The sequence below is a fragment of the Artibeus jamaicensis genome, unplaced genomic scaffold (genome assembly GCF_021234435.1).
Source record: "Artibeus jamaicensis isolate MK-2021 breed Jamaican fruit bat unplaced genomic scaffold, CSHL_Jam_final contig_387, whole genome shotgun sequence".
NCBI lineage: Eukaryota > Metazoa > Chordata > Mammalia > Chiroptera > Phyllostomidae > Artibeus > Artibeus jamaicensis.
This window is the reverse complement of record NW_026521812.1, coordinates 1,378,283-1,450,371: the sequence shown is the minus strand read 5'-3', so window position 1 is coordinate 1,450,371 and position 72,089 is coordinate 1,378,283. Positions and strand designations below refer to the sequence as shown.

The following is a 72,089-nucleotide window of genomic DNA, read 5'->3' as shown; positions in this document are numbered from 1 at the left end:
AGAAAAGTCTTAAGGATAAATACCTCAAATATTAAAAGGGGTTTTCTCTTGGTGCTGGAATTACTGTTGGTTTTAATTTTTTCCCTTATATTTTCTGTATTGACTCAATATACATGTATTATTTTTATAAATGAGAAAAAATTAACAGCCCAATCATTTAAATTTATTTTTGTTCAAAATAGATGGCTAAAGCTGAATTTGCTTAATTTAGGTTTATACCCCTAGTATCCTAAGTTAGTTTTCAAAATGAATGTAATGGAAGTCCAAAATGCACAAAGTTAGCTCAAGAGATGCTTTACCTGTGGGAGAGGTGTGTAATATCATTTTTGGCTTTATTGCATAACTCAGTGTTCTGAATGTCCTTTTCAGAACAAATAGAACATGCCAGCGTTTGTATGGATGCCTTGAATGGGCCCCTTATGTGGCTCAGCTCCCCAAGAGCAGTTCACTTTGAGATTCTAAGACCATGGGAATGGTCTCATGGGTCAGGAGGATGCAGACAGGCTCGCTGTGGACTAGGCCTTTCCTACCTCCGCTTCTGCAGGTGACCCGCACCCCCAAACTTGGGGAAGTTTTTCTATATTCCAAGGTGCTCCTCTCTCTCTCTTCAAACAACTTCCAGCACTGGTCTTTTTAGGTCTTCCAGCATCTGGCTGGAGTATAAAAGCCAAGCAATTAGTCATCTAATCACTGGTAGGATCGCTGATAGTATCTTAAATACACACCTAAACAAATTTTTTGCTGTGTGTGCACAGGGTGGGGAGAAGATATTTTTTTTTCTTTGAGGTTAAAAAAATTCTGCTACTCTTCATTACCATTTTTCTAATTTCTCTTACTCTTCAAAGAGGTAAATAATTATTTGATCAAGTTGCTTCAGTTCACAGTGCCCAGCACTGGGGGAATGAGTGAGGGTCCCGAGTGCTCCATCTACGCCTGCGTGTTCCAGGTAGTAGGTTTGGAGTAACGTTATGCTGTGTCTTCTAACGAATGAAATAAAAATGCCCCCTGGGATTCAATGTCTTATCTGCATTCTCTGATTTAGGATTGCACTGGGGCAGATCTTAATTTCATTTCCAAACAGCCGACTTATTATTTGCCTCATGAGTTTCTTAGTACTTGCCTTGATGGAATATAATTAATGTAGTCAAATGACAAATGACATCACCGGGCTCATTAACGATGTATGAATTGTTAGATATAAATTAATAACAGGGACTCATTTTTCCAAATTGGCCTTCCTGATACGGCAAGAGAATTAAACTGGCAAAAGCTAAGCCTGTGTTCTGAAATCAGGTCAATATCATGGGGTGAAGAAACTGACACCAGAAGGGCACAGTCCAGGTGTACTCCAGAATGATGGGGTGTGCACACCTGCTACACTGCCTTAACTTTCCTGAAGTGACAGGTCTTGAGGGGGATGAAAAGAGGAAAGTTAGGAAAGTACTGAATCAAAACATATTGGCCGTCTCAACTGGGAAGTGGATATTTTCAGCCAGTAACCTTTCCCAGGCCAGCACTTTCGTAGCTCACATGGCCTTTTCAGTATTTCTGGAGACATGATCTTGTTAGTCGCCCAGCCTGTAGACCAGAGGAAATGGCTCATCCAGGCCTGGCATTTGTCCCTCTGCAAAATCAGTGAACTGCACAAAACTGTACAAAAATCCTTTCTGAAGTCCCCAAAGGGTATAATTTTCTCCCATACCAGACCATCTAGTTATTGGTACCCTCTCCTGTTTGTGTCTGGTTAGTTAACCTGGGCATGAAATTCTGGAATTTCACTCTTTCTCTGCCTCCCACCTTCTCTTCTTTAGCTTTTTCTTCTCTTTCCTCTTTCTCAGCAGCAAAACAAATTCCTCAGCTTGCCTCTTGAATCTCCATGCAGTAGTTTTGTCACCTGAAGCATGATCTTGAGGTCTTAACACTCAAGCCCAGTTTATCAGAATATTTCTTCCAAGTAAATATACAACACTCCCTTAGGGGAATCCCAGTGAATGAAAGTTTCTTTATGTCATTCCATTTATAAAATGATGTTATAGAACTTGCAAAGTATAATGTTAAAAACAATGTATTGTTTTACTTCTAAAGTAATGCATCATTTATGGTGCATTAATATGTATTGAGCACTTTCCAAGTGATTTCCTTGCTTATCTTACTAACCTTTCTGGCATTCCTATAAAATAAGTGTTTTACTCCCTATTATTTAGGGGAAGAAAATGGGTCACAAAGCGATCTGTTGGAAACTGCACAGCTAGTAAGTGGTGAAGCTGGCATTCAAACTTAGTAGTTTGCTTTTTACTGTGATATACATTTTCACCTGAGGAGGCATGAAGGACATTAAGTTCTGAACTAGATGTCAGTGGGGAGGCTGGAGAGAGAATTGGAGAGGGAAAATACATTTGGGAATAAGTACTCAGAAACTGTCCTGTTAATTTATTAATTATTCTCTATTTCAGAATTGCTCTTTATTTTATATGTGAGCTGGTTCAGGTGAAAATGGTTCTTGACTTCAGGTCTGAGTTCCATCTTCCCACCAATTCACAACCTAAGGAGAAAGCTGGGGCAGGCGTCGGGGGTAGTGGTTCCGGTGGCTCCTATCACTGTCCCACTCATTCCCAGCTCCTAACGCGGTTTGGCCCTTCGGTATCGGCCCTTAGGGCCAGGGCCCCACCCTCCCCTCTTGGACACCCCTTTCTATCTAGACATTTCTCTCCCTGAACCCTCTGCCTCTTCTCTCTGTTATGTCTTCTAGCCCCATCTGACCTCTGCTGCCTCTAGAGGAAACCACTACTCACTCATTGTGGGTGGAGGTGGGCTGGAAGTGACCTTGGATACTGCATATGAGGCAGCTGCAGGGCAGAGCACACAATCTCCAGTGCGGTGCAGTTCTTGTTTTGACCTCTCTCTGGATCTCTGCTCCCTCAGGTCCTCTCTTCACATCTTGGCTTTGGTAGGTGCCAAGTCCAGATAGTTATAGGGTAGTGAGAACTAGGAATAGAAACCACTTTTCTGCAATAACACATTGCTTTTATATCTTTTCTCCTGAATATCAACAAGTACCCACTAATATTATAAAATGTATATTTTGCCTGGCTGGTGTAGCTCAGTGGATGGAGCATGGACCTGTGAACCAAAGGTTCACTGGTTCAATTCCCCAGTAAGGGGCACTTGAGAGGCAACCACACATTGATGTTTCTCTTCTCTTTCTCCCTCCTTTACCCTCTCTCTAAAAATAAATAAATAAAATCTTTTAAAAAATGAATCAAATGTACATTTTGGCCTATTGGGAGAATACTGACTTGCTTGGAAGGGGTCACACCATTTTTTAAAACAATATATTCACACAGTTATAATCACTACAATTACATTGATTTTTTTTTTTAATATGAGAGGGCTTTTCAAATGAATTATTTTACCTAGTCCTCGCAACAATTTTAGGAAGGTAAGTTAGATGTGATTATTTCTGTGAGTCACAAGTCTGTATATTTTCGTTATTACTATGTTACAGTTTCCAGCCTACGATGGCTGTACTCAAGCTGTCTTACGTCTCTGGTTAGTTTTTCTAAGCTGTTTCCCATGGATTGACTTCTGTCTTGTTCCTCTTTATTTCTGGGATTTACAGGATGTAAAATATCATATAATAGTTTTACATTTGACATTTTTATTGGTACTGATTTTAAAGAGAATGGATTCAATATTTCCCTATTTTTTCCTATTTTGAAATTTTATTTTCCTTTTGTATCTTTGTGAATGCTTACCTTTATACCTTCTCAATAGCAAAGTTAATGTCATTATAAAAACTTTGGTAAATATAAAAAAAGCACAAAGAAGAAAATAAAAATCACAGTTCACATTAAAAAATTTCACCTAAAAATAAATAAACCTATAACTATTTTATGTACATTCTTTTCCAGATTCTCAAGTCATCTCTATTTTTATAGTATCATAATTATTAAAATTCCTACTTATTATGCATTTTTAACGTTATAATTTTCCTATATTTTAAGAGATACCATGATAATGAATATCTACTTGCATAAATATCAAGACTACATTTGATAAATTTTTAGTAAAATGGCATAATCAGTTTAAGGCTTTTGATCAATAATACCAGAAGCTTATCCAGAGTTTCAACAATATATGCTTCTAAAGCCATTGCCTGAGACTGTGTGTTTTACCACACCCTAAACGGCCTTAGGATATCATTATTTTAATCTCTGCCTGCTCGATAAGTAAATATAATACTTTAGCATTGTTTTATTTTGCATTTTAATCTCTCATGAGGCTGAGTATTTTTGAGTGTATGAATTACCTTTTGAAGATCTTTGCTTATTTATAAATTGACGAGATAATTAAAAAAATACTGTCTGGCAAGAACTTTCTATACTAAAGGTATTACCCTCTTTTTTATTACATAATATCATTAGCTTATCACTTGCCTTTTTAATGGTGTCCACAACTTTTTGAGTTTAAAAATTATGAATGATTACTGATATATCAATATTGATAATATACCAAATATATTGATACTTATTGACAATTTTTCTTATTTTTAAATCTATAGATGTGACATATTACAGCAATGAAGATACACCATATGTTGGGCTATCTTTGTATTCCATAAACTCTGCTAAGAGATAATTTTGTTTAAATTTGACAGAACTTCTCAGGAGAACAAATCATTTCATGTTATTAGAGATACCAATTGTTTCCTGCCTTGGAGATTCTTCCACAGCTGAGCAAGTGACCCTACCTTTCAGCTCCAAGCATCAGCTGACTGCACTAGAATTGGACACCTGGTCAGGGGGTTCCCTCAGCAGGTTCACCAGTGGCCGATGACCAGGCTGGCATGACCGTGAGTGGTGCCAACTAGCTTTTCCTCTTGGGGATTTGCCCCTGAGTCAGTCAGTGGTGGGCGCCTGAGCTGCAGGTGCATCGGGTCACATGGGAAGCCCCGTGGAAGGCTCAGGGTGGGTTTCCGAGGACTCTTCACGTTCTCAAATTTACAGTGAGTGCTGATGCCCTCTCTGCCCCTGGATTTTGTGAGAACTTCCAGGGTTCTTTCAGTCACATACCTTCTTCTCCTTTGTTTAAGGCAGCTGGAGCTTGCTGATTTATGCAGCCAAAAGCTGACCTGCACCATCCTCTCACTGGGTGAAGTGCATGGTTATGTACTACCAGAATGCCAGGAGGTCACCATCACCTTCTGAAAAACAAAGGGCTGAGATCAGCACTAAATGATCTGTAAGTTTCCTTCCGGCCCTACAGTTCTATGAGTCTCTGAAATCAATGGTACGTTCTTACTGGGACTTTACTTAAACCCAGCTTGGTATAACTCTAGTATACTGACAAAGATTCAGTGAAAACTAAGAGCCAGAGGGTCTTAGACCTCAAGACGGGAAGACAGCTCCCATTTTCAAAAAATTGGGATTCCTTAAAATCTGAAGAATTTTGCTTTTCAGTCATTGAATCAAAGTAGCACCTCTGTTTTCTAAACCCCGTAGCCACAGTGGTCTGTCTGTGCCTCTCTTCACGTACTTCAGACTGGGCATCTGGCGGGGACAGGTAATCAAATCACACGGAGGGACACTGAGCCATCTGCCCTGATCTCAGCCCTCAGAAGTGAGCTGTTGGGAAGGGTTTCAGCTTTTCATCTTGATCTCACAAGCTAGCACAATCCAATTTTCTCAATGAAAGTACTAATTTAGGCCTTTAAAAATAATGTCCCCAGTCCTGCTGACATCAAGGGGACGACTCATAGCATCAAGATAAAACATAATCACGCTGTGAATAAAGCTATTAGATTTTCTATTAGACACACACACACAAAACTCTGACATGCATGTCTTATGTGGCCAACAGAAAAAAGTAGCATGACAATTAGGACTTCAGGATGAGGAAAGCACAGTGCTGGGCACTGATGAGGAGGTTGTGACAGACCGTGGTCCCCACGGAGCCAGTGCCATCCATACTGGGGAGCGCCTCACGCTGAAGTTGCTCTGGGCTGTGAAAGACAGCCCTCAGTCAACACATTGACTGACATGTAGTGTAGTTTGTTCATATTTTTTGTGTCAAGATAATGGCATTCTTTTCTTACGGTGATTGTTTGTGGTCTTTTTAAAAACAAATCAATGTTTATTCAAAGTATCACATTATATTTGACTACCAAAAAATTTCTGCACTGCCATCAAATGGAAGGTGGGAAGAGGGATGGGAATTTCTTTCAGAGCTTATATTGTACATAATGCAAAGAAGGATGCCTTTATTTTTATTGAAGCTTTGAATATACAACAAATGTCAAAACTGTTTGGCTTTTACAATAAATTACTTTTAAACCCCCGGTGTCTTAGTCAGTTTAGGCTGCTATAATAACCACTGACTAGGAGGCGGAAACACTTGTTTCTCATGGTCTGGAGGCTAGAAGCCTGAGATCAGGGTGTTAGGGCACTAGGTTCTTAATGAGGGTCCCTCTTCGTTGTTAGGTCCTCACGTGGCTTTTTCTTGGCAGATGCACACACACACAAAGAGGTTTTGTTTTCCTTTCTCTTCTTATAAGGGCACTAATCCAACCATGGTAGTCTACCCTGTCACCTAATTCCCTCTCAAAGAACCTGCCTCCACATACCATTGAATTGAAGATCAGGGTTCAGCAAAGGAGTGTTGAGGACGCACAAACATTCTTTCCATAGCACCTGGTGAAATTTAGTCTGTTCAGGGATCTGTAGATTGCAACTTAGGTTGACTTTCCCAGAAGTGAAGCCTAAGATTAAGGTTCATTTGAATGTAGTTTATTAGGAAACATCCCCAGAAGACACTGGTGGGTGAGTAAAGACATGCAGGAGTGTTACATTCAAGTTCCACAGGGCATAACTCTTACTCAATCTGCAGTAGGACCATCCCAAATCAGGGGAAGGGTTTGGTTAGCTCCTAGGCTATGTACATCCCCATGTACTTGTGACTTACAACCAATGGGATCGCAGCGGCCCTCTAACAAAGAGCTGCAGATACTGGTTGGTAAGAGTGAAAACACCTTAAAGGAAGGCCTTTGTGCATTAAATAAATCCTTTGGGGTATGGTCAGAGCACAAACAGCAAGTCACAACAAACAAAAATCCACCCAAGCTAAGTTATGTTAAGGGGTTTCTCGAGTAAGATTGCATTTGGCTGCATGTAAGAGAAACCAGACTCAGAGCCTGACCAAAAAAATTTATGCTTCCAATATAAAAAGAAGTTCAGAGGCTGGCAGTCTGTGATGGCATAGTTGATTCCTGATGTTATCAGGGAACAATGTTCCAACTCCACCTGCTTGCTTGTTGCTTCATGATTGCAAGATGTCTCTTTTACCTTCAGCCTATGTCTGCATTCCTGGCAGGAAGAAGAAGGCCGGATACATATCAGGGAAGCAAACATTTCCCAGCAATCTCCAGCAGATTTCTGATTATTTTTCCTTGGCTCTAAGTTACCTAATTGTTTTCAATGTAAGAGTTCTGGGAAGAGGTGGCACATGCTTACCTGAAAAAAACAGAGAAGGGGCAATGACTGGGCATCCAGCAGTGTCTACCAGATGGGGGATTTTCTGGTAAAAACACAAGGGACTATCTTATGGGCATCCAAGGAGTTGATACAAACACAGCTTAGGTTCCTGAGGGATGGTGCCAGAACTGGCTCATGAGGGCCATGTGTTGTAAGTTAAGTCTGGTCGGAACATGCATGGGAGCAGAGGAGATAGGTGGAGCTGCCTCACAGACACATGTGCACTGGCTCAGTCCTGTGGCACAGTGAGCAGAGGGCAAAGTGCTTGTAGCGCGTAGCCTGCCTGCACGTGCCAAGGCTGGGACCTGGGCCCGACTGGTGGTGGTGATGGCAATGGCTGCAGTGGCAGCAGCACAGCCCCTGTGAGGGTAACGACCCACGGTGGGAGGTCTGTTTGCTAGTCTGTCCCCAGGGACCGCCTCTGGGGTATCCGCTCAAACCCTAAAGCTGACCAGGAGCTGTTGGCACTCCAGTGGTAAATCTTTGTCAGTAAATTATTACAAAATAAAAACGTACACACAGACATTGCAACACCTCTCCATGAGTTAGGAGAATTCTTCATAGTTTAAATCTCTGGTTTTGAAAACTGCCACAATATTGCAAAATGAATATACACGAACTTAGAACTAGAAATTAAATTTAAAGATCATCACACTTTAGGGAAAGAACACCACTATTTTCATATGAAGCATCCATGAACCAATTATTAATGAAGATAATGTTAAAATTAATTTTGTAATTGAACAGTGACAAGATATGTAAACAGGTGTTTGCATTATACATAAATCATGAAGTCAGTTTCTTATATAACCTCCATAAATTAGAGGAAATGTAAGAGGAAATATTAAATAGCATTATACAAACTTATATTTAAAATTAAATTTAGACTTGCATGAAACTAATTTGTATAAAGGCTTAATTTTTTTCTAAAAAATTTTAGATGGGATAAAAATTTAATTTAAATTTTAAAAATTTAAATTTTTTTAGAAAAATTTCACCCTTTTATACAAATGATCAGCCGTATGCAGTCTGTCCAGAAGGTATCCAGCTATGTAATATGAAAAGTAGAGACATTTATTGAAGTTACAAGATACAAGAAACATTGTACACAGGACAATGATACCTCAGTCCCTTCAAAGTAGGCACCTTGGGACCTCACATAGTTCTCCCAAATCACCATCAGCTGCCCTGTTGTATTTTCCTGAATCTCAGCAACAGTCTGAAATATATTCCCTTTCAAAGGTGATTTCAGTTTTGGGAAAAGCCAGAAGTCACAGGGTGCCAAATCTGGGCTGTAGTGGGGCTGAGTCACCTGGGTGATTTGATGTTTCACCAAAACACTCTGCACGAGACAAGATATATGATCAGGCATGTTGTCGTGATAAAGCTGCCAATCACCACTTGCCCACAGCTGTGGCCTTCTGAATCAGCCAAATAGTACATGGAGGAATGTTCAAGCTTAATGCAAAATTTGATGCAGATTCGTTGCTCTACTCACTCAGTCATTTCGAATGCAAAGGCCATACAGTACACATGCTCACTCAATGGTATCCACTACCCCCGTGGACCAGTACAGTGAATGAAGTCCTCATTCTTCACACATGTGCATTGTAGTCCACTCTCTTGGCTGCCGGGTTACATGGATATTGTGCAAACCATTCTTGTTATATTAACAATGGTGGATTTTTTTCCAAACAGGCCTTGTTGTGTACTAATATTTGTATTTCAAAATAATTAATCAATGAGTGCCTGGATAGAGCAAAATAATTAATCAGAAATTTGTTCCAATGTTTTCACAGACTATACAATAAAGAAGAGGAAGAGTCACTAGGTCACTGGGTCTCTCTCTCTCTCTAGGTCTCTCTCTCTCTAGGTTTCTCTCTCTCTCTCTCTCTCTCTCTCTCTCTCTCTCTGCACAAAGTAAAGGTAAGTGAGATACACAAAGAAGGGAGCCATATGCAAACCAGGAAGGGAGGTCTTACCAGATACCCTGACAGCACCTTAACCTTGGACTTCTAGCCTCCAGAACTGTGGTATTTTGTTATGGCAGCCTGAGCTCATATATGCCTGTGCATTTTGTAAGTTATAAAATATTTTTAAAAGAAAAATCTTTATATTTTAGTACCTTTAATGGCATCTTACCCTTGCTTATGGACAAGGGGCTCCACATTTTCGTTTTGCACTAGGCCTTCCAAGTTATATAGATGGCATTCTCTGAACTGAGGTCACATTCTGTGCCTCTCCTAGGGCCTCAAGGTGGTTCTTCTGCTTCCTCTCTCTCTAGATCAGCTTTTCCTGTTGCATACAGCCCAACAAGGCTGCTGCCATCTCGCCTCCACATGACCTTTCAGGTCAAGTGCTCAACATCAACCCATTAATTGTGTCAGAATCCTGGCTCTACATTTCCAGGAGCAAGAATCTAGTTGGCTTAGTCTAGCCTATGGATTTGTTGGTCCAGTGTCAGGTGTCCACTTGTTCCAATTATCTGGGGTCACATAGGTACTTGGCCATACAGGCCTACCTTTGCAGGGGCTTAGGTGGATGGCAGTTTCAAAGGAGGTGGTATGCACTGGGCTTTGCTCTCTGAGGAAATTGGAATATTTTCATGGAGGATAAACTGGCTTCAATTCCAAGCTCAACTGCTTTTTTTAAGGGTGTTCAGCATCCCCACTTCTAAATTTAACCAGCCACAGTTTGGGAAGGGAAAGCAGAAACCAATGTTCTGTGCCGAGAAGTGTTGCAGGGCTGTGCTGCTCAGCTCTTCATTGACAAAGAACCCACTAGGGATAGGAGTAGGTGGAGATTTTCAACAGAATAATGCAATGTCCGTGCATTTACAATTGAGGGTTCTCTAAATTTATTTTAACATGAGCTTTTGATATGCTGTCTCATTTCATATTAAAATGTGATTGACAGCGTTAAATAGCAAAGATAAAAATAAAAATATCAACATTAATATTTTCCAGTGAGATACATTTTAATAACATTTTAAAGATTCATACTTACCACTTAAAGAATGTAGAAAAATCAAGAGTCATGCTATTCACTTCCAGAAGCACACTTGAAAGATTTCTGTTGAAATAAAAGTAAAAATTAAAATCACAGCTTACCAAAAAATTTAATTCAGGCTTATTGACAACTTCTACAATTTGGAACCCAGCCATGGAACACAGTTCCCTGAGGTGCTGAAACAGCACTCACAAAAACAAAGCTTATTTGCTTTAATTGTGGAAGAGGGACCCAGTCAGCACCTATATGCTCTTACTTTATACACTCTTTATACACTCTCTAAAAACTTGGATGATCTGGTCTTGTTACGGAACAGACCCATATATCATGATGAATGATATAATGGACCCACACTTGTGTTCCAGGGGGTTCCCACCCCGTACTGGGTTCGCCTTGCCTGTCACCAGGGAAAGACGTCTCTCAACGCCAGAGATTGGTGAAAAGCAAAGGGATTATTTATTTAAAGAGTTATACAAATTTAAGAGTAATGGCTTAATGTCTTCATTGAGATCCCAAAGTGTTTTAGAATACCCACAAATACCACCAGAAGTATAGTCCTTCTTTCCCCCTCTGCCCAGTCCAGGGTACCATATCTCAGAAAAAGAAATAAAAGTCTGTGGTTCAACTCTGCGTAACCGTAGTCCCAAAAAGACCCCATGTGCCTGGCTGGTGTAGCTCAGTGGATTGAGTGCAGGCCTGAGAACCAAACGATCATGGTTCGATTCCCAGTCAGGGCACATGCTGGGTTGCGGGCCAGTTCCCAGTGGGGGATGCATGAGAGGCAACCATACATTGATATTTCTCTCCCTCTCTCCTTCCCTTCCCCTCTAAAGATAAATAAATAAAATCTTAAAAAAAAAAAGACCCCACGAACCTGGGTTTAAAATCCAGCGCCAATCTTCCTCTGCCGCCCCATTTCTGACTCCTCCCACAATTGGCCACAGCTGCCAGCATTCCTGTAGTAAGTCCAGATAGGTGTGACCATGTAGCGTACAACCAATCATCTCCAAGTTCTTTCGCAGGCACTGTAATTAGGGAGAGTTGCCTCCCAGTTATATCAATGGTTGAAGTCGCTCCCATCCCCCTGGCTCAAAGCATGGCCACAGGCTGTTTAACATATCTACGAAACCAGTTAAAGGTCATAGATATGTTAAACCATCATTCTAGATTATCTGCAAAACTGTTGCTATGCACATCAACGTTCAATGGCCCTGCTCCATGCATCCCATCCCCCAGCTCAGACTTGTGGGGGTGAGGACATCCCATATGTATATAGATATTTTCTAATATATTCTGGACACCGAGTTCTGGACCCCATTACAAATCCCTATTTGGGACCCCCCCACTTGGCTGCGCCCTGTTATAGTTTGTCAGCTCATAGTAGATCAAAACCAACAATTTGTTAAAGTAGATAAAATAAATGAATAAGAAGCACAACTGCTGCTAAAATGTGTAAAGTGACCAGACAGGAAACCGAAGAGGAGGAACCGTAGACACACAGTGGTTTGGAAACATTCAATGCACACCTTTATCTTTCTGCCTTTCGCACACGCAGTTAAACGTGGGCTCAATGCCTCTTTATTAGCTCACCACTGTGCTAGGTGCCCAGCATACAGAGTTTAAAAACTCAGGGCCTGCTTTCAGGGGTTTATAATCTAGCATAAAGGTTGGCATATGAAAAGGCAGTTATGATGTAGAATGGAGAACGATTAAGGGCCAGGTAGGGCTGAAGTCAGAGCGAAGAGTCAGAAATGCATTCAAAATCTCCCAGAAGAGACGTGACGAAGCCCTAGTGAGACAGTGGCCGTGGAACTGGAGAGATGAAGAGATGCCTGAGACCGGGTCAGGACGACTGATGGGGTGTGAAGGGGGAGGGGGAAGGAAAAGTCACAGACGTCGCTCAGATTTCCAGCTGGTGTGAAGAAAAGAGCTGGAGGCTCCGGTCTCTCTGGAGGGCACCGTCTTTTTACAGCTGACATTTACGGTGAGGACTTGGGATTCCTGACGAAAGGGCAGAGAAGTATGAAATCCGCTTAGCAGTGATTTTCTCTGTTGGGGGATAAAACACTGCATTCAAAATGAATGGTGCACAGAGGAGTCTGTGGAAGTTCCTTGAGGGCAGGGCACATGTCGTTTGTCCATGTGTCCCCACTGCCCACCTACGGTGGGTCCTGAAGACTAATTCATTTATTTGACTCGTAGAAACCAATTAAAACCGTGCTGACCTTTTCTAGGCCTCTCCCTTTAGGGAATAAGATAAGACGGAGGAAATTATGAATGTCCATTGTCCTGGAGCAGACAGCTATTGGCTGCAGAGAGATGTCTTTTTCAAACAGAATTTTTCTTAAACCCTTGAAAAGTCCGCGTTGTCTTATTGGATCAGATCTTCTGAAGATCCTGACCGGCCGCCTTCCCATCTCCTCAGGCTTCCAACGGATTTTCTAGAAGTCACAGACACCAGTTTATTCCCGGAGTCTGTGGGGTGTGGAGGGAGGCAGCGGCAGGTGCCCTGGGCAGTGGGGGCCCCTGTGTGCTCACAGGCACCTTGCTCGTTCTCGGCCCCAGGGACCCTGCCCAGGAGGAGCCTCTCACTCCTGGAAGGAAAGGAGGCCTGGTTCGGTTAACCTCAGGGGGCAAAATGTCTCCAAAAAACCTCTCTGACCCTTAGAAGTTTCCTCAGGGATTTTAGTCAGAAATGTAGCTCATCTGTGCGAGGCAACTTGTAAACAGTTTGTTAAATCAAGATGCACTTAGAAGAAAAGCTCTAAATTAAGTCGGAGTTGGACAAGGGAAAAATCAGTCTAGGTGCCTCATGGAGCTTCTCTGAAAAGGACAATTTTCATAAACTCAATCACTGACTTCTACCAGAGTAATAAAATTTTTTCCACTTGAATGCTTAATTTTGACAGCTAAGCCTGGGAAATAGAAGTATTCTATCCTTTATTAAATTGCTGTGAGTCGTGGCTGATATGTCTGAAAAACTCAGCTATAAAATCTCATTGAGCTTTGAAGCAGGAGTGAAAACAGAATAAAGCAAGAATCAAATTGCACAAGCTAAACCAGCTTCCAAAAACACACCCAAGAATGTTCATCCTTGCATATGAAACGTAACTTATTAGATCAGACCGCCAAGTTTGTGAGTTCGAATAGCAGACTTTGGCATTACAAAAAATCTCTGGTTTGATGAACATCACGCTGCAAGGGCATGAAAGCTTGAACTAAAGATGCATCAGGTGTTCTTGGTCCAAGTTTACCACTCTCGGCTGGAGGATTCATGTTTTTTTATTTCTTCCAAATCTTCCTGAAGCATCTGTAGTTTCTGCAAATGTGCAAGTTATTCAGGAAGTTGTGCTGGCTGGTTGGTTCCTACTTCAGCCACCTCTTTGTGGTAAGGTCATTCTGGAAGAATTTAGGTGCGAGGGGAGTGCAGCCTAGCTCGCGGGAGCAGAGGGAGGCCGTGGAGAGGTGGGGCATTTACCACAGCTCCCTGGACTTGCTGGCCCCACCCAGGTGCTAGGAGGTGGTGAGAAGACTGGGTCAGCCCAAAGCCGTCCTTGGGAGCAGGTGCGCACTGAAGATAGGCAGCAAAGGAGGTATTGTGGGGGGCAGTGCCAGGCACAGTGACTAACTCCATTCTATTTCTGAATTCGAGGCAGGCCACCGATCATGTTGTCTCCTGTTAAGAACAGATCCCTGCCCTTAATGGAAGGTGATGAAGACATGACATTCCTCCGGGAAGCCTGTGGGATCAGAAGGAGCCATTTTTGGATATAAGTGTCAGTGGCTCTGCCTGCAGCAGTTCGAAGAAGACATAATTGCTGCGTGCTGCCTCCCTCCACTCCTCTCCCTGCGCTGAACCACCCACCGCCGCTGAAGCGGATCCACAGGGCTGGGGGTGCGGGAGGCGGCAGAGGCTGCACCTGCTCGTGATGCTTCCCCACTCTCGGTGGGTGTCTGTACCTTCTCAGGATTCAGACCCTGAGAGCAGAGTGGAAGGAACTCCAGTGGGCAGAGGGGTGACCGGCTGTCACCGAAGTGAGGATGGCTCCGGCAGCTCCGGAACTGAGGGCAATGTAGGAACCAAACCCTGGAGCCTTCTTTGTCAGAGATGTGCTGAGTTTATGCATTCTGAGATAAATTCTGGGCTTTTCTGGAATGTTGCTGGGGTCTAAGAATTTAATTTTTAGACATGGCCTTCTGCTCTTTCCCTGGAAATAGGGATGCGACAGAGATATTTATGTTTACCATCTACCCCTATCAGACACGTAGCATCTTTACTAAGTCCTTGTAAACTTGGGAACTTTAATAATTCTTTTCCGTCATACCTACCACCTAGCCTCGAATGGTATTTAAAAGGCAGACATATCAAAGGTTATGGCACTTGCTTATACAATTGTATTTTTGTATTCCAGATTCTATACAAACCAAACATGGCTTCTACAAGATAGCATCTGTTCTGTACCTAGCAGTGTTAAAATACTCAGAAAATCCATCCCACTTACAACTGCAGGATTTAATTTGGTTCTTTTCAACATTTAAAATTAAAGTGGAGAGGTTCATGAGGTTGATGAGCTCCTTTTTCTGTGATTGAGTTGAAGAGCTACTATTATTCTTTCGGTCACAGACTCTACTGCTCCCTAATTTCAGCCTGATAGACACCTCGTGGGTCTATTCATCTTCAGCTGCATTTATCCAGCTCTGCCTCCTTATTTCAAATACAGTGTGAATGTCCCCATCTAAGTTTACCCACTGTGCTGTCCTTACACCATCACTGGGAAGATGGCATTTATTTAATTCTCCCCATGGGTCCTCACTACTTTTTCTGTGAGGCTTTGGGCTCCACAAATGTGGTAGCCTCAAGGCCTCTCTGTTCCTGAGGGTGATGCTGATAACAGGAAGAATGAATGTGCTCATAATGGAATCGCCACACTTTTCTTTTTAAAATGTTGCTGGTAACATATATCCGTGACGAAAATGAGAAACCATGTAAGCAGAAAGAAAAAAACTATGCATTATGCATATATATTTATAAATATGTACATGTATGTTTATTTGTTTAAGTTTTTATTGGTATTCAATTACAGTTGTCCCAGTCCCCCTTTGCCCCCTCCTCCACCCTTCCCACCCCCTGCCCCCACAGTCAATTATCAAACATGGAATACGTTTGATCACTTTTTAATATTTTCCTGCTTATCATAACCTGAACATGTTCCTTTCTTCTAATGGCTGCCAAATTTTGCACTGTGTGGGTATAATACAATTAAGCTTTAATTGTTGGAGACTCAAATTACTTAAAAATCTTTACTATAGTAAATTCAGTAATGGACACCCCATAGTTATATGCTTGGGCATTTGTTCAAGTGTTTTTGTAAGATACATTTCTGGAACCCAGTTTATTTTTTCACCATAGCTCTGCTGACGGCCTCCACTGGTCCCTCCTGTGGGACCTGATTTTGTCAACACAGAAGACAGTGTTGATTCTCCTGAATTCTTCATATTCTTTTGACCTCGAGTCTTCATGGTGTGTATCTCTAGATATTTCCCACATTGGGGTTTTCTATTCCTTTACTAGAGGTCATAGGGGCTCTGGTAAAGTTCTAATTTCCCTCCCTACTTCCTCTTATGTCTCAACATTGCTCCTCTGCCTTTCTTCAAACGCCTGCATTTCTTAAGACTCTGTTTTTGGCTTTTCCCTTCTTTGTAGTCTCTACTCTCCCTCAGGTAATTCTCCCTGATTCTAATTTGTGATTAATTCTTGGGTTCTCGCCTTTCCCCTGATCCTTCAACACATTTCCAACCACCACCTTGGCATCTCTGCGTGGCAGGCATCTCAAAGTTAGTATTCCTCAGAATAGATTCATGCTTTACTCCAAACTCCCAGCAAAATAAAACATACAAAAATAAAAACAAAAGCACCTTCCTCCCCCAAACCAAACAGCTTATTTTCTCTTTCTGTGCTCTCTTTTTTAAAGTGAAGGTGCCTGCTATCTACCATCAAAAAGTCATTCACATTCAGAATTAACTGACATTTATTAACTGCATCAAATCACGTCAGTCACCTGCATAAAACTCTAATGGCGTCCCATCATCGTTAGGGTGTAACCTGAATGCCGTACAGTGGCCAGAGGCCTCCTGGCCTTCACCTGCTCCCTGCCCTCCTCTTCTTTCAGGATCCTCCTCGTTGACTATGCCCCAGGCATCTTCTTTCTGACCTTCTCTTCCAAGTGCAAGTACATGTACATCTCAGAGACTTGGCATTTGCCCCTTCCTCGGCTAAGAACCCCTTTCTGCATCATGCTTTTTTGTGTTGTAACTAAAAGCTAATTGCCAACCCCCAGGTCACCTATTCTATCATATGTTTTTTTCTGGAAATTTCATGCTTTTGCATTTTAAATTTAGGTCTATGATTCATTTTGAGTAAATGTTTGCAAAAGGAGGGTGGTCCTTGTCTAGAAATGTTTTGGGGTTTTTTTTGGCATATCAATAGCCAGTTTTTCCAGCACCATTTGTCGAATATATTATCCTTTTTCCATTGAATTGCCTATGTGCCTTGATCAAAGATCAGTTAAATATATTCATATGGGTTTATTTCTGGGCACCGATTTATATCATTTTAAGATTCATTTACCCATACGTACATATATGATAGACACAGTTTTAGGTGCTGGGAACTGATGCAGGCACTAGCCTGCAGTGTCTGAGTCATTACGGATGAAATGAGACACTCACACAGACAGTCTGGTGGAGGAAAAGGGACAGCGTGGCTTTTTTCTCAAGGGGAGCAAAACCTGCAGCCCTTGCCGTGACCGGCCTTTATTGGGTTTCTCAGCACATTACATGATGGTCCTCATTTACTATGCATAGGTTGCTTTAGGTGGTTACCCTTTACAGAAAACAAAGGAGCCAATGCTACTAATCACATCACAGAAGAGGGATATTTGCAAATGAAAAGGCAAAAGTGGTTGAACCAGTTACACTTGTCCTTGGAAGGTTTAGCATGGATTTTAGGAAGTTATTTTACAGCAAATGTTTGCCACAAATCCGGGTGAGGGAGTTTTTAGCAAAAAGCAAGACTCAAAGTGGCCCAGGCACATTGCAGGCCTGATTCCCCACAGGAGAACCTGCCCGTGGGCCTGGGTCCTGTGCATCTCCGAGTGGGAGCTGGGCCCATGACATGCAGAACCGTCTCCTACAGGGAACATATGAGTATCAGTGGGGAAAAAAAGATAAAAATCCCTGCCTTCCTGGAGTTTACCTTCTAGAAGTCGAGTGATATATTACATATGAAAATATTTTTAGAGTCACACTCCTTTCCAGTTAAGTACAGAGAACATTTAAGTCCGGACGTCTTTGTTCATGCTTTCAGTGCATTTGTTTGTTTAGCACGAATTCTAGCCGAGTGTTGACACCGTGCAAGGTGCTGGGGATGTGATCCCCCTTCCCTTCCACCTCCTCACAGGCCATTTCACTTTCTACCTGTTGGAAAAGCACAGTAGTATAATTTTTAGATTTAGGAATATCTGAGACCTTGAGTGCATAAGAAATGAGATACTGGCTATTATATTTAATAGCTTGCTCTGATACTTCCAGCAAAGAAACCCATTGCAATGTTAACTGCCGGGGGGGTTTCTGGATACCGAGGATGAGCGCAAACAGTATCTATTAAAATTGAGGGTGATATGGGCAATGTTTTCAGATGTAAACTGCCCTTAATCTATCACTGCTTTGTACTTCTCTGAGACACAGTTGTTCTAGTGACGTCTAGTTCAGTTCTAAGAGTCAGAAGAGATGAATGGAAACAAGATGGCTTTTGAGCCTTACTTGTGAGCAGTATTTCCTTTTCTGATAACCCCCAAAAACTGCATTAAGGAAAAGGATAGTGAAAGGGACTTGCTTAAGCAAGATAGCAATGGAAGGGGAAATTAAAAGAGAAAGATGATGTTTCTAGACTTCAGATGGTTTTCTGTTAAGGGTGAGAGCTCAGAACTGTCTGTTTTGTACCCAGTGCTTCAGGTAGAATTTCTAGGCTCCTGTGTGTCACATTCAAGAGAGAGCATTTTTTGGCTCCCGTCCACGAAGCATAGGTCTGTGGCAGTTTATAAAAAACTGAGCATGACTTACCAGCCAGTGAACTGCCTGAAAGAAAATGAAGAAAAAAGAGGTGAAATAAAGATGATTTGAAATAATGTGGGTTTTTTTTTGTAGTAGACGTTTAGAGACAGCTTTTTCCAACCCCCAGGCCCACAGAGAAGGCGCCCGCCCTGCAAAGGCCTCAGCAGAAACCAGCCTATGTTCGAACCCTTCCCTGGGCAGGGACCTCAGTACCTCCTATGGGTAAGAACTGAGCTACTACTTAATTATAGAAAGCACGTCCTTCCTTGGAACTGAACTCTGCCTTCTAGCAACTCCCAAATACGTGTCCTAATTCCATTCTCTGAAGCAACAAACACATGTCTGATGTCCTCATTCACAGGCAAGTCCTTTGCACATGGCAGCTGTCAGGGCTTCCCTAACTCCTGGACTTGCTCCACACTTCCCCTTAGGCCCTGGCTACAGACCCTCTGAGATGTTTTCTAGTTGGTTACAGCCTTTGTTAAAATGGGACACTCAGGATGACCACACGCTCCAGAGTTTTGAGAATAAGATTTAGATAAGGTGGGTTGCTAAGAAGAAAATGTTAGCAAACATCTTGATTACACCTCTGTTTATATTTCTTTTGGTAAAGTTGAGTGTTTACAGTTCATCATGATGCCCAGATTAAAGGGGTTTCCACCTGTAAGTGTTTTATCCGCAGTTTCACAAACCTTTCATTTTGGAAGCTGGTGGCAACAAGCCAGCAGGACATATGGGGTTAAGAGCCAATGCGTTCTATTTGCTCGTGGTCGGTCACTAACCATTTGTAACCAAGGCGAGCCCATTACAGAAAGGAACAGTTAGCTGAAGTGTAAGGGCCACGCATTTAAAAACCCTGATCCTTCTTCCTCGTGTGCTAAAATCAGTTAGCAGAGCTCAACCATTAGCAGCGGCTTTGTAAGGAAGGAGCTTGTTTACACGTCATTTTTGTCAGTGGGACTGCTGGTCTGCCTTAGTACTTACTAACGTGTATAACCTGTGAGTAGGAGCCAGCACTTGCACTTCAAAGGTCTGTGCAAATTTCGTGTCCTCCTCATTTCCTGCTAAGCCTGGGGTATCCCCTCTTTGAAATCTGGCTGTTCTCAGCAAAGTCAAGGTTGTCAGCCTGTGTGCCCTTCACCCTAGAAACCCAGTGAGTCAATTTGCCAACAATTTGTTCCCATCCAGAATGTCAGACATAAAACTTTGGACACTAAGAAGCTTTGTAAACAGAATATAACCATAAATATACTTGTTTCCGGCTTCCTAGTTGGAAATGTCTGACGACCCTCATTCTAAATGCCTTGACCCAGGGTACAAAGCTGACTCCGACTGTGGAACCTATGGGAATGACACAAAAGCAGGCTCCTTCAGGGGCAGTTATTATTTTTTGTAATTATATAGACATACATTAGGGCACACATAGTGTCAGTCTGAACAAGGAGAATCAAAGAAATACCCTGTTTAAGGAGACTGTTACCAATGCTGCTGAGGCCCCTGTGAGCTGTGTCTGCTTCCATCTCCTCCGAGTCTGATGCAGGAAAACGAAGCAACCAAACACCGAGGGTTTCTGGAGTATCAGGTTTATTAACATGCATGGGTCCAGAGGAGTCAGTCTCCACATTCTGAGCCCCAAACAAAGGATTCTTGGGGTTTATATAGCCTTCGGGGTAGTAAAGAAAGATACAGAAGCAGGAATGCGGAAGTTAGTCCTAGCTACAAGAGGCAAAAGTAAAGTACAAAGGCTAAATTCGAAGGTCAGTTTTTAACAGCAGGGGTGTTAATCTCAGTCCTAGCTAATGCACCATTGTTTACTTATCCCAGACAGCCCCATCATTCTCCCCAGGGCGCCTGGGGCCTGGGCAAATAAAGGTTAAACAAAGGTTCTTCAAAGCTTCCCATATCAAGTCCATGGGGGGGCCATGATCCTAAACTTCACGTTAATAATTTCCTTGCCTTTCTTTATAGTTTTACCATATGTGTAGGAATAGCATTTAATTTTACATGTCTGTATGCTTTGAGACTTCTTTTTAAAAGATTTTATTTATTTATTTTTAGAGAGAGGGGAAGGGAAAGGAAACAGAGGGAGAGAAACATCAATGTGTTGTTGACCCTCATGTGTCCCCACCTGGGGACCTGGCCCTGCAACCCAGGCATGTGCCCTGACTGGGAATTGAACTGGTGACCCTTTGGTTTGCAGGCCAGCACTCAATCCACTAAGCCACACCAGCCAGGGCTAACACTTTATATAAATGGAATTGGTTTTCTAGGAATTTCTCTTTTCGCTCAACATGCCTGTGAGATTCATCTGTGGCGCCCTGAATAGGTGAGCTTTGTTCATTTTCACAGCTTTCTCTGGCTGATGAAGATGAGTGTTCTTTCCAAGTTTTTAAAAAATGAATAATGCTTCTATGAAAATTCTTCTCTATGTGTCCTGGTGATACATAGCTGATATTTATTGCTGATATTGATTGAGTACTCACTTTGAGTCAGGCACACTTCTAAGCACCTTAATGCACTGATTCATTTAAACCCCTGTAACCCTGTGAGGTAGGTACAGTTATTAATCCCATTTCACAGATAAGGGAATGAAATCCCAAGAGTTTAAGTAATTACCTAAGGTGACAGCCTAAGGAGCAACTGAGCTTGAGTTTGATCCAAACTTCTTAGCGTTAGAAACTATACTTGTAGTCATATGTGAGAATACTGATACTTCTGTTAACCAATCACTCAATCAATTTGGAAAATTTTAAGGTTCTTTTTCTTTTGTCTTCATATACTTTTGTTAAATCAAATGCTGCTGAATTCTTTTCTTTTTTATTTTTAAATTTAATGTATTGGGGTGTCAATGGTCCAATTTTTTTAAAACTACAAATCAACAAATTTACTAAAGATCCAATAGTCCATGCCTGTTTTTCGGGAGTCAGGATTAAAACTCTCATTGTCCCCCATCCCCCCACTCCCCCCACAACCAGTCAAATATTCTGAAGTGTCTGCATTTAAAATCAACTTCAGATGGGGAAAAATTCACTTTATTAGAAGATGCAGTAATATGTAAACTATATTAACTCTACAGGACCTTTATGAGCAGTGACTAACTCATATGGCCCACAGAGGTCAGGTCTACGGACAGGCGAACGGCACATGGCATTTATCCCCGTCAGGGCCCGTCTCAGTGGCCCGAGAGTGGGAACATGAACAGGAGCCATATGCCTGTGTTCTGAGTTGGTGCGAAGCCTCCAAGTGCCACCTAGTCCAGAGAATGACAGATTGAGAAATCAAAAGAAATACGCTGGGGAAGTTAGGGAGAAAATACCTCATTCTGCTTCCAAATTTACTAAAGTACCACGGAGTTATAAGGGAACACGCGAACAGGCCGCCTTTTCTGAGGACAGAAGGAGCCTCCCTCAGGCGGCACCAAAACAACGCAACACACCGGCCCCCTCCCTGCAGCGGGCCTTGGAGGGAGACACGCTTAGGGAAGCTTCACCCGGCGCCTTTGCGCATTCAGAAATGAGAGCCAGCGGGAAACGTTGTTAAAGACTAACTAAAACTAGCAAAGGAGAAAAGAAATCTTGCAGGTGCCACAAGAAACGGAGTCTGGAGGAATGTCAGTGGTAAACAGAAATGCTTAAGCAGGAATCCCAGGGAAAGCCAAGGTGGCCTTCAAGCACCTGTCGCTGAAGATGCAGAAGACTCAGAGGACAGGGCGTGCGAACTAAGCCCGGGGAGCCCAACACCTTAGAGGGAGGTAACGACCACCGAAGCCTCACCCAGCCACTCGGCAGAGGTAGCGATGTTCAGGGTGCAACAGTCTAAAGAGGGCCCGTTACCCTTCCAGGACTCACAGCGCTCTGCTCTTAGAAACTCCAGCTTCTGGTTGGTACTTGACTAAAAAATATTGTAAAGTGTTACATTAAGAAAAATAATTAACAATCTGCCATTTCAATAGTCTTAGTTGAATAAGACTGAAACTTTATAAAGTTAATCTAAGTATAGTTAAAATAAGATTACTTGTTATACATGTTTGAATAAAAAGAGCAAGTTATACAAGAGTTCAGTATGACCCCTTTTGAGGGGAAATATATATATATAATATTGTACATATGTATGTATGTATATATATATGTGTGTATAAACACACACACATGCACTGAAGTGTCTGGAAAGTTCTACACCAGGGTTTGTCAACCAGGCCATACAGTTGACACTTGGGCAGGACAGCAGTTTGCTATGGAGGCAGCTCTGTGCATTGTGGGATTTTTAGCAGTGTTTCTGGTTTCTCCCCACTAGGTGCTAGGAGCACCCTCCAGGAGTCCTGACAATTGAAAATGTCTCAAGATACTGCCAAATGTCCCATTAGAGGCAGAGTCCCCCCCAGCTGAGGACCATTTCTTTACCCTACTATGTTTAGAATGGTTAAATCTGGTGGGAATATTATAGGTGACCCCCCTTTATTTCTAGTTACTCTAGAGTGAATATCTGTACATTCACCTTTTATGGCAACAAAATAGAAGCTACTATTAAAATAGCCACAACCACAGAACTATTTATTTAAAAATTACAGGCACATGCTTTTGACCGAGTTCTTTGGAAAAACTGTAGGTACAAGCATTATGGAAGATATAATGTGAGGAACCACAAAGAAAATAAAATAGAGGAAAACAGTTCTTCTAAGATAATGTAGCAAAAATTCACCTCAGGGCACGGGGGTGGTAAAGAAGGAACCTGCTTTCTCTGACTGATGACCCGGGGTACAGTCCATGCCGACGGAGCCCTGTTTGAGGTTCTCATTCCACTCACCACGCCGGGCAGACGTGCACTCCTGCCTGTACCAGTGGTTTTTCTCGGCACTGATTTCCTCTGCATCCAGCTCAGCTGGGGGCACCCGATCTTTTCCATTTCGTAGACCTCGGGGACAAGTGTCCTTCTTTACATACTCTCTTCCTTTGTGCAAAATGTGGGACCAGGTTTCACTCACTTTCTGGTGGGGTATTTTCATTTACCCAGTTGTTCAGAATTTATGACCTCTTGCAGAAAAAGAGCTACTAATAGATGTGTTCACAAGGAAAACTACCTAACGTGGAAGAGGTATAAAAATCCTAGAGCTAATGAAAAGCCAGTGAGCGAATAAAGCGTACTTGTCCAAGATTCTGAAACCTCCATTTCCCAGCTCTGGAGGCCTCAGGCTTGGGGATGGAACTCGATAAGGTCCCAGAAAATGATTTCTTGGAGCTGCTGAGCCCTAAAAACAGGTGACAGGCTGCCCGGTGGGCACTGCCCACACAGACACACTCAGAATCTAAGAAGGTGCTACCTTCCCCATAAAAATACCTCTTATGTGCTCACATTTCAATGTGCATGTGTGTACATATGTTGCACAATACTGAAGCAACAAAATTTTGAAAATGCTCAATAGTTCTGACTTGCTTAGACTGACAAAAGATACAAAAACAACTCAGAATTAGATTCCTTTCTATAAAACCCTTGATGGGTTTCAACCTGAAGGCATAAAGTGGGAAGCAAATTACTATTGTACTTTCAGGTAAGAAAAACAAAGTGAGGCCAACTCCGCTTTTGCATAGAAATAGTCGCATTGTCTAAATGGCTTCTCTTTCTGGTGTGAAGCACGCTCTCTGCTGTAGATAATGACAACAAACACACACATATGTAGCACTCACTATGTGCCAGGCACTGTTCTAAGTGCCTTCTGTACTCTAACGCTATCCTCAGAGCAACCCTAAGTGAGTCGTCATCCTTAGTTCATAGATGAGGACAGTGTAAGGCATAGTAGGTGCTCAATAAGTTTTTGTGAATGAAATAAGCCAAACTATCATCAATCACTTTATTTTCTTTTTGCTCTTAGTAACAACCCATTGTTTCCCACATCTGCTCTCCTTTTACAGTATTATAAACCTGTTCTTCAAAACTGGCAGAGTCACTTTTATAAACATTGAGAGGAACAGAACACTCTGTTTAATATAATTATGCTCCAAATTAAATCATTAGATCAGAAGCTGTTTGGATTTGTGGACAATCTCAAAAGACCATGACTCCAGACCATGACGTCCATCTCTACCAGCATCGTCTGCCTGTGCCAAAAATATTAATAAGGAAATATGGATATCTGTTTTCCTGAAAGAGCTTCAATGGATTATGAGTTTGTGATTAAAATAAATATGTATTAAGGTAAATCATATGAAATTGCTGTTTCTGCAGGTCAAAACTAGTCAAATAACAATTTTACATGGTTCAACCTAATAAATTCTGTCATAGTTTAATGCAGTGTAACTATAGAGTTTACTTTTCTAAGTGAATGGTGAAGGGGATTGGAATAGTTACTGGAAGTTAACTAGGATGGTGTTGTTTTATGGTACTCTTTAGTTTCCACAGTGAAGTAGGTCACATGTTTAATACACTTAACCTTCCATGTTCATTTAACCTATTTCTTTTGTACGTCTTTGTCTACTTATTCATCTTAAGATTGTGTAGATGAGGAATATCCATTCATACATATTCCAAGTAGTCTTTGAGACACTGTCCATTTTAATAGAGTAATGTAATAGTCACACATTGTTTCAACTGCTAAACATGTTCTAGTTACAGGCTATGTAAACATCTTACAAAACACATTTCCATATGCATTGAATATTAACCCCTCGCCAAGGCTACTGTCTGTGAATATCACCTCCCATTCCGTTGGCTGCCTTTTTGTTTTGTTGGCCGCTCTTTTGCTGTGCAGAAACTTTTTACTCTGATCTATCCCCATCCATTTACTTTTGCCTTACTTCGCCTGCCTTTAGAGAAAATGTTCTCCAAGGTCCAGATTCCTGAGTTTAGTACCTATCCTTTCTTCTCTGCAATTTATGGTCTCAGATCTTATATTTAGGTTTTTGATCCATTCCAAGTTAATTTTTGCATGTGGGGACAAACTGTAATCTAGTCTCATTCTTTTGCACGTGGCTTTCCAGTTTTCCCGGCACCATTCATTGCAGAGGCTTTCTTTTCTTCATTGTTGTTTTTGGCTCCTTTGTCAAAAATTATTTGCGCATATACATGTGGTTTTATTTCTAGGCCCTCAATTGTGTTCCATTCTGTGTGTCTGTTTTTCTGCCAATACCATGCTGCTTTAATCATTGTAGCTCAACACCAAACAAACAATCCAATTAAAAATGGGCAGAGGACCTGAACAGACACTTCTCCCAGGAAGATCTATAAAATTGGCCAACAGACATATGAAAAGATACTCAACTCCACTAGCTAGTAGGGGAATGCAAATGAAAGCTGTAATGAGATACCCCCTCACACCTGTTAGAATGGCTGTTATCGACAAGACAAGTAACAACTAGTGTTGGGGAGGCTGCAGAGAAGAAAGGTTCCACAGCTGTGGGAATGTAGACTGGCTGTTCCTCAAAAAATTAAGAATAGAGTTGCCATATGACCCAGCAATCCTCTTCTGGGTGCCTACCTGAAAAACTCAAAAACATTTATTCACAAAGATACATGTGCTCCTATGTTCACTGCAGCATTGTTCACAGTGGTGAAGACATGGAGACAACCAGAGTGTCCTTCAGTAGAGGACTGGACAAAGAAGACGTGGTGTATGTACGCAGTGGAATACTACTGAGCCCAAGACAACCTACTGCCATTTGTGATAACACGGATGGACCCTTGAGAATAGTATGCTACGTGAGGTAAGTCAGTCAGAAAGAGCTAAGAACTATATGATTTTACTCATATGTGGGGTAGAAAACTGAAACTCATAGACGCAGACAACAGTATGGTGGTTACCAGAGGGGAGGGGTGGGGGCTGGTAAGGCTAAAGAAGGCCAAATATACAGTGATGGAAGATGACTGGACTCTGGGTGGTAGGCACACAATGCAATGTACAGATCATGGATCACAGAAATGTATACTTGACCCCTATGTATAATCTCATTAACCAATGTCACTCCAATGAAGTTAATTAAATAAAAACCTTTCTAGAAATAAGTGTAATATTCCATTATAAAATGTGTTGTTTTCTTTCAGGCTAGTCCCCTACTAAAAAGTCCCTACTAAGTTCCTGAGAGGACATTTTCTGACTACAAAATAATAATTACAATTTATGTTTACACTTCAAAACTTCTCATAAAGTATTAATATGACTACTTAAAATAGCCAAAAAGTGTGTGATATCAAGAAGATCTGTGCTTGACTTGTTTACTTTGCACATGTATTATTGATTCGATGGTGGGTTAGGGTCCCTGAGTGTGACCAACTTTACCACCCACTCAGTGATATTTGTGTGTTTCATATATCTCATTCTTCTAACAATAAGTCAAATTCTAAAAAAGTAGCATTTATGACATGAAATATTTTTTGCAGTGTTACTTACACACTTAAGTACCCAGAAAATAACTGTGGAAGTGTGCTTATTAGAAAATCACAAAGACGCCACTGTACATCCGCCTGAACACATTCGGCATCCAATCTGGCAAAAATTTTGGAGCTCTTACTGGATACAAAGCAGTGTGTCAGCCATGGCACCCCAGGGCCCGCCATCACTGTTGAAGATCCCTAGGCACAGACCAACCGCCCATAGGAGACAGACTAAAACAAGTGCTATGGGAAGAGAGAGAAGAAATAAGCAGTTCTCCCAGACACAGAGAAATATGGGTAAAATATGGGTAAACTTCTTTTATCCCAGGTACTTTATTGCTCAGTCACTCAATTGTTCACACTTGTGCGCTTTGTAAGGGAGGGGAGTTTGGGTGTTAGTCTTCCATTTGTACATACAATCCCCATTCCTCCAAAAATCGCACCAGATAGGTTTCATCTTCTTCCAGAGGCTTGTCTGAAGGCTGTTCCTCGTAAAGTCTAGACAAAAGGCTCTTGTCTGGGAGCTCCTTGTACTCAGGATGCTCACAGACCTCTGAGTCATGTTCAAAGCTACATAATGAAGGTATAAACAGCCTTCCAGTCTGAGGGTCCCAGTCGACCAGTGTGGTCAATGGCTCTTCTTCTGGCCCCTCTTCTGGGTCCGCATGCTCCTCTGGCAGGTGGTCCAGGTCCCTGAGCTGAGGGGCGTATGAATACAGTAGTGTGTGCAGGCCCGAGTCTGCGGAGGCTGCCTGGTGCTCAGACACTTTTCCTGGTAGGAACACCTCCTCCGGCAAACTGAGCTCTTGGTCTCCAGGCCCCACAGGAATGTCAGTAGTTCTTACGTCATATCCATATTCCACAACCATTTTATCTGTGGGTATTGTTCTGCTGAGTGACTCTTGCTGGGTCAGGAGAAGCCCTCTGGAGCTTTGCTCAGCATCCCAGAAATCGTCCACCAAGTGTGAAGCATACCCTAAGTGTTTCACCTCCATTTCTTCTTGACTGGGCTCCTGGCCCTTGCTGGGCTCATTCAGGTCTGACACATCATTGCTTTTTTCCATCACACTGATACCCTTAGGAGAAATTTTAGAATCCTCCATAATATTGAAGGTGATAAAGTTAATCATGATTTTTTCAGCAGGTACAAAGAATCTTTTGTCAAGTTCATTTCCATAAATCAAAATCTATAAAGAGAGAAGAGAATGGTTTTCACCTTTTCACTTTAAGGGAGACATTAAAAACAGTTGTTAAGTAGAACTTATACTGTCATCAGAAGGTTTGAAAAATCTATTCTTACCCACTCATGGAAGTGAAAGTTATGCTTGGAACATACAGAAAACCTCATTCACATGGAGGCAAGAGACCCAAGGCACAGGAAATGCACGTGGAAGTGAAAAGTGGTTCATGAGCGGGCATTTTTCCAGGTCAAAGATGAGGGTATGACCGTCTCCTCCTCTAATTGGCTGAGGAAATTCGGGAAGTTAATTTCTCCAGCCTTGGTTTTTAATTCTGCAAAATCAGAATTTCTGCCACAGAAGGAGTGGTTAGAACTAAGTGAAATAGAGATTTTGAAATTGCTTTGTTAATTATAGTTTAATTATAGTATTTGTTAATAAGCTGTGGTTACATGGACAAAAAAATGTGAATGAGCATGAAAACCAGATGGAAAAAGGAAGATAAGAATGAGCAGGGACGGTCTTCTTACTTCCATTCATATGCCAGTCCAGTCATGCTATACAGAAGCCAAAAAGGGAAATCCATTTGCCAGTTTATGGCAGACAGAGAAACTCTAAATCAGGTCAGAAAAACTTGTTTTGGATTAAAATCTTGCTGGGGATATGTGGGAGGTGCCTGCTTCAATGGCCAATGATGAGTTATGTGACACCTGCGTTGTCTAATCTATGATGCGATTTCATTTGACCTTATGAAACAGGTCTTTCAGCTTCACTCTTTCACAAATTTTTTTGGTTTCAAAAAGTCACTTGTGGTCAATTCTGTGTCCTCCTAGGAAAGGTCCCCTTATACCATTAAAGAGCTAACTCTAAAACTTAAATGCAGGCAGATTCTTAGAAACATTTTAAAAGTGAAATAATAAAAATACCTGTATACATTGTGTATATGTGAACATACATTTTAGTAATTCCCAAAGAAGTCATTTTTATTGTTCAACTATGCTCAGCCTTTCAAATCCCTTCAGTGCATGGTCCAGAAGCGTAAGATTTATTCCTTTTCCTTTCTTGCTTCTCCTCACTGCAAATGATGACATCCTGGCCATTCGCCTTTTATGTGCGCTTTCGTTCCGTGTCTTCATCTCCAGCCCTCCACCCTACTCTCCTCCTTTAAGACGCTCATCTTCCCTCCTGGTTGCTTTATTTGTTTCTTCTAGTCTCTCCCCCTGATGCTGTCCTAGATCCACGATGCATTTGGATCCATGTAAAACACACTATTGACCATGACACTCCCAATGTAAAATCCTATAGAGATTTCTTTGCCAACAAAAAAAAGCCCAAGCTTCTTAGAACAACAGCACAATTCTCTCATCACCTGGCCTTCCCACCCACTATTGTCTCATCTTTCATGGCTCCTCATTAGGAGCCTTAGGATTTAGCAATACTATGCGATTTCCCAAACAGCTACCCCTGTTGTTTCTTCTGCCTGCAGTAGGTCCCCTGACTCTTACTCACCTTTCCTAACCAAGCCCAGGCATGAAACCTCCTGATGTCCCATGTAGCGTTTCAGTGCCCGCCTGTACTGAGGATCCCCAGTGCCTGCTTTCATCTTAGCCATACATATCATTCTGAAATTCTTGTCCCCAACAACACTTGAACCTCTGGAATGGCATGACTCACTTTCTGTCCTACCCCAAGACCTCATCTAATCTGGTCACTAAACATAAGATCTTTGTCAAAGCTAAGGAATCCTCTTCTCTTTGGCTATGCTAGTGAGTTAATCTAGTTAAGTATTTTTTAATTCATCAGCTCTTTAATCTTAAACTCCCTCTGCCCCTGAAAGGAATGGTATCTGTTCTAGAGTCTCCTTTTTCTACCCTCCTGCAGGTGTGTTGTTATAACAAGTCCCGCCATGCTCGGCACTCACCAAGTTTGCTGGGTGTTTCTCTTTGCCAACGTGGATGTATCTGTACACGGAGAAGCCCATCACAGAAAAGATAAACAGGGTAACGGATATGGGCAAAACATACCAGAAGATGACTTTAACCTGCCATGCTGATGACTGATCTGTAAAAGAGGGGGAAGGTAGATGTAAGTTTGTGTGGTGGGAAAACAGTGGCAACGCCAAGAGGCTTTGGGCAGACAGACTGCTTCCATTTAGGAATTCGGTTTTCTCATTTATAAATAATGTTATGAAGGTTCTCAGAACACTTACTGTCTCTGACAATAGCTGGTCTTAGAAAATCATCTGGCCTGCCTCAAGTCTTTACGGTGATGCTGCATTAACAACTGGGTCAGCCTATATTCCAATGTGTTATGTTTGCCTTCGAGATTCCTGTTGGTTTTTTATACATGAAGGTGAATGTACCTAAAATTCAGGCAACTCACAGCCTCCAAACCAAGTGACAACACCCTCTTGGAAAGATCCCACTAAGCAGCCCCACTTCCCATGCCACTCACTTGACTCCATCTTTTTCATATGTTCAGTACAGGGTAGGAATGCTCTGTGCCACCTTCTGTGAGACACACAGGACACCCTTGTGCTGGTTACATCCTGGGTTTATCTGGAGCTGGGAATGTGAGTTTGTGTGGGCAGGTGGCTGAGCTGCTGTGTGCGGTGGGTTCGTGATGAGTAGAAGTCCATCAGGGAATAGTAAGACCTGGTGCATAGTTTTAAGAACAGTGGTCCTGGCCCCCGCACTGATTAGAGTACACTGCTGATGAACAGGGATCATTGTGGCTTTTATCTGTCAAGCTCCTGTGGGGTCCTTGGAAGTTGGATGGTTAATTTTACATGTGTTAATTTGTTTAAACCATGGTACCCAGATATTTGGTCAGACATCCTTCTAGATATTTCCATGAAGGCATTTTTAAAGATGAGATTAGCATTTCAATAAGTAAACTTGAGTAAAGCAGGTTACTGGGTGTGGGGGACCAACTGCAGGTTCTTCTGCCCTGAATGGTTCTTGCAGAGCACATCTGTCATCAAATTCCACGTAGAAAGGTGCCGCCACCGCAACACACATGTTGCAGGTGGTTGAGTGTCACCTGCTCCTACTTCAGGCTACAGCTCAGTCTGTTCCCCTGGACACTGCCCCAGGTCTCTGGGCAGAGGTTGCCCTAATTAAGAGGAGCCAGGACAGCGAAGGCCGAAGGAACTTGGTGTACACTACCATATGTTGACTATGATAAGCCTAAGAAACTGTATCTGTATTTTAGGGGTTGGGGGACTTTGGACAGCAGAAATATTTTTTGAAGAATAGTCCCCAAAGAGATAACACTGATTTTTTTAAAAGAAGGTTGTCACAGCAGTGTCTTGGAAAGGTATCTGAGTTGATTTAACAGCTGGGATGTCATGGGAAGGTCAGGGCCAGAAGTGGGCCTCCCAGTAGTTTTACTGCCTTTCCTAAACTGCTTAGGCAGTGCTCCACTGCTTACTGGGAAGTATTTAATCTAATCGGCACTCTAGTTGCTCAGCACAGCCAACTGCTTAAATGACTGCCACTGGAATGTAGGCTTGCCATTTGGCCATTGAGCAAGCTATTAGTAAACGAAGCACTTTATCCAAAATGCAAAAATGATTTCTTCCATCTCTTTTGTTTTGGCTTTTGCTTGCTTAGCATTTTAGTTTTATTTGACATGTGGTAGAGAACTCTTTATCTGACAGGGAAAGGTATGATAAGATTAAAGATTAAAAAATAAAGCTTTTCTCTTTTTATCTGTGCTCACGAAATTCTCTTTTTATTCCCTGGGATATTTTCATCATGCAGTGAGGGAGGCGGGAGGGAAGAGGAGAGCAGGGTCCTGCCACCCACTGTTCCTGCTCATAGCTGGTGACGGAACCGAGGCTTGGGGAAAAGGCTGTGACATTTGTCTCAGGCCAGTACATTTGGAGAGAGAAACATGGCTGAAGAGCCATTCAATGAAAGTAAACTTTAGGATTTATTTTAAAATTTCACATTTTGAGTGTAAGATCCCCTCACCTTGGGGGAAGAATAATTAAACAAATGCCAAGCTCCTAACTTCCTGTCTCCTAACAGGAAGGAGACTCCTTGGAAGCCAAGGTCAGAAAACATGAGAAGGAGACAAACTGAAAGAAAGGAGAGAGAAGCAAGGCAGCGATTCCTGACTGGTGGACCCCAGACGAGCCCGTCAGTGACCCACAAACACAATTCATGGAGCCTGTCATCCGTCTGAGGAGCAACGGGTTCTGTCTCCAAGTGTTTCTAAGATAATGCTTTGCTCGTACCAATAAAGTTATCTGATGTTCTTGAAGACCACAGAACCTCTACTGACCAGGGTGATTATAATTTTAAAAAAGAAAAAAGATGTGTGTAAATATTGCTCACTGTTATCTCCCAAGGCAGAGGCTTATTGGCAGCAAGCACCTGGACTGGTGCTGAGAGTTCCCCGAGGAGGTGAACTCTCACATGGGAATGAAAACATTCCTGCACATGGGCCAAGTTCAATGGCAGTGTCCCAGGCTGCTCAGTGCATTTCTGGCGGCAGCTGTTCCTGCCTTTGCCTCAACCTGTTTCTGATAGGAATGGGTTTGCCAATGTTCTCTTCTAGTTTTGTCGAACCCCCTTCCTCAGACCAGCTGAGAGTTTTTTAAAGCTTACCTTTCAAAGTACTGACACACCGCTTCTGGGAAGGCTGAGGGAGGCGAGGAGGCCCGGGGACAAAGGACTCCGCGTGAACGCAGTACAGAGTGTCCGGCTCCAGCCAGTTGAGCACCAGCGTGTGGTTGGTCACGCACTGAGACCACTAGGTTAGGGGATTGCAAACAGCAGTTACAGGCAAAGATTTCCAGTACCACCCAGACAATAACTCTATGGGATATAAAAGACCAGGATAGCATGAAATCCTTTACTATGACTACGAGCTTTCTTTTTAGCAATGGCTTTAAAACACCCTTTTCCTTTAGCTCAGCAGAGCATGGTCAGGGACTGGAACAATCCTGGGAATGAGGTTAATAATAACACAAGGGTGAGTTTCTTATTCAACTTTGTCCTGTGTTCTTGTTAACATTTTCTTTCTTGGAGAGTGTCTGACAGATGTAATGCAAGTGGAGGCTGTCCATCCAATTAAGGTGGAAACTCCTCCATCTGCAACATCGCACCCCATTAACAAACAGCTTCTGTACAGGACAGCTGAAAAAAGTTCTTTAAGTTTCCACATAGCTTCAACTGTGACTTGGATGCCATCTCTTTGGAACGTCACACCTTCCCATTTTCACATGCAGAGAAGGAAAGCCTCAGAGCCCCCTTGCTCCAGCACTCACTGCAAACAGCGACACCGACCGTGTGCCCCCGACCCACCTCAGGCTTACCATTCTGTTGGACTTGGTATTGTAGATGGACACGTTGTACTTCAGATTAGGGTATATTTGTTGCATGGAAATGGAACTTTCTTCTGGATTTTTCTTCCACTTCTCTGGAGCAGTCAGAACAACAGAAATGGATTTTTCACCAGGAGTCAAAGCAACCTCTGGTGGGCCAATTTGTGCTGAAAAGAGAGAAGAGAGGGAGTTATGCTTGGCTGTAGAAATCACCTTGGATAAAGCTACAGTCTAATCCTGCAGGGATCAAAGCTCCAAAGCCCATGCTCTCAGGAGATGCCTCCGGGTGCTCTAAGGTGGGCCCGTGTCACACCAAATGTTGAAGCAAGCATTTCTAAGACTTGGCATTCACTTAGTTCCTGGCCACATGAGTAAATAATACTTGATGGTGGTAAATAGAGTGACACTGTAACACTGCTGTGACGTGAAAAACTGGTGATAAACCACATTATTATGTTTTGGCATATGGCAAAAACAGGACATGGAAAAGCGAAGCATTGTGACAGACCTTTGGAGATGTGACTGGAGTGATTAGAACGGAGGTTAGCGAAGTTTTACCCTAAGCCCCCAGATATGATATCTGTTGCAACTGTTCTTTATATAAATGTAAAGCCCATTCTCAGCTCTTGGTCTGCAGAGAAATACAGAGGGGGTGAAGGCGATGCACTTGGCTGAGGGCACAGTTTTCAGACTTCAGATCTAGAAGGGCACCAGGGCGAAGGCACCAGCATGAGGACCCAAAGGAGAACATGCAAATTTCATTACGGCAGCTCTGAGTCAGCTACAAATGAAGAATGGAGTCATCAAAACCAGTTACCAGGAAGACGTTGCCTTACTTCTGAGTTACGCCTAGAAATGTACTCCATCACACCACCAAGATTACAAGAAAAGGCTTAGTTTGGTTATCAGAATAATCTTCAATCAATTTCGTGGACATGGTCAAGGGTTTATACACCCACAACATTTCTTAAAAATCTATTAGTTGTAACTCAAATTACACAGTCTTCACCAAATGATAAAATAAAATTGAAATTGGATAATATTGGCATCCAGTGTCCATTTGGGGTCTGGGAGAGATATTAGAGGTCATGTGGCCAGAGCTCATTCTAAAGATGAGATTCCGGGATCCAGCAGGAGATGCTCCCCGGGCTGGTCACTCCGCCAGCTGACGGACAGAGTGCAGAACGGAGCCCAGCAGGGCGTTGGCTTCTCGGGCAGAGCTGTCTGTGAAGAAACTGTTAACACTATGACATCAGATGAACGTGATAGTGATTTATGTTTAACAGACAAGTGTGTTACTTACTTTCTAAGAGAGGATAGAATCGTCCAGTTTCTGCCCATTTAGAACAATTAGTTCCCCAAATGGCCTTTACTCTGGCATAATACTGATGCTCATAGTCATGAGTTTCAGCAGAGAGATCACAGGATGTCCTGCTGATATTTCTGCATTCGGATTTATTCAGCCATTTCTTTTGCCCATATCTGCTGAGAACAAAACTGGGAATTAATAATGCAACACCCTCTAAGCTTTTCAATAGTTAAAACGCAGTCATTATATAAAACTGAATGGAACTTAAGACCTTCTCTTAAGAACAACAGAAGTGCCTGTCACTGAGATAAAAAAAGAACATGCTTTGCTGCTGGCAATTTTTTTTCATTAGCTGTCAGGAACATGAGTCAGAGTTTCTGGAAGCACCTTTCTTTTCTGTGAGTTACCATGTGGATAGTACAGTTTGCAAGTGTATATTTTATTATTATTCTTGGGCTACAGTAAAGGCTTTATATACTGTGTGATCAATTCTTTTAGTAATTGTATCTATGGAAGTGTTTAGCCCACCATGAGCACTAAGGTGAGTCTGATGGGTAGTTTTAAGAAACATTAGTAATTCGTTTTTTTCTTAGAAGAAAAACTACCTTGATATTCTCATAAAACTTAAAAATCTAATTGCCATCAAGGGCTTTGCTCAAAGCTGCATTTTCAATAATTATAGTGATGATGATGATGATTACTAGTTAACATCATCTTTTCCTCTCCTTTATTAAAAACTGACTTTTCCTTTCCTTTATTGAAAACACAACATCCAGAGTAAATGCAGGGGAGGGAATGTTTTTAGGTGGGAGAGACTGAGGTATAGATCGCGACAGGAGATAAGCCAGGGAAAGAGACAGGGTGGCACGGTCGGCTGCTGAAAGGACTCCAGCAGAGTGTGAAGGTTTGAGAAGACAACTCTGGGGCTCCCAGGGAGAGGAGCTGGGAAGACGCTGCAGTGGTCCACGTGCGAGGTGCAGGTGGCTTAGACAAGGATGACGTCTCTTTCTGTCTAGGACACAAGGGTGTAATCGTGGTAACGTTGACCAAGGTAAGGAAGATGGAAGAAGAGAGGGTTTGGAAAATGGGGAGTGGGGAGTAGAGGGAAGGAGAGATGATGAATCCGGTTGACATGTGGGCCTCAGGTATGTAAAAGATACCCAAATGCAGATGTCCACAGACACTGGGGCTCAGGAGAGAGTTGTGAGTGGGAGGTAGGGATTTTGAAATAAATGGCAAAAAAGTACTCTTTGAAGGCGTAGGCATGAATGAAATTATCCATGGAGATAAAGTAAAGCCTAGGATGAAATTTCAGGAGCATCAAGATTTAAAGGTTGGATGCAAAGCACATTTAGAAGTAGACAACAGTGTGGGGCTTCCCAGGGGAAAGGGGAGCAGGGGGAGGACAGAGTGTGTAAAAGGAGCTTAAAAGTTATGGAAGGAGACTTGACTTTGGGTGGTGAACACAACACAACACACGGATGATGTGTTGTAGAACTGTACACGTGAAACCTATAAAAACAGAAATAGCAGTTAAAGAGAAAGAAGAGAAAACAAATATCACAGAAGCAAGGGGAGCGGACGTCTTGAGAAGGAGGCAATATAAATTTTGTCAAGTGTCGTCAAAGATTAAGGGTATCGTCCCTTTTCAGAACATGGCCACAGATTCGTGAAAGTAGATGACCTCCTGTTTCATACCTATCGAAATTCATTAGAAATGCCACAGTCAGATCTCGCTGACTAACTGCTCCGTCCAAGTGACCTCCATGGCCTAGGGGCTCTCCAACTTTACTGTGAGCCACATGAAGAAACACATTTTCCCTTGTGACCGGGCTCACAAAATCATACGTATACCTCACGTACTAAAACAAAGGCTTGGTAAGACAACACCTAACTCTGCCGCATGCCATGCATTCCCTTAGTTTCCATACCACTCCAGACCTTTCCACTAAAAATAACGTTACTTATGTCCCTCCACGGTGATTTCATGGCCCACTAACAGGCCTCGACGTGTCTTTCCAGAAATACGGCCATTGCCTACTTGACCCTCCCTCCTCACACTTCCCCACTGTGCCAAGGGCGCAGCAGCTTCCCAGAACAGATGCTGATGGAGAAGAAAATGCTGTTCGCCGGGTTCTGGACAAAATGCTTTGTAAGTCTGACAAGCTGACAGCCTGGAATTGTTTCATAAATACTCCAGCGATGACATTTGTGAAAAGTAAAACGTCATGAGGGCCCCTTGGTGGTCTCGGACTGCTTTCTGGTAGTCGCAGGGAACCTCTACCAAGTGCTGACTGGGTGCCAGGGGGCGTTTAGTATTTGCGCATTACCTCCACTATCATGGTATCCCTCCCAGGCAGGTGCCATTATGTTTATACCATCTCACAGATGAGGAAACGGAGGCTTGGTGAGATGAAGGGACCCAACCACTCAAGTTCATGTCACTAGTAAAAGACGCATCAGCAAACCACTTTTCCTTGATGACAAAGCTTGAGTTTTCAGTGCTATATTATATTTCTTTACATTAAATTCTTTTGGCAGATATAAACTTTTCTTCAAATTTCATCTCTTACTTGGAAACAAACTTTACTCAAAAGTACAATATGTCACCTGCCCAAAGCTACCCAGCTTGGTCGGTAGCCTGGCTGTGACCCCAGGACTGTCTGGCTGGAGCTGAGCCTGGAGCCCTGCCCATGAAATATACCTCCCTGCACTCCCGCCCACCCATAAATTTGTTTTTAAATACTGTGTTTCAGAAGTTGAGCAATCTAAATGATCTGCTGTCAGAGAGCAGTGATGACTCTGCCCACTTCCAAAAGCCTTTTTCTGAATCACAGACACAGGCGAAAGACAGAGCAAGCTCTTTGTTCCACCTAATGGAGAAGGGGGAAGGCCCCGCCTGGGAGCCGTGCCTTTTGCACGGTGATGTCTCCTGTCCTAAACCAGCTCCTGGGAGACTCCCGAGAAACCAGGATGAGGGTCTAGACAGATGAGGTCATTAGGAAGGGCAGCTGAAGTCTCCTCCTGCCTTTGGTGGCCAGAAGTTTTTTCAAAGTTAAAAATGACTTTATTCTTTTTTGTTAATATGATATATTTTTTTAAAATCCAAACAATCAGAAAAGTAGAATCAAGAGAGAAATAAATCACCCTGCAACCCATTATCCTGGAATATTTGGTTATACAGGATTCTGGACATCGCATTAGGTGTCCAGATGTGATGGGCACCTAATTAGATAGGTGTCTTATCTAAGGATAATTAGATAGCTGAATATGTAGCTAAAAACCAGATTATACCACACAAATGGTTGTCATAAAAATATTAAATTTAACTTGACTTAAACTGTAATATAAAAAAGTGAAGTTAACGAAATTGCTACCATTCAAATGTTTCATTGCCATAAGAGATATTAGTTCTTAAAAGAGCTTTTAAATTAAAAAATGTTTTTGGAGAAATATTGAGAGCTTAGATGTGAAAATAAAGTATTTTCACTTTAGATAGTATTTAATGGTTTCCTGCTATGAAAATCAGTACATAATAGTTTTTCCCCACTTTCTGATTTGTTCTATTATTGTCTAGAATCAAACATTTACAAGAAATTTCAATAACCACATTCCCCATTGCAGTTAAGTCTTGGGTCTTCATTTCGATTGTTACAATGCATACTACCGATCTTCACGCCATCATCCTGTCATTACTAAGCTCTTTGTTCGGGTTCATCTCTTTTTTTTAATGTCAAGTGGCTATTATCTTTAGTTAGTGGGTCCCCTCACTCCCAATAAGGTCTGAGGGGAACGATGTCTGAATTCCCCAAATGCCCGAAAATACTTCTGTTGAACTTGTACGAGTCCCAGGCCTCACCCACTACTCTCTCAGAAGCCGTACACCCTTTCTGCTGAGGACTGCCAATGGCAACCATTGCCCTCCACCTGACTTAAGTCCTGCTTTTGCTACAATGTCCAGAAATCATTGCATTCTCTCCAAGGCCAGTAACTTCACCAAGGTATGCCTTGCTGTTGTTTTTATTAAATTTGCTGGATGCAACATGCATTTATGATGTATACTTCCAGACGGTCGTTACTTTCTGCTCAACTATCACTACCAGTTGGCTATAATAAGTTTTAAAAGGCTCTTATTTAACATTTTTATATTCCACCATTTTCCTAAGTCCTGCCCACTTGCTTTTTTAAAAAGTTCCTTCTGTAGTCTTGGAGTCTATTCCTTGAGAAGAGATTGCTACTTCTTCTCTGTAAGCTGTATCATCAGAAACATGCTCATGAAACACGTTTTCAACAGCGAGAGGCTGATGCCGCTGATGGCACTTCCCTGGGCTGCCCGCCTCCCACCTGCCCTGTCCATCTCACTAGGTCTCTCCCTGGGCTGCTACTAAGCTTCTACAATGGATATGTCACTCGACCTTGATTTCTGTTGTAGCTTCTTCTCCTCTGACACTTTGTAGCACCAATCTGGAGCTCTGTGGGGGACATTTCCTCAATTTCTGGTGGTGGAAATCCTTAGATTCCACATTCTTGGATTGTTAGGTAAGCTTCTTAGTACTGTGACATTTATACTTGTGAAATTATTTTCTGCTGTTTGAGTCTGAGAAGGTATAGGTTTACTTCAAGCTTCTGTGGTTGCTTTATTACAGATTTCACAGTATTTGGCTTGTGCACCTCCTAGTTGTGGCTTAGGGGTTGTGGCCATTTCCTGGGTCGCTCTGAAGATGGGCTTTGTCTATCTGATTTGCGTTCTTTTTCACTTGCACTGAGTTTTGAGGGAGAGGTAAAAAAAGGCTGTCCATTCGTTGCTTTCTCTAATAAGAATGCTAGTTGCACATAATTCTGTGCTCAGTTTCACTTAAAAATGTCTATAATTCTCATAAGTTTAGATGTTTCAGAGACAGTGGATTTCCTTGTTTGCTCAGCCACTTAATAATCTTTCAGCTAAATTCTTTCCCTATTTAAATAACTTCCCTTTGCCTCAGCCCCCAATGCTCCTGTCTCCACCAAGAAACTCTTTTCTAAAAACAACAACAACAGAACTCTTTTCTAATTTAACCTAACAAAACATAACAAGAACCCTGGCTGGTATAGCTCAGTGGACTGAGCATGGACCTGGAAACCAAAGGGTCACCAGTTTGATTCCCAGTCAGGGCCCATGCCTGGGTTGTGGGCATGGTCCCCAGTGGGGGTGTGTGTGTGAGAGGCAACCACACATTGATGCTTCTCTTCCTGTCTGTCTCCTTTTCTTTCCCTCCCTCTAAAAATAAATAAATAAAATGTTTAAAAAATTTTAACATGAAACACCTAAAATTTTCTTCTTTTCAAATATAATACTTAATACAAAAGATGGTTTATCTTTGAGCAATTATTTGAAGCCTGAGTCTTGTGTTTATGAATTCGCCCGGAGGAAACGGACCTACTTACATGAAATACTGCACAGTGTACGTAACTCCCACTTCTGGCAGGCCTTCGGGGAGACTCCACTGCAGGACATTCTCCATGTTTATGGATAAGAAGGTGAGGTTTGCAGGCTTAGGCAAACCGCCTGGGACACAAGGAACTGAAAAAGGAGTAGAGAGAAATCAAGGTCTTGGTGGAGGACGAGGAAAACGTAACCCCTGGTCTCCACTAGTCTCCAGATAAGGCCTTCCAGTACTGGCACACTGTGCATTTCCTCCCAAGCTGACCCTGAGTGGACACTGTGACTCACTTCCACCAATGGAATGTGACAGAGCTGACTGAGGGGCTAAGGCCTGGCAGCTTCCACTTTTGCCTTTTGGAGCCCCGAGCTGCCACGTAAACACTGTGCTCCCTGCTAGAAACACTGTGTGGAGAGGCTGTGCAACGAGGGACAGCTTCAGTTGTCCTGGCTGGGCCCGGCCTTTCCCCCAGGGGCCAGCAGGGGCACTGCGGGCATCCCAGCCACCTGCCACAGAGGGAGGGTGCACGAGGGACTCCTGCCACAGAGGGAGGGTGCATGAGGGGCTCCTGCCACAGAGGGAGGGTGCATGAGGGACTCCTGCCACAGAGGGAGGGTGCATGAGGGACTCCTGCCACAGAGGGAGGGTGCATGAGGGACTCCTGCCACAGAGGGAGGGTGCATGAGGGACTCCTGCCACAGAGGGAGGGTGCATGAGGGACTCCTGCCACAGAGGGAGGGTGCATGAAGGACTCTGGGGAGAAAGCAGACCATCCTGCTGCGCCCCCGTTAACTCTCAGAAGTGTGAGAGATAATCAAGTGGTTGTTTTAAAACCACTATTTTGGGGTAGTTTGTTGCACATATGCAGATAACTTAATGATTCCCTCATCAGATACAGAAATGGAATTGAGAACAAATGCCTCGGAAGGGTAGAGGTTTGGAGATTGGAGCTGGGGTTAGCTTTGCTGAAAAGTATGTATGAAGCAATACTTAGAAAAGAAACCAGCAAGAGAAGACAATTATTTAATCGAATGTTGATAACTTCATACCGTGATCTAAGAAAAACTGTGTCTAGAGGATGAATTTGTAAAAATACTCTGTACAGAAATGATAAAAAATTGAGAAACTGCCAGAAAATTAGAAAAGGACAAAAGAAAGTAAGAGATAGTTTCTTATGAGAGAAAACAAGGATGATCCTTGAACTAAGTAAGTAAAGTAATCCAGTGGTAACATGTAAGAATCAAAGCATTAAACTACGGGGGAGATCACAGAGCACTGGGCAGTAACTGAGTTTTATGAAAAACTTATCCCCTCACACATCTGTATGTTCTAGTCAATGAACTTGGAAAATCAGATTCAGGAAATAAACCACAGCTAAGTCACGGGAGGCCGGTCCAACTTGGCGCAAGTCCCATTATTCCTGTGCACTTTAGCTGACACTCACCTAAGGAAGGAATCACCTTTATGCTCCTGGTAACCCTTGGCTAAGAGTAGCTCTATGCAACATATTCTAATTTCACAAGCCAAACGAAAAGGCAGAACAATTTTTTTACCTTAGAATTAAACTTTTTATATGACCCTGAGGTTAAGGCTAAACAATCTCTTCCACATGTGGCAGAGTGAGTGAAATGCAGGCAGTCTGGCGCGTGCATGCGTGTGTGTATGTGTGCGCGCACAGATGCCTGTGCTTGTAAGGACCTCTGCTCTCAATCTTGGCCATTTTTTGACATCTCAGTTTTATGTTTAAGAAGAAAGTTAAATACTGATCACTGTGTGGGACTTTAGCACGAAGGACTAAAGAGGGTCTCAGAAGGACGCAGCCGGCCCTGTCCTTGATTTCTATGCTATGCTTCCCTCCCTGGCACCGCACTGGATCCACTGGCATCAGCGTTTTCCTGGAGACTATTTACAGCGTGAATTATTTACAGTGATCATTGATTTTATACTGCTCTATGCTGTCACAAGACTTGAAATTTTAATCATATTTTTGAATATGAAACAGAGAACATGGGGAGGCAGAACCATGGAGGATAGTATTTCTCAAGCATTCAAAAGTTTCAATATAAAAAAATTCCAAAGATCTTTCCAGATCTAAAATGCTACATACGGTTCTGCATGTGCAGATGAACTAACATGTGAAGAGTGGTTAGCACCTTGTAAGAACTATAATTAAAACAGACTGTGCATTATAACATCACGGGTGTAAGATGTTACCAACATGTAATTTCATGGAACTATCAGATAAGGAACTAGAATATTCTGATTTCTGGCTCCTTGGGTTTGGAGATTTAAAACACAAGTTATCTTAGATATTACAGTCCAGGTGTATTTTCTCAGCGCTTAATTTATACAAGTCTTTATCTTATGCAACACTGGTTTCTGCTCATCTTTTAATATAAGTAAAAATCGATGGAACAAAATGCCTAAAACATACCCAAAAAAGGTTTAAGGAGTAACTTAAAGTAAAAAAACCCAGATTGCTCATTGAATTTAATTTATTTTTCTTGGTCACTGCCATGAGGAAACAAAGTCATTTTGCTTTTCTGAAGCGAACTGCATTTTGCAATGTGCTGGCAATCATTAATGCTCATTGATTCAACATTTTGTTTAGTGTTTAGTGTACTTGTTTAAATAATCCTCTAGAAATGCTATGCTGATTATCAAAATGTTACCAAAGCGTGGTAATAACAGGTTAAGTAGAGGGAATTAATAACATGACAGTAATGTGTGTACCTCTCCACATTCTGGGTAAACTGTATGTGTCCCCACAATTTTGATAGCCAGCCTCCCAGATGGCCTTGCAGTAGTCCCTTCCGCCCGACATTCCCAGCCTGTCTAGTCCCCTCCCACATGGTGTCTGGGTTGGTCTGTGTGACCAAGGGCATATGACTGAAGTGATGGTACACCATTTCCCAGATTGGGTTATGAAAGACTCGTTGGCTTCTACCTTGCTTTCTCCTCTCGTGGTTGGACGCCTCCTTCCAAGAGGCCTGTCAGTGAGCTTAGAAGTGGGTCCTGTGGACGACTGCAGCCCCAGCCTCTCACCCTGCAGCAATACAACCCGACTAACTCTCAGGAGCGGCCCTGAGCCAGAAGCACCTGCCTAAGCCATCACTGGACCCCTGACCCTCAGAGACTCTGGGAGGTAGTGTTGGTGGTACGAAGCTGCTAAGCTTTGAGGTCATTTGTTACACAGCAACAGGCAGCTAATACAGTAAAGATCTAAAGATGAGAGAAACTCAGATTAATCACCAAAAAAGAGGCAAATTAAACAGGAGAAAAAAAATGGGGCCCCTCGATTCCCAATAATGTTATAAATGACCCCTGCTTTAATAATCTTGAAAAAGTGTTCTTTGTAATAGGTTAATTTGATTTTTATAAAGAAAACTACAGGCCCAATGAGAAGACTAAAAACTTAGTTAGACTTTTAGCCCTGGCTGGTGTAGCTCAGTGGATTGAGCGCGGGCCTGGGAACCAAGCAACCACGGTTCAATTCCCAGTCAGGGCACATGCCTGGGTTGCAGGCCAGTTCTCTCCCTCTCTCCTTCCTTTCCCCTCTAAAGATAAATAAATAAAATCTTAAAAAAAAAAAAACTTAGACTTTTAGTAGCAAATGGAAATCACAGCAACAGCTTTCTGGATTTTTTTTTAGATAAATGCTTAGTTTGGGTCATTGTAAACACATGACGAGGAGTCCTAGTAGTAAATAGCTTCAATAGAAATGCATTTAAAGTAGGTGTTGCTGTTTTATACACTGTTTCTGAGGGAGAGAACATCCCGGCTTTTTAGTCCTGCCCATTAGTCATTTGGACTGACACCGTCTTTTCGATTGCGTAAGTACAAGAGCTATCAGTTTTGAGTCATCCCCTTGTCAATAAATCAAAGTGTCATCTGGAGGCAGCCCTACCACGAAAAAGGAGGAGAGTGGCTAAGAGGAAACTGAAAAAGCACAAAGGGGTTAGACCCCCTTTTTTGTAGGCCCTGAAAAGGAACCTGGATTATATCTGAAATCCAGTGGGCAAGTAGTGAAGCCTGGTTATGAGGAGATGCCATGAGCCTATTTATATTTCAAATAGATTACTTCGCCCTTTGCTGGGAGACGACTGGATAAGGGCAAGAACAGAACTGGAGAGACCAGTAACCCATAATTACAGCTGCCCCAGTGAGGCGGGCTGAGCTTGTGCCCAGATATGAAGATGGGCGGGCAGCTGGGAGCTCTGTTTTCAAAGCAGAAACAACAGGACAGACACCCTGATGAAGCCGAGCTGCAAGGGTCTCGTGAGTGAGAGGCATTCTGTTGTGAGAACTAAATGAACAAATGAGGATTTATCAAGAAATACTTGCCCTTTTATCTGTTGTGATGGTGCAAAGGAGTGATAAAAATAGAATTAGTACTTTTTTTTTAAGGAGAGAAATAGCCCATTTAAGAAACAAAGAATTGGTAACTAGCAGGTCTTAAAGTTTTGAAATCTTTGCAGTTTTTAGGCAAGGCATTGTCCCAAGTTGGGAAAAGAGAGAGAAAGAATGGATAAATGTTCCAATGGACTGAAGGCATTTTTCTAACCTGCCTGCACTGGTAATTTCACACCAAAGGGAATATACATGACACCCACACTGACGTCAGGAGTTAAGTGCCAGTCATGGGCAGTGAAAGCAATTTTTTCCCCACACAGACTCAGCCAAAAAGTACAGCTCTGAATCTCTCACGGCCCACTGACCTCACAGCCCCAATCAAGAAGCTGTTGGACCGATGCACATGGTTATTTCTGAGAGCGCTGCACCATTACGACTGTGGTTTGAAACACGAAATTCTTCATGGTCTGGTCCAACCTCTCCTTTGCAATTCTGCCAAACGTACCATGTTCAGCAGCCACACGAAATTCCCTGCAACACTCTAACTTGCTCTGCTCCTCTGTGCCTTTCAGTTGCGGTGCCCTCCCCCCATGGTATCTTTCCGAACTAAAGAGCCCTTGTTCCTCTATCTGTGCGCCAAAGGAAGTGGGCGCTGTCAATCGTGAAAAAGCGTACCTTGTCATAGCTCAATTTTATCTTTGTAAAGAAAATTACAAACCCAGTGAGAAGGCTGACAACAGTTTCTGGGTAACAGTCTAGTCTTTGAAGAGAAAAACTGAACTCATAAGATCTCATAAAGGGGCAGAACCTCTCTGGATTCCCTTTCAGCTTTTCTGACCTCAGTCTGGGCTTTGAACACTTGGGGTGCCCCGTTAAATGGTGGGTGCATAAGATGGCCTATGCTGTAACAAAGCTCTGAGGGGTCTGCAAGGAGGTGTCCACTTAATGAACTTCCAAGTAGCGACTGGTCAGCTGTATCTTGCAAGCCATGTCATTTAGCTTGGTGTCTCCTTTCAATGTTTGCTTTCCTTTTGTTTCCACTTGGCCTTTGGGCAAGCCCTCCAGCCTGTTTTCGCCTTTGTCACAGCACCACAGGAAGAATGTCCTACGTCCTTCTAGTAGGAAGACAACAGATAGATAAAGGTCATTTGCACCGGGCAAGTCTATGACAACTGCATTTGTAGAGCTTTGTAAAACATGGCTGTTAGGTTGTTTCCAAGAGGTACCTTGTAGACAGGTCTCTAGGCATAGTGAAATGACATATGGCATTTTTCTACTTGCCTTGAAATTAGTATTAAGGTCATCATCTAAGTATGTTGCAGTTTTAATTATATGCCTGCCAGGAAAGTATACGTATTTGCATTTCACTGCACTGTGGGAGAAGCCTAAATACTTTGAATACTTTAGTGCCTGATAAACACCAGCAAAAAGTGGTGAGGTTCTTAGAGTGGACTCACAACAAGCCAGGGTAATCGGTCTTGTGGTTACCCAAACCTCTATGTTTTGGGGCTGAGACATTCTAACTTTTCCATGAAATACAGTACGTTTCTCCACTGGTGAGAAAACTACCAGACTTATGAGACTTCTGCTTTGGGGCTATTCAAGTGTCTCAAGTTCATGACTGACTAGAGAAGCCTTGGCATTGAGGAAGCCCTGCCCAGCCTTGTCCCAAGAAAGCCTACAGCCTGCTAGCCCACTGTGTCCTGCTGATGCTGGAGCAGAATGAAGGAACCACGAGGCTGTGAGCTGTTTGCCACTGGGGACCATGTCCTATAGAGCCTTTCTATCCCCAGTGCCTGGCAAATAGAAATGCTTTTGACCTGAACTAATCAGGGACTGGAGGGGCTCACATAAACCATGGGATCAGGGTAGGACCCATAGGCGTCTGAATGAGGGCAGACTGAACTTGAAATCACCTTGGTACACTTACACTATACTCAGGGCTCAGCATGACAGATGCTTTTTAATGAGGAAGTAGTAGCCCATTGGGAAGTGGTGGCTACATACCTTAGTATGGTGTAAGGCCCCACTCCACCCACCCCCTGCAGAAAGAAAGAAAGAAAGAGAGAGAGAGAGAGAGAGAGAGAGAGAGAAAAGAAAGAAAAGAAAAAAATTACCTCCTGAATGACTTTTCTATTGTGGGGAATGAAGTTAAAAAAAGTTAAGGTATAAAAAGCACCAGAAGGTAATTAACCAATTTCAAGAAGCTTTGAAAACTTTCAAATAACTCATCCTAACCACCACAAAGGAGAGCCAATAGGATGGCTGCCTTGAGTCAGGTTATATAAGTATTGTTCTAACTTCACCATGGTGAAAGGAAAGGTGTATTTGTTGTCTTGAATTATAAACTGTTTGTCTTGAAAAATATTAACTCCTCTCTCCTTCTCGCCTCCTAATTATATAGCAAGTGCCCTTAAAATGTAAGCCATCTGAGCAGCACTTAAAATGTGACTCAGAAACTGTTCACCTGAGAAAAGACACACAGCTGCATTCTCCATGGACAGGGAGCTGCATTTTCTTCCCACAACCACCATCCCCAGTATTTATTTCTCTGCCCACTCGCTGCTGTGCATGTCAGCTGCCTCAATTTCTCTACAAGACGTATGTACATCTGCATACCAATACACCCAGAATACATTTATACAGGGCCCTGCCATCTGCCCTATCTCACTGTTTTAATAACTGGGTATATGAGTACGTCAGAGGGACATTCCAACAACAAGTATTCTAGGGTGACACTGGGGCCTCCTCCTTGGGTACCACTTACCAGCTATGTGTGTGTTTTATTTATCCTCTGTGCCTCAACTTACTCATTTATAAAATGAAACAATAGTACTTTCTACTCCATAGGCTCATTGATAGGATCCTTGACACAGTGCCTGGCATCAAGAAAGACCTCAAGAATTATTAGCTCAGTATTGTTCTCCATAATTTCCATTCTCATTTTAGTGCTGAACAGAGAGCGACAGAGGCCCAGAGAGGCTGAATGACTTGCTTGTGGTGACTCAGCCCTTCGTCAGGTCCCTGAACTCATGTGTTCTGACCGCACAGGGCTCTGTCTGCTAAGATAACTCACTTATTGCCTTCAGGAAATGCTCTAAGGAAGAGTGTTGTGGGAAGAAGGGACTGTAAGGTCATTGTAAAGTTTGCAAGTTGCAGATGACTGCTTCTATGGAGAGCCAGAAGAAACTCGATGGGGGCAGCCCCACTATTTCCTCTTTACTGGAGCTTCAGCTGCCGGAACTGTGCACAGCCACACCATTCACTCAACACAGAGCCACCGGGTGTCAGCTCTGGGCTGGAGACAGAAACTGACGGGCACTGGGGCAGGGCAGCCGAGGAGAGAAACGCGCAGGAGGCCCTGCTCTCATGGAGATGTTTTCTGAATGTGGGACACCATCCATCGAAGTATGCAATGTATTCAGGTATATGCATGTTTATACAAATGAGTGATGCAAAAGTCATACAGCAAAAGCAATGTTCTTTCTTTACAGCCACACCTTAATAAATAAGTCTATGTGCTTTTAGCCATGTTTTTGAATACTGCTGTTGGTGCTGGATAGCAAGTAGGACTTTAAAGTAAACGTACTGGAGTTTACCCATCAAAGAGTGTGTATCTCCCACTTCACTTGGGCATGTTCATGATTATCCCCATGGCACTGCTCAGCTCATGCTTCCTTCCAGCGGCAATTATCTCCAGACGTAGCTAACAATGCAAACACTCCCATCTCATTATGCCTCTGCTTCTGCTTGACCTAGCATTTCCCAGCTGGATTACCCAAGTTTGTTGGAAGTGCCTCTGAATACTTTTGAGATTAAGTCCACTTATCAAAGGTGAAGGTTTACCATTTAATGATTTTTTCTGACCAAGGTGTGCCAGGACCTACCTGGAATTCTGTAAAGAGGAGTGAAAGAAATACATTGCTGTGAGATTTTTGTGTGCAGACTCCTAAAATACCTATTTTCAAGATGCCATTATTGATTTTTATATGCCAGACCCACTGTTAGAAAACCAGTCCTAATATGTCATCTCTTGTATGAATATCTTCCCTTCCCTTTTGGAAATTAGCCTTTTGAGGCCAGGCACTTGATTTTCTCCACATCTGGCTATTTCTAAAGTGTCTTGATTAGTAGTAATGCATATATCATAGTAATTGTGGAAAAGTAAATTCAAATGTAGGTTGGAGTCTCTACTACTTGCTAACTTGCTTTGGAAGGAAAACAATAAAAGAAAGAACAGCATCAAAGACAAACCACCTGGAACCACTAAGGTATTGGAAAGAACAGCTGTTGGGAAACTCCAAGTTCAATCAGTAAGTATTTATTAAATATCAACATACATCGTCCAGTTTATTTCTCAAATCATTTTCACAACTAGCACTTCTTTTTATTCTCACAGAGGTAATGTGATTCTTTCATTAATATCGCCATCACTTGAAATTTTTAAAGAAACCATCCACAAGATAAAAGTGTGAGCAGAAATGAATAGAAAAAGTAAGAGGTCTAAAAATGATTCTTTAGCAGAAATTTGGAAGACATTATCTAGTGGAGACTTGGAAGTAATTAATAGTATTGGCTTGTGTGCACTGCTGACTGGGATTTTGAGGCAAATGAGGTCGATAGTGTGACCTCAGACTTTCCAATCGACAGGATGAAGATGGAAGAGACAGTAGTTGTCAAAACACTGTCAAAGGTGAAATATTTCCCAATAGGTTAACTCTGTAGTGGAAAGTAGATGCCTGATGTTTTGAGGGTGACCAGGACTAGGCTCAGACCTCTTCAGGGCTGTATCATGCCTTGATAAAGTTGTACAACTAAATGTAATAAAATGGAGAGGGCTTCCATATAGGCCTTGCTGAAGATCAACTCTTGAAGTTCTTTCTTGCCACAAAGATGTACAAAAAAATACCCGAAATAAAAACTACTGGTTAGGGTAAAAGCAGTATAACAATGAATGGATAGGCCACCCATGAAGAAGAGTCAAAGATACTAACAACCGTGGAACTTACGCAGGAACAACTGGAAGAATAAATCAATTAAGACATACCCTTTGCTCAGCTTATTCAAACCCACAGAGACTCAAGGACTATGTTGACTCAGAAAGTGGGAAATAGCACACAGGACAGCAGGTCTACCTTAGAAAACCACAGTTTAACATTTGCGGTCTTTGATAATTATTTGTGGTTTGATTCAGTACTGAGAAGAGCCGAGCCACAGACCACAGGGTGACTTGAGGTTGACAATGACCTTGAGTCAGGCTGCCTACAGCTATGAAGCTTCTTACTCCTATCTACTTGGTGATACCACTCTCAAAAATATTGTCCTTTTCTTGGCATTTTGCTATTTTTGTTAGTTTTTGTTTGCTGATATGCAGTTTTATAACAAAGAAATGTACATGTAAAAAAAGAATATTAACTACCCAGTAATTTATGGATAGAATATTATTAAAGCAGAATTTGGTTTTATTTTCTTGCTAACATTTTAAATGAAAAGGCATGAATTTATACTGAATTATAAGTATTTCACACAATGTGGATGAATGGCAGCCTATCTGTGACTATTCATTGAATTTACGTTTTTTAAAAGGTTTTGCAGTATTTATTCACAGTAAGGCATTTACGTGGACACGTCATTTCTTTTCCATGGGTGTCTTCTCTGCAAGCAGAGTGAGTGCGATGTGACAGGTATGTGTACACACACACACCATCATAATTCTCGTGAGTCTCAGTTTAAGAGACCTCTTTTACAGGGAGCCCAGCCTGACCCCTAAATCAGATCAATTGCCGTGTCCTGTGCTTCTGAATAAGCTGGGTCTCCTTGACTCTGGTGTTTACACTGTAACGTAATAACTCGTCTGAGACTGAAGGCTCCATGAAGAAAGAAGCCTTGTTTTCATTCACCTCAATGCCTAGAACAGCGCCTGAAAGTAGGAATGAATTACATTAAATGAATGAATGAATGAATGAAAAGTGCTCAAAGCAAGATGATTTAAAAATCATATTGTGTCAAGTACATTTTAACTTTTGAAAACTCAGAATGGATGCATAGGATGTTAAAGTAATTCTTCTTCATTAAATCTGATCCTCTCAAACAGCTCATTCCCCTCTGCTATTTGCTCCTGAACTACATGTGAAGTTACACTTTGAACTTAAAAACTATGAGCCAATTTTTAAAATAAGAAGGTAGGGCATTTAGTAGATAGTTTAGTGGCCCTTTTACAACATGTATATTTTCATCTAAAATGGAGGAGGAGGAATTACATGGACAGTTAGGTGTAAGTATGAAAAACGGCCCTCGTCGGAGCAACAGTGAGGATTTTGCAGTTAACATGCCCATTATAGAAGTGGAGGAGGAGGAGCCAGACAGAAAGAGCTTTTAATGACCAAAGCTAGAAAAATCTGAGCAGAAAATATAACAGTATTGGATGATAACTCAAAGTAAATGTTTATGAGTTCTTATTGACACATTTAAACAATCAAATAATTAAGTAAATGGAGGAGTTGACAGCTTTTCCTTGCAATAGTATTCCAACTAATATGGAGAAGTAAAGAGGGAAATTTAAAAAATCACCATTAATCGTGATATCTATGCAGTATCCATCGGTGGATACTAAAATCAGTGGGTATAAGTTTGAGGGGAAACAGGATATTTGCATGATCTCAAAGTATTTCCCCACAAGATATTTATTAATCACAAAGTGAGATCCTACAGAGAAAAATCTGGATACCGCCTCAACCACATGGTCAAGGCTAATGTCATCAGTAAAAAGACATGTTAATATCATACATGCTTTGGCGTGTTGCACTGAGAAAGACAACATAATATGTATGGTGTTCTTTTTCAAGATTTTATTTATTTATTTTCAGCGAGAGGAGAAGGGAGGGAGAAAGAGGAGAAAAACATCAATGGGAGAGAGACACATCCATTAGTTACCTCTTACGAGTGTGCTGACTGGGACAAAACCCACAACCCAGGCACGTGCCCTGACCAGGGAATCACACCTGCAACCTCTCTTTCGCCTCGTGAGATGATGCCCAACCAACTGGGACACACCAGTCAGGGCCTGTATATGGTGCAAAAGTGTACACTCCTGTGCAAAAGTAATAACCTCGCTAATCACGAGGAAACAGCAGATGAACCCAAACTGAGGAATATTCTAAGGAAGAGTTGATCAGAACTCTTTACAAGTGTCAAGAACCTGAATGCAAAGAAAGGCTAAGGGACTGTCACAGATTGGAGGAGATGAAGGAGACGTGACAGTTAATATTGTGTGGGGTCCTGGAACAGAAGAGGGGGCACTGGTTGAAAAACTGGTGAAATGACAGCAAGGTCTACAGTTTAGTAAACATATTACACCAACATTAATTTGCTAATTTCGAACCTTGTAGAATGGTTGGTTACACAGGAGGTGAAAATGGAGGAAACTAGATGAGCGAGTTATGAAACCTGACACTTTTTTTTTGCAACTTTTCTGTAATACTCAAATTAGTTCAAAATACAAAGCTTAAAAAATAATTAAAAAGCTTAATTAGTTCTGCTAGAATCATTTGTGTGTGTATGAACTATGTCCTGGAATAACATATCAGTAAAATAAAATCCCTGGTGCTGCTGTGTTTATATCAAAGAGGAGATGCTGCAACCAATACCCTCATTGTGTTCATTATAGTGTGTTAGTTCTAATAAGTGAGTGTAGTGCTAATATTTAGATTGTATTCTAAAGCTCCAAAAGCAAACTAGGTTCAATTGTTTATAGATATAAAAAAACTCTATATTTTCCCCTCTTTGAGGATTTTGGAAAGATTTGGGGGATTTTGTTCAAGTGTCAACTGCATTTATACACCCAACACAGAAACACCTAATTACATGAAGCGAATATTAAGACACGAAGGGAGAAATTAACAGCAATATAATAACAGTACTGGACTTCAATACCCCACTTACATGAATGGATTTATCATCCAGACAGAAAGTCAATAAAGAAACACCGGCCTTCAAATACTATGTGATCTCACTTATAAGTAGAATGTAATGAACAAAATAAACTAAAGAGCCAGGTAGAACCAGAGGCACAGAAACAAGGAACAGACTGGCAGCAGTAAGAGGGGAGGGAGGAGGAAGAGACTGGTCTAAAGGAGAAGGGACTAGCCAAAGAACATGTATGGAGAACCATGGACACAGACAATGGTGTGGGGACTGACTGTGGGAGCTGGGGCAGGCTGGGTGGGGGGTCCAAGGGCAAACACTGGCACAACTGTAATAGCATAAATAATAAAATATTTAAATAAAAAAAGAATACAAGTGACACTCCTCAGGGTGCAAAGCAGAAGGTTCATTCTGCTGCTTACTGTTTGGAGTGACTAAGTCACATAGAAACATAACAACAAACATAGAAATTAGAATTTTAGCCACTTGTCAGGAAACGTGGTCTTGGTTTACACATCTGGCACTCGCCAAAGCTTGCGAAACCTCTAACATTTGGGAGAAAGTATGTAGGGAATAGGTTAACTCCACCTCTTCGGTTTGCCAAAGTTTACCTGTGAATTAGGCTAAATAATCAGAAAGGAAAACAGCCTGGCCTTGCCTTTACCTGCCTCTTAATTATCTAAGAGGAAAGACCTTGGCTTTCACCAATAACTCCTGTATGTTGTACCCATTTGAAGAAAATGCACAGTATTTTTTGCAGAAGAAAGAAGGAAAGAAGGAAAGAAGGAAGAAAAGAAAGAGAGAGAGAGAGAGAAGACAGCTGCCTTAAACAACACATTAGACCACACAGATTTAATAACTGTGTATAGAACAGTGCACTCAAAAGCAGCAGAATGTACCTTCTTCTCAAGTGCATGTATAACGTTCTCCAGATAGATCACATGTTAGGCCATAAACGGTAAATTTAAGAAGACTGAAATCATTATCAAGAGTCTTTTCCAACTACAATAGTACAAAACTAGAAATAAATTACAAGAAGAAAACTGAACAAATAATAAAATACTGTATGTGGTAACTAAACAACATGCTACTAAAACCAATGGGTCAATGAATAAATCAAGGAAAACAATACCTTAAGACAAATGGAAATGGGTGTGAAACATGCCAAAATCTATGAGATGCAGCAAAAGCAGCTGCAAGACAGAAATTTATAGAAATTTGAAAGCAGTTGTAAGACAGAACAAGAAAAATCTCAAAGATGCAATTTAACTTTATACCTAAACGAATTAGAAAAAGAAGGACAAACAAGGCCTAAAGTTAGTAGCAGGAAGAAATAAAGATCAGAGCAGGAATAAATGAAATAGAGTCTAAAAAGACAATAAAAAAGATCAACGATATTAAGAGTTGGTTCTGCCCTGGCTGGCGTAGCTCAGTGGATTGAGCGCGGGCCTGCGAACCAGAGTATCGCGGTTCGATTCCCACTCAGGGCACATGCCTGGGTTGCAGGCCAGTTCCCGGCAGGGGACGCATGAGAGGCAATCACACATTGATGTTTCTCTCCCACTCTTTCTCCTTCCCTTCCCCTCTCTCGAAAAATAAATAAAGAAAATATTAAAAAAAAAAAGAGTTGGTTCTGTGAAAAGAAACAAAAATTAACAAACCTTTAGTTAGACTCACTAAAAAACAGAGAAAGTCTCAAATAAATAAATACAATCAGAAATAAAAAAGGGTTACAACTGATCCCAAAGAATACTATGAACCACTGTATACCAACAAATTGGACAAAATAGAAGAAATGGATACATTTTTAGAAACATACAGTCTTTCAAGACTGAATCATGAAGAAACAGAAAATCTGAATAGCCCAATTACTAGTAGATTGAATCAATAATAATAAAAAAAAACAAAATCCCAACAAACAAAAGTCTGGGGCCAGACTGCCTCACTGGTGAATTTTACCAAACATTTGAAAAAGATTTAATACCTATCCTTCTCAAACTCTGCCAAAAACTGAAGAGGAGGGAATGCGTCCAGACTCATGTCATCAGGGCAGCATTACCCTAATACCAAAATCAGATAAGCAAATCACAAAGGAAGACAGTTACAGGCCAACATCCCTGATGAACATATATGCAAAAATCCTCAACAAAATATTAGCAAGCCGAATTCAACAATACATTAAAAGGATCCTACACTATGATAATGTGGGATTTATTCCAAGGATAAGAGAATGGTTCAAAGTCTGCAAAGCAATCAATGTGATATACCATGTTAACTAAATGAAGGATAAAAGTCATACTGTTATTTCAATAGATGCAGAAGTATTTGATGAAATTCAATACTCATTTATGATTAAAATTCACAACAAAGCAGGTACAGAAAAAAACATCTCAGTATGACACAGGTCATATATGGGAAGTCCCCAGCTAACATCATACTCAGTGGTGAAAAACCGAAAGCTTTTCCTCTAATATCAGGAACAAGACAAGGATGCCTACTCTGGAGACTTTTATTCAACATAGTGTTGAAAATCCTAGCCAGAGCAATTTGACATAAAAAGAAATAATAGGTATCCAAATTGGGAAGGAAGAAGTAAAACTTATTTGTGAATAACATTTTATTAATAGAAAACCCTAAAGACTTCACCAAAAAATTATTAGAACCAAAAAATGAATACAATTACAGGGTACAAAATTAACATTTCAAATCTGTTGTATTTTTATATGCTAGCGAAGAATTAGCAGAAAGAGAAATTAAGAAAACAATCTACTTACAATTGGATCACAAAAAATAAAATACCTAGAAGTAAATTTAACTGAGGAGATGAAAGACCTGTACACTGAAAATTGTACGACACTTTAAAAAAGAAATTAAAGGAGATGCAAATAAATGGAAAAATATTCCATGCTTATGGATTGGAAGAATTAATATTGTTTAAATGTCCATATTACCCAAAGCAAGCTATCGATTAAATGCAATACTTATCAAAATCACAATGGTATTTTCTACAGAATCAGAACAATCCTAAAATATGTATGGAATCACAAAATATCCCAAATAACCAAAGGAATCTTGAGAAAAAAAGAACAAGGCTGGAGGTATCATGTGGCCTGATTTCAAACTATATTACAAAGCTATAGTAACCAAAACAGTATGCTATTGGCATAAATACAGGCATATTTGTAGATCAATGGAAAAGAATGAAGAGACTAGAATATACACTGGGGAAAAGAGTTTTTTTCAATCAATGATGTTGAGAAAATGGACAGTCATATGGGAAAGAATGAAACTGGATCACCGTCTTATGCCATACAAAAAAATGAACTCAAAATGGATTGAAGACTTGTATGTAAGACTGGAAACAAAACTCCTAGAAAAAAGCACAAGGTAAGCTCCTTGACATCAGTCAATCTTGGTGATAATTTTTGGGGGTCTGACACCAAAGGCAAGGGAAACAAAAGCAAAAGTAAGCAAGTGGGACCACATCAAACTAAAACACTTAGCACAACAAAGGAAACCGCTAGCAAAGTGAAAAGGCAACCGAATGGTAGGAAATATTTGCAAATCAGATATTCAATAAATGATTAATATCCAAAATATATAAAGAACTCATACAATTCAATAACAAGAGAAAAACAAACAATAAATATAATTTGAAAATGGGAAGATGATCTGAATAGAGAATTTTCCAAAGAAGACATGCAAATGACCACCTGGCACATGAAAAGATGCTCAACATCACTAATCATCATGGAAGTGCAAACTGAAACCACAATGAGATATCACCTCATATCTGTTATTATCAAAAGACAAGAAATAACACGTGTTAGTGAGGATGTGGAGAACATGGAATCCTTGTGCACTGTTAGTGGGGATGTAAACTGGTGCAGACATTGTGGAAAACAGTACAAAAGCTCTTCAAAAAAATTAAAAACAGAGCTACCATATATTCTACTAGTAATTCCAAATCTAAGTATTTATTTGGAGAAAACAAAACACTAATTAGAAAGGACTCATATGCTCCTATGTACATAGCAGAATTATTTACAATAGCCAAGACAGGTAAACAACCTAAGTGTCCACCTGCGGATAAATGGATAAAAAGGATGCAGGATGTGTGTGTGTAATAAAGAATGAATACCTGCCACTTGTGACAACGTGGATGGAATTTGAAGGTATTATGCCAGTGAAAGACAGGTATCATGTGGTTTCACTTGTATGTGGAATTTTAAAAAAGCAAAACAAACAAATAAACAAGCAAACAAAATGAAACCAGACTTACAGAACAGATTGGTGCTTGCCAAAGAAAGAAGGGTTGGCAAAATGGGTGAAGGGGATGGAGGTACAAACTTCTAGTTGCAAAATAGGTCATGGAGATGTAATGTCCAGCATGGGGACTATGATCAATAACATTGTTTGAACTCTGGATGGTAATAGATAGTGATAGACTCATGGTGGCATAGAAATGCAGAATCATCATGTTGTACACCTAAAACTCACATAATATTCTATGTCAATAAAAAGGGGGCGTTCCAAGAAAAAAAAACTCCATTTTTTTCTCTATACCAGACATGCAAAAGAAAAAAAGAAATCAGGTGAATGAAACATTCTGGTTCATTGCATGCCAACTGACAGAGTTTAAACTTAAGAGCAAAACCAAAAACAGTGCAGTTACCTTGTCATGGATTAGTTACAAGTTTTATTTCCAAAAATAATCAAAGGGCACCACATATCTGTACGTGGTCGTCTCTGAAAGAGGGAAAACGACCAGGAGAGGAGACCTTTCTTTGGAAACGCTGCTTTTTTCTAGACCCGGTTCCTTCGGATCAGAACCTTTCTTTCAGGGATGTTGGTTTTGTAAAGCTCAGACACCACCTCCAGCTCCGGGGAGTTCCCTATTTAAGTGCAACAGGTCTAGGTGGCCGCAGCGCGCAATCCACCCGCGCTTCTCCGAGCAGCCCTGGCGAGGGTGGCGGGAGCCTGCGACGCGCGGATCAAAGCCTAGTGTGGGGTTACTATGGGCCACGGTGACCACCGTCAAACTTCCTCCTGCCCCAACTGCAACCAGCACGGAAAAGTGTGAAGCGCGCAGTCGGTGCAAACTTGGCTCAGAACTAAGCGCAGCAGTGAGTTTCTACCTGGGGCTCTCCGCGCTGCAAACTAGGCGCAGGACGGTGTAGGCATTGTCCAGGTCTGGCCGGGACGGCCCACTTACCTGCACGTCCCGTTGGCGCGGCCGCCAGCAGCAGCAGAGGCGGCAGCAGCAGTGGGAGGGCCGGACGGCCGGGCTCCGGGGCCCTTCTGGCCGCCGCCCTCGCTGGGGGTCTGGAGCCCCACATGGGCGGCGGATTCGGGTCACATCTCCACGGAAGGCCGGCAGCGCCCGACGCCCCGAAGGCCCAGGGCGGCGGCGGCTTCCCTCTGCGCCCGGGTCCCGAAGCTCAGGCTGCGCGCCGAGCTGCCCTGGGCTCAGGGCTGGGGGAGGCGGTGCCAGGTCCGCGCCCCACCCTCGTCCCGCTGGAGTCCCAGGCTGGACGCCGAGGCGAGGGGAGGGTCCCGGCGATTTCTGGTCCCTAGCCACTCCTTGTTTCGGTTCTGATCGTGTGCGCTTCAACCAATGAGGCCACTACTAGAGGTAAAACCTCACTGCGGTAGAGTGAGAGGAGAAACATCACAAATCACTGAAAATTGATTCTAGTAACCAGGCCTCATTGCCACCTCCCGAAAAATTTTGAAATGTCAGAGTTCGGTGCTGGAAGAAGAATGAAATGGTTTATTCATTTCTCAACATACTGCCACACATTGCATTTGATTACATTTAATCCTCGCCACCTGCAGTTAGGTATTGTCCCACTTTACGGATGAGGAAGGGGAGACTCAGAAAGTGAGGGCTCACCCTGAACGCAGTCTCCAAGCCTGTGAGCCGTGGTGTAGAGACTTCCAAACAGGCCTGATGCTCCGTCTCATGCTCTTCATAGTGGGAAGGCAGGTTTGCAATTAAGAAACGTGTGGAAACGGTATAAGGAAAATCAGAGAGGCAGTCTTGGCTCGAGGCTTTGAAAGGAGTTATAAAGATTGGGCACAGCCTTAAAACAGAATAAACGATTTATTGCAGGTGTGTTGCCTTTCTTTCTCTCATGAATACCTGTTTACAAATGTACAGATAATGTGAAACGACCCTAAAATTCGCTCAACTACCTTTATCTTAGAAAAAAGAATCTTCTTCAATAATTGAAAAAAGATTATTCTATTTTTTTTATGGGAGTGAGTGAGAAGATTGTCAAGATTTTCAGAGTCCCCTAAACAAGTTACCTCCCCCTCCCCAGAAAGACTTGGAAACAGGATGAATCCAGGCTAAGACTGTCTCTGACTGGACTTGGCTTTGGGATGCAGAACCCAGGACTCTGCAAACTCTATTTCTTGTGGCCAGGCCCTTTAGATTCCACCAGTAGAGGGCGCTAGAGGAACACTGGAAGCTGGAGGGGGAGCTCAGGGTCTTCCAGCTTCATATTTCTGTAGTCAGCATAGCGCCCCAGGGTCGGTATTACGGCGGGAGCTGCTGCCGGTTTCCTGCTTCTTCCTTGACGCCCAGCGTTAGCCTTGTTGCCCAGCATTAGCCTTGTTGCCCTGCCTCAAGGATACCAGCAACGGGCTGGCCAGGCCCCATTTCCAGAGGTCTGAGTTGCAGTTTCCCGGCTTCTTCCAAGATGTACCCCCCCCTGCCCCACACCCCCCCCACGTTTGTTTCTTTAGCCCTAGGACTGCTTCCGGTAGTTACTCTGTCTCACTCTCAGAATCCCCTTTTCATTGTACTTTTTAAATTCTCCGACATCGGTTTACCCAGTTCCTCGTAGGAGATTCTTTCTGTTAAAATAACTGGTATGGCTTCTGTTTTCCTGGCTGGATTCTTACTGATTTGGTAAACGTTTAGGAAGGGCTGAACATATTAGGAAAGATTCTAGGATAGTATTAGATCATTGGCATTATCTTGAGCTGCTGTTCTTACTAACTGAAAATTACATTAGTTTAGCTCCATTATCATTTTAAGTCTAGTGGATTAGTAAATATAATGCATGTTTGGCACAAAGATACTGTGCGCCAGTTACTTTTTGGTATCTGAGCTTTAGGACTTGTATGCATTTCTGTTCAAACACGAACGGTTCGTGGCCCTAAAGGGGCTAAAGCAGACATATGCATGGCCCTCCATCCCTTCTCCTGTGATGTGATCTGTTCTTAACTTGAGCAATAACAGTTCATTGTCTCCTCCTACTAGGAGGTGGGAAAGGGTAGGTACCTGGGACTTGGAGTCCTTCCCCGTAAGTGGGGCATACCTTGTTTGTGAGCCAGTAATCTGTATCCTCCTCCGTTCATCTGTCCCTTCCCACTAGTCAGAATTTCTCAGGTCTCATACCTGTTTAGCAACCTATCACTCTGCACTCAGTACACCTGTGGTTTTTGTAGGCTGAGTGACTCTGAGCAACTGCTGGGCGTGTAGTTGATGTTTCCCGTGCATTAAATTGAAGAGTGGAGCTCTGACTTTTGTTTTTTACCTCTGACCCAGGACTCACCTTAGGGAGTTTCTTCTGTGCTTTTAAATTCTCACTCACCCCAGTTCCTCCCAATCTAAATCTTCCTAGTCAAAAAATAAACAGAATATTCTTCAGGAGATTTCTGAAATGAGTCAACACACTTAAATGGGTATTTTGTTCTGCTATAAAGATTATGCTTCTTGCCATGATTTATCATGCTGAGATCTTAATTTTTGGAGCCCGCTGTATGGGTTTTTGGGCTTTCTGGTCAGGAACGTCATACACAAATACCTCCCACCCTCAACCCCAGCAGTAAATACTACAAACAAACAAACAAAATACAAGCTTTTCCTATTGCAGTTTAAATCGTTTCCAGGAATGATGATAATAAGGTCTTCTCTTCTTCCTCCTCCATCATCATCATCACCTGAAGTTACTGATTTCTTACTCTGAGCCAGTTTTTATGCTAAGAATTTTACATTTACTGCCTTCTTAGATCCTTGCACCAGCTCTGTGAGTGAGTCATGGTACCCTGAGTTACAAAATGTTAATAAACAACAGAACTGGAATCTGAATCCTGGTTAATCTAATTCCAAAGTCTACGCTTTTAATGACTTCCTTTTATGCCTCTGTCACTTAAGAAAATCAAGCAAATACTTTTGAGGGGTGAACTGCAAAATAACACACATATTGAGGTGTATACTTATTAATTTAAGAAAATGCAGCATTGGTGCAATTTTCATATTGTAAACTCAATTGTGAATGGCAATAGATACCCATTCCCGGACACTTTGGTGTTGCAAGGCAGGTTCAGAATGTAGTAAGGTGACTGCTGCAAAAATAAACCAGAAAATTAGGGGACAGGTAGTGGTGGGAAAGAGTTGGCAGGATAAAGTTCTTTGGAAAGGGTTGGGGTAGGCCAAATTTGAGGAAAGGAGAGAATATTGGGAGTGGATAAGCATCCAGTGCTGAGATTTCTAAAATCCTTTTGGCGTACTCTGCCATTCTTTGTGGGTATTTAAGGCCACTAGCAATTTTTGTATTATGCCCTCTGCTTAAATCCAAATAATACGTACTATTTAAAATCCTATAGTATGCGATCTCATCATGTTTCTTGACTTTTTTTCAATTTTTTGAGAAGTGGTTCATGCATTTTAAAAGATTAAAAAATTTAAGTACAATTCACATACAGAAAAATGCACAAAGATAGATGCTACAGCTCAACGAGTTATCACAAAGGGCAAATGTTGATATGCATCCCACAAGTTAAGAAACAGAGACCTGCTAACCCCGCAGAGGCCTCTCTCTTACCCTTCACATCTTCCCCGTATCAGTGTGGATTCCATTGTGTCTGGCTTCTCTCATTCAACATTATACTATGAGAGTCATCCACGTTGTTGCTCATAGTTGTGTAATGCTGTGAAGTCTGACTATGCCACAATATTGTTTATTCATTCTGTTTTCGATGAACTTTGTTTCTGGTTTGGAGCTATTGATGGTAGTGTTGTTTGAAGATACTCATTGTGTCTCTTGCTTAGGTGCACATTTTCTGCCAGATATGTACCCAGAAGTCTAGCTGGTGGATCATAGGACAGACATGATTTCACCTTAAGTAAATAATGCGGAACCTGTTTGCCAAAGTAGTTGTAATGATGTACATGCTTGTTAGCTCTAATGAGAGTTTGTCTTCTGCATTCTTGTCAACACTTGGTATTTTCAAGCTTCATAATTTTAGCCATTTTAGAGGGTGTGCGGTGGTATCTCATTGTGGTTTTCATTTTCATTTTTCTGACAATTAATGACATTTAGAACTTTTTCTTAAGTTTATTAGCCATTTGTGTTATGATCTGATCAAGTTTCTTGCCTATTTTTTCTATTAGATTGTATTTTTATTTTGTTTTTAATTTGTTTGAAGGAATTTGTTACACGTGCCAAACATAAGCCCTTCAGCAGTTGTGTATGTTGCAAATACTTTTCCTCTTGCTGTGGCTGGCCCTTCTACTCTCGTACTAGGGTAATAAAAGAAGTTCTTAAATGTAATATAGTCTACTTACCATTATTTCTCTTATGGTCGTTATATTTTGTGTCCTGTTTAAAAAATGTTATCTCACTCTCAGGTCATGAAGATATTCTTCTAAGCTATCTTCTGAAAGCTTTACTGTTTCATTTTTTCACATTTCAAATGATGACATGCCTAGAATTGATTTTTATATATGATGTGAAGTAGGGGTTCAAGTTTTATTTTAATGTGAGTCCAGTTGACCCAGCACTATTTTCTCCACCCTTTCCTTTCAGCTGTTCAGTCCCACCTCCTTCATAAGCTCCATGTCATGCACGAATATAGACTCTGTTCCATTGGCCTGTCTGTTACTATTCCAGCACCACACTGTTTTATAATTACTTTATCCTTGCCCTAGTAGAGCAAGTCCCTTTATTTTGCTCTTATGTGAGTATCTTGGATATTTTTTGCCCTTTGCAGTTTGATATACATTTTAGAATCACTTGCCAATTCCCACGAAACAACTGACTAAAGTTTTTTTTTTAAGTTTTTATGAAGGCATGGCATATATAAAGGGCATAAAGTACACTAATCTTAAGGTTTTCATTTATACACAACCATGTTACCAACCTTAGATCAAAATATAGACTATTTCCAGCATGCCAGGAGGTTCCCCCCGGCTTCTTCCCAGAGCCCTGCAACATGGGAGATCGCTGTGTCCACTTCGTTGCCACCTGACTCCTGTTTGATCTTCTTTCCCCTCCCAGTGAATGGAACCACATAGTCTGTATCCCTTTGTGTCTGGCTTCTTTTGCTCAACAGAATATCTTTGAAGTTCGTTCATGTTGTTATATCTATCGATAGTTTTTATCTTTTTCCTTAATTGCTGGGAGTGATCCGTGATAAGTTTCTTATTATCTGCATTTGTTCATTTTTATGCCAAAAACAAATGAGGTTTCTAGAACATACAGTGAACATACAGCGCTGATTTTGAAACTTTTCCATCTTGTGGCACACGTAAACTAATTACTAAAATGCTGCGGCACGTTAGAAAATATATTTTTTGCTGATCTGATGAAAATAGGTATAATTTTGATATGGTCACAGCAGGTAGGGATGGTGTTGGCTGTTGTCATATTTTTATTTGACAGTCAAGGGGAAAAGAGGTCAGTGCCCCGGACTAAATATGGAGGTATCGCACATTTTAAAAATTCTTGTGGCACACAGGTGGAAATCACTGACATACAGCAATAACTGTGTTGGTTCTGCACGCCCCATTCTTCTACCTCGGGGTGATGTGATGAGAGCCAGGTGGAGGCTGAGCATGCACCACAGCTGAGGACGCCCCAGCCCGAAATCTGGAGGTTTGTACGACTACACACTGCTCAGCAGCCACTATCACGTTTCGAGAGAGGGAGCGAAATGCTGTCCCTGATTGCAACAAGTTTTCTGGAAAGTAAATGAATTCTTATCTCCAGGGACACAAAGGGGAGAGTCCCTACTGTGGACTGCAAACATTTGGCTTTGAGGGAGATAAGTTTTATTGTCCTTTGAATGGGAACATGTGGCTCCAACTCTAACAACCTTGCAATGAGAGAAACAAATGAGACTAGAGGAGACATTGTAAAGGTACAGTAAGACAATGTGGTAGGCTAAAAAACTAGTGACATAGCATATAGAGACCTACATGTATGGACATCCAGTGAATGACCTAGGGGGTGTTTTAGATTAATGGGGGAAAGAATGGGACTTTCAGTGAATTATGGGAAAATCGCCTTATTTCATACCACATACAAAAATAATTTGAGGTGCATTAAAGAGCTATTATGGGTTAAATAATATCCCCCTCAAGTTCATATAATGAGGGTCTAAGCCCCAGTTCCTCAGAAAATGACCTTGTTTGGAAATAGGGTTGTTGCAGATGTAATCAGTTAAGTCAGGGTGAGGTCCTGCTGGAGTAGGGTGGGCCTGTAAGCCGTATGATTGTGTCCTCATACAAAGAGAAATTCGGGTGAAGACACGCACACAGAGAGAGTGCCACGTGAACAGAAAGGCAGAGATTGGGGTCATGCATCTACAAGCCCAGAACACCCCAGACTGTCAGTGACCCCCTGAAGCCAGGGGAGGGGCATGAGACAGATTCCTTTTTTCAGCCCTCAGAGCGAACCAACACTGCCAACACTTTGACTGCAGACTTATAGCCTCCAGAACTGTTTGTTCTCTGTGAGACAACAAGCCAGTTCAAGAACTGAATGTAAAGGCAAAAGTAGAATGATTTTAGAAGACTGTATATATAGGGCATTCTATATACGTATATTCTGGATATGAGGCAATTATCACTTAATTTCAAGAACATCTTAACTAAGGGATTTGTGATGTTTTGGTCATTTCTTTTCTATTGGGAGGTTGAGAACTACTGAGGAAAATGGAAACAATTCTCCTAATAGAAACGTTGGCTTCTGGAAGGGTAATAAATAGCCACAGAGGTTACTTTAGTCAGGAGCATAAAGAATAGTGGTAATAAAGGAGATGAAAATCCTGGCGAATGCAAATGGCCTTGGCATACGTGATCACCAAAATAGATCTCAATGCAGCAACTGTTGGTGTAATGATTCAGCTGGTGGTCACACCTGCCTCCTGGGCATGCTAATTAGCCAGAGGATATTAAAAGAAATTAAAGAGTCCTGTTTTCTGATATAGAAAGACAAAACCACAACATTAGCAATCTAGCTTGCTCCAAACCCGGAGGTAGTTCGGCTTTACTCTTTTGCAGTATAGTTCCCTCTGCTGGATAATTTAAGTAATTTAGATCTGAAGAGTTTTGAAAGTTCTAGGTTAGCATGTAGGTCACTTTGGAGTTTTTATTTCAAAATGGGCTAGAATAATCATGACACTCACAAAGAAAAGCAAAACTGGTCAATTAGCACCAAGTTACTATAGAGGCAACAGTTGACACATTAGAATTCATTAAAATTAACAACAGTTGTTCATCAGAAAAATGTCTGTTAAAGAGACTGAGGAAGTACAGAGCAGAAGGAATATGCAGTACATGTATGAATCAAAAGAAGGCAGGAAATGTGAATAGTTCATACAAATTGATGAGGGAAAATAGACACCCAATATAAAAATAGACAAATGCTTCAACAGGTACTTCAACATGGTGTCCATCCGTAGCGTATAGGTAGGTGTGTGTAAATCCATGCTTGTGTACTTCACTGTCTGTCTTCCCCAGTGAGGACTTCCATGAGGGTCAGAATTCCTCTTTTGCTTACTGCCTGGTACCGAGGAGGTACACAATGAACATTTGCCGAATGAATGACAAAACCTTATTTTTAAAACCAAAATGTAATTTTGGAATTTTGTCTTTTCTCAGATGTTGAACATTAAGATTTAGCATTTACGATCCAACTTAAAACACTGCAACTCTAGAAAGAGATGATTATTCTGGTAGTAAAAACCTGGGAGAGAATACGGAAGGGCAGATTTATAGGTAGAACTGTGATTGGTAGAACCTGCTTGGTCTGAATTCAGAGTCTTCCTGGAGTTGGACAGGGTTCCCAGGCTCAGAAGGGCGAAAGCAGAAGTAGAGGCTGAAGTAGCGTGAGCTCCATCCTTCACCGTCTGTATGCACGGAACCTGGGAAAAGCCCCGCCAGCCGCCGGATGTCACTGTGCTCTCACGCTCCTGAGTCTGGCTGTCCTGCAGGGTTTATTGCGCCTGGACATGCGATGTCCTAGTTTACAAACCCGACAGAGGGCAGAGACCCGCCGGTGCAGACCTTCTCCATACGGGGTCACTTTCTTCCCACAGAAAACTGAGTTTTGGCTCTGAACAGCACAGAAAGGTTTGGAACAGATGAGCCATCTCAAGTTCGGTCTCAGCCCTCAAACCGTGCTCAGGAGCAGGGGCTCCGCTGCCACTGACCTTTCTGTCAAGAGTGACTGGCTGCACTACAGGCCCAGGCCTGGAGGCCAGGACTGGAAATCACTGGGGTTCCACAGCTGGTTTAGACTACGTTCAAAGACAGTGCCCCGTTCCTCCCTGCGAAAGAAGAAACCAAGAAATGAAAAACACGGTTTAATGACCAATTTATGTCAAAACATAAAAGTTGCTGTCATTTTGAAAGAACTATATGACCACACAAGCTTACAGTTTGACTCAGAAGTATAGCTTTAGTCACTCCTATTAAGATTTTCAACCTAAGGCATTACCTGTTCGTCTCCCATACTTACATAAATACAAGTGTCATGAAGTTGGCCAGTTGCCATACCCCCTTACCCACTGCTTCCCAGCAACCCCCTCGGGGTGCTCACATTTATCATTCATATCAGGGTATGATTTGATCCAGCAGGACTTTCTATATTCCCAATAGGAGTATTTCCTTTAAAATTCATTCATTCAGCTATTCGACAATTATTTATTGAGCACCACTCTCTGAGTACTGAGCTCTGTTTTGGAGCTGGGGACTCGGCAGAACCACAACAGACAAAGTCCCTTTTACGGTGGAGCCTATATTCCAGTGTTTAAATAGATATTAAAATTTTACCCTAAAGGGATAAATCGCCCAGATTGTTTGGAAGCTCAATGAGTAAGTGAGTCTTTGGCGAGCCCCCCCCCCCCGCCACACCCCCAGCCCCGCCACACACACACCAGGCACAGGGCAGCCGCCTGGAGCGGCTACTTTCTGAATGTCCACTTTGGCTTTCTCCAATCAGTTCACAACAAGGCAAAGAGATTTCTTTCTCAGGCAAATCTATCCTGTGGCTTTCTTGCTATCTTGCTACAAGAAATGTTGATCATTGCTCTTAAGATAAGAGCAACGATCTCCACCGTGGCTGAGATTTGGCCCCCGCCTCTTTCTCCAGTGCCATCTGGCACCGCCCTTCCCTTTGTCTCTTTCTCACTCTCTACAGATTTATTGCCCATTTCTCAGCTCCTCTCATGGCCAGGTACTCTTCCTCATCAAGATATCAGTGAGGTGTTTCACAAAACTTGAACAGGTACTTCAAAAATTCATAGGGGATCAGAAAGGGTCCCGCTAGCCAAAGTGATTCTCTTTGAAGGAAGAACAAGTTTGGAGGAATCATGCTAGCTAATGTGAAACTATACCATAAAGCCACAGTAATCAAAATAGCATGGTATTGGCATATATACAGACACTTAGATCAATGGAACAAAATAGAGATCCCAGAAATAAACCCACACTTTGTAGTTAATTAATATTTGACAGAGGAAGCAAGCATACACAGTGGGCTAAAGATAGTTTATTCAATAAATGGTGTTGGAAAATTGGACAGACAAGTGCAGAAAAATGAAACTAGATCACATTTTACACCACACACAAGAATAAATTCAAAGTGGATTAAAGATTTAAATGTTAGATCTAAAACCGTAAAAATCATAGAAGAAAACACAGGCAGCAAAATCTCAGACATTGCTCACAGCAATATTTTATCAGATATATCTCCTCAGGCAAGGGAAACAAATGAAAAAAATAAACAAATGGGACTACATTAAACTAAAGCAGTTTTGCACAGCAAACTAAAAACTTTTTGCATCAACAAAATAACAAGACAACCCACAGAATGGGAGAACATATTTACCAATACATCTCATTAAAGGTTAATACCCAAAATTTATAAAGAACTTGTAAAACTCAACAAACAAACAAATAAACAAACAACCCAGTTAAAAATGGGCAAAGGACCTGAATAGACATCTCTCCAAAGAGGACATACAGATGGCCAATAGACATATGAAAAGATGCTCAATGTCACCAATCATTAGAGAAATGCAAATTTAAGCACAATGAGATACCATCTCACACCTGTCAGAATGGCTGTCATCAATAAGTCAATGAACAATGTGTCACCAATGATGTGGAGAAAAGGGAACACTCATGCATTGTTGATGGGAATGCAGATTGGTGCAGCCCCTGTGAAAAGCAGTATGGAGATACCTTTTGGGTACCTCGGCAATCCCACTTCTGGGAATATATCCGAAGAAATCCAAAGCACTAATTCAAAAGGACATATGCACCCCTATGCCCATTGCAGCATTATTTACAATCGCCAAGATATGGAAGCAGCCCAAATGTCCATCAGCAGATGAGTGGATAAAACAACTATAGGACATTTACACAATGGAATACTACTCGGCCATAAAAAAGAAGAAAATTTTACTATTTGCGACAGTATGGATGGACAGAGAACATTATGCTAAGTGAGATAAGCCAGTCAGAGAAAGACAAATACCATGTGATTTAACTCATATGTGGAATTTAATGAACAAACCAAACTAGCAAGCAAAATAGACTCATAGAGAACAGGGTGAGAGGCAGGGAGAGGAGGTTGGGGGTGGAGGATTTGAGCAAAAAGGAAAAAGGACTCATGGATGTGGAAAACAGTGTGGTGATTGCTGTGGGGAGCGGTGTATAAGAGGCTAAATGGTAATGAAAAAATACAATTAAAAAAAGAATTGTTAAAAAATACATTGAATCCTTAATTTTACCTCTTTGTTTCATCTTTTCCCCCCTCAGATTTCCATAAAGTTGTTCTAAAACTTTATTTTTAAATGAAGACTTCTCATAATAGTATTCATGTATGCTAGTGGTAGTAATAAAAAGATAGATATAAAACAAAAATGTTTTACCAGTAGTATTTCAATATATTGTTATTTTATTATTTTTCAGGGTTGCTAAAATTTATGCATTATTACTAGTTAACATTAACTTCAGTATGGCAAGAAGTTTTTAATAACTTTCATATATTTATGTGTACATATTACCCGTATATTTCTGCAAACAATAACCACAAATAAGAAATAATTTTTTTAATGTATCATTTCACAACTTTCCACAAGCCTACCAAATTCCACACTGTGCACTCTATAATGTGATATTTATTTCCATTCTCCAGTAGCCCCAACTATGTGATAAAAAATGAAATTGAAATTATCTAGCTTGGCATAATATTCTTATGTCTATCTGACCTAATAGCTTTAAAAGTCTTCGATTATTAAACTTTAGTCTTTGACTCTATTCACTTATATAATAGAGCTATTTCCTCATATAATTCTATTAGCACAATGTCTAGTCTGGTGGGATTAGCCTGGGTCCTACAGTGAGACTCAGCTTTCTCATATGTGCAACAGAATTAATGTTTATGTCATATTTTGCTGTGAGATCAGTTAAGAAAAATCTATGTGGCCTCTTTCCGTGCCTCCACAGCCACAGCTTGTGGTCCCAAGAAGCATCTGAAACGTGTAGCAGCTCCAAAGCATTGGATGATGGATAAACTGATCAGTGTGTTTGATCCTCAGCCATCTACCGGCCCCCACAAGCTGGGAGGATGTCTCCCTCTCATCATTCTCCTAAGAAACAGACTTAAGTATGCCCTAACAGGAGATGAAGCAAAGAAAATCTATGTGCAGCAATTTATAAAGATTGATGTCCAAACCAATGCAACCTCCCCTGCTGGTTTTAAGGATGTCATCAGCATTGACCAGACTGGAGAGAATTTCCATCTGATCTATGATACCAAAAGTCGCTCTGCTGTTCATGGTATTACAGCAGAAGAAGCCAAGTACAGGCAATGCAAAGTGAGGAAGGTCTGTGAGGGCACAAAAGGGATCCCTCATCTGGTGACCCGTGACGCTCACGCCTTCCGCTACCCTACTCCTTTCATCAAGGTGAATGGCACCATTCAGACTGATTCGGAGATGGGCAAAATTACAGATTTCATCAGTTTTACACTAGTAACCTGTGTTTGGTCACCGGAGGTGATAACCTGGGAAGAATTGGCGTGATCGCCAACATAGAAAGACATCTTGGTTCTTTTGACGTAGTTCACGTGAAAGATGCCAATGGCCACAGCTTTGCTGCCGGCTTCCCAACATTTTTGTTATCGGCAAAGGCAACAAACCATGGATGTCCCTTCCCCATGGAAAGAGCGTCCAACCTCACCACTGCTGGAGAGAGAGAGACAAGAGACTGGTGGCCAGGCAGAGCAGTGAGGGATGCGAGGTCTCGGTGACAGGACTGCAAGAATTGTTTGAAGTTAATGAAAGATAATACAGCATGAAAAAAAGAGTCCATGTGTAGAAGAGCTTGGAAAACAGATGCTTTAAAAATGAAAGTATTACTGTGAACGAGAGAAAATATAAGAGGAAAGAAACAAAAAAAGAGAAGTGGCTGTGTACTGGGTTCCAGGACTTCCCACAGATCCTCTCACACCCGTGCTGTGAGGCAGGTATTGTTATCCCCATTTGAAGGCTGAGGACACTCTGGCAGTGAAAGGTTAAATAACCTCTTGATGTCACTGACGGAAAAGTGTCTGGGCCACAATTCGCATCTAGCTTTTTGAATTCCAAGCCCTGCCTTCTTCTGTCCACACCAGAGCCAACTCTCCATTAATTGTGTATGGTCTGTGGAGATCGGTTTACTATTGTGAACTTTCCCATTTGGCCTGGCTCCTATCTCTGGCCTAGTCATCTCTGGCAGTGTCCCTTGAAATAGTAGGGAGGCAATGGATTTTAGTTTAAAATTACTTCCTTTTGGCACTTTACCTTGTTTCCCATTTTTGTTTTAGATCAAGAAATCTGAACCTGAAAACGCATGTTATCACTGCTGGTTTTATCTATATAAAACATACACATATATATTCTATCTGATTTTAATCTTTAGAAGGAAGACTTTGGTTTGAGGATACATCTCACAGGTCAGTTCCAGACAGTCGGGAGATGCAAATGAGCTGAGCTATCGATCCAGGTGAGATCATTTGATGAGCACATGCTTGCGTATGGACCCATCATGTGGTTCATCTCCATAAAACCCCAAGCTTTATGGGTTTGAAAGAACTAACTCATGTCTTAGGAACACCCCACATAGATTATTATAATTCTTGTTGTACTGCCCGAACATCTGCTTACCTACAGGAATTACAATCATACAGAATGGCCCCCTCAAATCCAGGCTCAGAAAAGAAATATGAGAATACCTGAGTCCTTTCCTATTTTGTTGAAGCAGCACTTTCCCCCTACATCTTACCCAGCATAATAATAAAAAGGATGTTAGTTTGTGATTTTGCTTGCTTCAAATGGACCAGAGTGAAAATACGAACAGTTGTCTCCCCCCACTGCCTTGTTATTCGGTGCGAATATATCAGTGATCTGGTGCAGCAAGCCTGGAAGTCGATGATATTTAAATGTTTGCTGCCTTGTATGCTATTGGGTTGTCTACTGAGTTTCAGTTTGCAGCCTTGGCTAAATTAACTGGGAAAATATACAGCAGCTCAAGCGGGTCACCTAGTCATGCCGTGGAGGCAGAGAGGGAAAGTGTGAGGCAGAATGACCAGATTCCCTTTATTCTCCTCCTTCCCTGATAATCAAATTAATTTTTTAATGCATCTTGAAACTGACAGGTAACCGCACACCCAGTGCATTCCAGCAAAGCACTTGTATGACCTTAAGGATGTCATGATGATCGCCACCAGACTGAGGTTTCTGAGCAAATCATAATGATCAAATATTAGTTTCTCAGCAGCATGCAAATGATATAAAAATGCCAAGTATGAACTCCTCTCATCCTATACTTTTCCTCATATGACCATACAACTTTGCCCAGATATAAAATCTGATGGAGTCCATTTGATATAGGAACTACATTTTTCTCTGCCCAGGTGGCTCAGTTGACTGGAGTGTTGTCCATACACAAACAAGTTGTGGGTTTGATTCCTGGGCAGGACACCTACTTAGGTTGCATGCAGCTCAGTCCCTGGTCGGGGCACGTACAGGAGACAACTGATTGATGTTTCTTTTCCATCACTGTTTCTCTCTCCCTCCCTCCCTCTCTTCCCCTTTCTCTGTCTCTAAAATCAATAAATACATATCCTTGGGTGAGGATTAAAAAAAAGAACTACATTTTTTTCTCTGAAAATATGGGTGCACTATTGCAATGCATATGAAAGAACTGTCATGATATAATGCCCCTGTGAGTTAATTACCTCCTGGTTCATGGCCAGTTACACACTTAAC

At 41.8% G+C, this 72,089-nt stretch overlaps 1 protein-coding gene and 1 pseudogene across 2 annotated transcripts; one reads left to right on the top strand and one right to left on the bottom strand.

Annotated features, from left to right (window-relative positions):
- Positions 1 to 23,219: 23,219 nt before the first annotated feature.
- Positions 23,220 to 58,026, bottom strand: IL20RA (interleukin 20 receptor subunit alpha). 2 transcript variants are annotated; one of them, XM_037148811.2, is made up of 7 exons: positions 57,745 to 58,026; positions 40,258 to 40,393; positions 34,828 to 35,006; positions 33,516 to 33,691; positions 32,806 to 32,950; positions 30,111 to 30,250; positions 23,226 to 28,198 (listed from the first exon to the last, which is right to left on the bottom strand). In XM_037148811.2, exons 1-7 carry the CDS (start codon positions 57,866 to 57,868, stop codon positions 27,407 to 27,409), a joined length of 1,692 nt encoding a protein of 563 aa, XP_037004706.2. In that variant the 5' UTR covers positions 57,869 to 58,026; the 3' UTR covers positions 23,226 to 27,406. The 2 variants fall into 2 exon arrangements, with proteins under 2 accessions (XP_037004707.2, XP_037004706.2); XM_037148812.2 differs by lacking the exons at positions 34,828 to 35,006; positions 57,745 to 58,026 and having other exon boundaries at positions 23,220 to 28,198; positions 40,258 to 40,327.
- On the top strand, positions 57,867 to 70,070 carry LOC119051849 (40S ribosomal protein S4-like; annotated as a pseudogene).
- The last annotated feature ends 2,019 nt before the right edge of the window (positions 70,071 to 72,089 follow it).

Bases quoted from the DNA above. Each gene is read 5' to 3' on its own strand.
- IL20RA (XM_037148811.2), bottom strand. From the start codon at position 57,868: ATGTGGGGCTCCAGACCCCCAGCGAGGGCGGCGGCCAGAAGGGCCCCG. The intron at 40,394-57,744 runs GTAAGTGGGCCG...CTCCTTTTTCAG, and splicing joins CGCGCCAACGGGACGTGCAG to TTCCTTGTGTCCCAGGCGGT. The intron at 28,199-30,110 runs GTGAGTGCCGAG...CTCTCTTTATAG, and splicing joins AGAAACACCCAGCAAACTTG to ATTTTGATTTATGGAAATGA.